This window comes from Microtus pennsylvanicus, chromosome 4 (assembly GCF_037038515.1).
Source record: "Microtus pennsylvanicus isolate mMicPen1 chromosome 4, mMicPen1.hap1, whole genome shotgun sequence".
Lineage (NCBI taxonomy): Eukaryota > Metazoa > Chordata > Mammalia > Rodentia > Cricetidae > Microtus > Microtus pennsylvanicus.
In genome coordinates this window covers 19,466,304-19,538,392 of record NC_134582.1, presented here as the reverse complement: position 1 = coordinate 19,538,392, position 72,089 = coordinate 19,466,304, and positions in this window count along the sequence as shown.

Below are 72,089 nucleotides of genomic sequence, written 5' to 3'. Positions count from 1 at the left end.
TTCAGTTCAGAGGCATGAGAAGCCTGGCCAAGGGGCACATATGCTTGTATAGTCTTAAAAACTGTTTTTTTTTGGATCTCAACTTCCATATTTATATTTTCATAAAATTTTCACCTCCAAGTCTCACTTTTAGGGCCCCCTTTGTTTATTCCCCCCCCCCAGCCCCTTTTCGTTAACCCTTCCTGAGGCTATGGTTCCAGGGTGTAACCACCTTGCATATTAAAGCAAACTAAAGGCAAGGCGGAAGGGCTGAGAGGGAATAGCTAAACTGTGCTGATGCGCTCTTTTGCAAATTAGAGAGTTTTCATTTGCAGAGGAAATGATCGTTAGCCTTTAATTTGGTAACTAACAAATGATTTGTTTAGTAATAGATGGATAGAGTAGCCGGATTGATTTGGGGGCGGAGGGATTGGTTTTTTGAGATAGGGTTTCTCTGGTAGTCCTGGAACGCACGCACGCTGTAGACCAGGTTGGGCTCGAACTCATAGAGATCTGTCTGCCTCTGCCTCCAGATGAGTGACTTGTATTTTAATGGTAAAGCATTCAAAATCACTTTATCTGGGAAACTGGGCAGAGGTCTGGTACATTTCTATACCTGAGTTCCTTTTGTTTCTATTTATGTGTCCAAAGTTTCCATGTTCTATAAAACAAGTGAAAATAAATACAAAGTTATATGGTCAAAGGTGATTTTTTAAAAAAAAATAGAGCCAAGAAAGATCAATGGGAGAATTTCAGACACAATGTATTACATTTGGGTCTAAGTTTCTGGGGTGACTAGAAAGGAACCTTGCGGGGGAGCTCCTGCCCCTCCTATCTATCTCCCCACAGATGCTAAGGTTTAGAGGCTGTGGGTTGTAGTGGCTGGTGCTCTCAAATTAGGAAAGTCTAGCTCTCCCCAAGAAGTAATTAAGCCTAGTTGTTAAACCCTAATTACTCAGGTGCCTTTAGTCTGTCTCCTTCACTTAGCACAAGGCCAAGGGCATTTACATCGTTTCCTTTTCAGTACAAGAGAATGTGAGGCCATACACAGCTAATGGGTTAGTGAAAGGCAGCCTTGTAACTATAGTCAGTGTGTTTTCTTATGCCTGGGGGTGGGGTCTTGTCTCTTGAGGTCGTTTGGGGGGTCATGAGGAGTTGCTTCACAGACTTATTCCAGCACATGGCTGCTGGTGTCAGTGATTCTCTCAGTGGTGACTTTGGTTTGCACAGGATGAGCATCCTCTTGCACTGAAGGGAAAGAGAGCATGTGGACACTTAGGCAGCTCTGGTCCAGCCCCAGAGGGATGCTGCTGCGGCTCCCACTCCATGAATAGAACTTATCTGTTGACTGTATCATACACAGAGAAGCTGAGACATGGGGCTTTCTCCTGCATCCCAGAAGCAGAGGGTGGTGGTTGATTGGGTACTCCACTAGCTTTGTCTGCTCTACTGGAGAAGATGCTCCAGAAAAACTGAGAAGATTGACAATGGCCACAGGAGCTTGAGGGGAACCGCTAACCTGGACAAAATCGGGCTGCAACATAGTATCCACGTCAAGCTGCCATTTATTGGGAAAGGGAGGGTCATCTAGGAACCTGAAAAGGTGAATAGTCTTCGGAGCATGTGGATAGGGAATTGGACAGGCCTGGCCACTGACTGAAAGTAAAGAAGAAATAATGGATACAGGAGAAAGAGAAGGCAGAGGTGAAAGATTGTCACCCAAGAGGGGTGCATTTGAAGTTAAAATTGTGGGCTTGGTGGTCAGGAAAGCAATGAGTGAGGCCAACAAAAGTGACCTTTCTTTGGACTTGTTTCCATAGGAACCACCCATCTAGGGACTGAGTCTTAGTACCTATTATCTTGCCATCAACTGTTAAATGACTTATTCGAGAAGTATTTAAAAAGAATTACTAAATGGATTTGGCTTGTAAAATTTTATAACTCATTTCCTAATGCTGGGAAAAAAATAATTCCAAATCTTGTAAAACAGAGAAAGACATTAAGCTATATAACCCTTTCCAGGTTATGTTTCCTGGTTATTACACACATGTGGTTTATATAAATAAAAGTGGGAGGGGCACCACAACACAGTAAATAAGGCTTCGTTCTAGCACAGCCTAAAATTAAAACTGGCTCTGGGAGGTAGGTGGAAATAAAATCTATCTTTCTTCAACCTCATAGGGTTACACTGTAAAGTCCAGCGTGGTGACACACAACTTTAATCCCATCACACGGGAGGCAGAGGCAGGCAAGATCTCTGAGTCTGAGGCCAGCCTGAGCTACAGCAAGAGTTCCAGGACAGCCAGGGCTACACAGAGAAACCCTGTCTCAAAAAACAAAACAAAACTTAACAAAAAGCAAACAAACAAAAGAGCAACCTTCATGCATGATTCTTCCCTGTAGCTAATGGAGATAACATTAACATCCGGTTGCTAAAACAAAGATTTTAGAGACGCTAAAGAAAAGCCAGCAACGACTTAAACACTAAAAATTAGCAAAGGGCTTGTGTTTTAGTGAAAACTCAAGTTTTTCCTTTCTCTCTCAATGCCTTATCAGGTGTCAGCTGATATAATTACATCACAAGAAAGCTGCTAAGAGATAAAGTTGGATTCTCTAGCTAGCAGGGTAGGTAAGAAACAGCCTCAGGAAAATCCGGTCAGTCTTGTTGGCAAAAATAAAGTTAGAAGTGGAACTCAGCAGATGCATTGACGTCACCATCACCATAGCATGGTGAGAGGCACAGAGGGAAGTGTCTCATTGCCCAACAAGGTCCGCCTCTCTCAGAGGTTGCCTACTGAAAACTTTTTCATGGTCGGGGAGATGCTCAGCAGTTAAAGATCACTTGATGCTTGTACAGAGGACCAGGGTTCAATTCCCAGCACCCACAACAGTGGTTCACAACTATCTGTAATTCCAGGTCCCGAGGGAGCTCTTGGTTTCTGTGGGCACCAGGCATGCACGCGGTGCATAGATATGCATGCAAAACATTCATACACATAAAGCAAAACAAATAGAAAAATAATTCCACCTCCACTTTCCTTTTTCATTTCAGAGTCTGCTGAGCCGTACCATGTCACAGTGGCGCAACATGGAAACAAGAACTTTTCAATGTTACCAAATATGAGACAGCCTGCTCTTAATTTTCCTTTTCTTTTTTTCTTTTTTTCTTTTTTGGCCTGTCCTGGAACTAGCTCTTGTAGACCAGGCTGGCTTCAAATTCACAGAGATCCACCTGTCCCTGCCTCCCCAGTGCTGGGATTAAAGGCGTGCGCTACCATTACCCATTGCCCAGCTGAGCCTGCTTTCCTTTATGATTTTATTTGTGAGACGGGTTTTGTATAGTGCAGGCTTGCTATATAACCTTGCTATGTAGACAGACTATCTTAGAATGTGAATTTCAGTTTCCTGGACGCTGGGATTATAGGCATCAGGTAATTTATTCACTATATATTTTCTATGCCGTCTAATTGCACGAACTTCATGAAGTTTGCTTGGTCACCGCAGTCCCATCTTAGAACTGAGTGGAATGGTGCTGACTGTCAAACAATACGGTAATATGGTCAGCCTGGAGAAGACAAACCAGCTGTTACAGTCTTCAAATTACAGTGGCAATTTGTATTTTAATAATAGTTTAAAAAATGTTGCTTATTGACCTGAAAATTTTCATAGTCAGTTATGTTGAGTGCTAATACATTTTGTATTTAGCTGTTTGTTTGTTTGTTTGTTGAGACAAGGTTTCTCCATGTCATCTTGGCTGTCCTGGAACTCACAAAGATCCTGGAACACACAAAGATCCACCTGCCTCTGTCTTTTTTTTAACTCTTTGCTCTTTGGGGGCCTGCCACCCAGGTCTCCAATAATTACATGGAGGCTTATTCTTTCTTTTGAATGCTCAGCCTTAGCTTGGCTTATTTCTAGCTAGCTTTTCTTTTTTTTTTAAGTTATAAACTGATTGACCCATTAGCTCGGGCTTCTTATTAACCCTTATAACTTACATTAGCCCATTATTCTAGTATATATTAGCCACATGGTTCAGTACCTTTTTCAGTGGGGTAGGTCACATCTTCCTTCTTCCGTGTCTGGGCAGGACTCCAGCTAGCTTTTCTTTTTTGTTTTTTAAATATTTATTTATTATATATACAATATTCTGTCTGTGTGTATGCCTGCAGGCCAAATGAGGGCACCAGATCTCATTACAGATGGTTGTGAGCCACCATGTGGTTGCTGGGAATTGAACTCAGGACCTTTGAAAGATCAGGCAATGCTCTTAACCTCTGAGCCATCTCTCCAGCCCTAGCTAGCTTTTCTTAAATTAGCCTGTATGTCCTTGTCTCTGGGTTTTTATCTTTCTCTCTTCTATATATATTTGTTTACTTCTTACTCCGTGGCTTGCCGTATAGCTGGGTGGCTGACCCCTAATGTCCTCCCTGCCTTCCTCTTCTCTTTTTCTTTTTCCATTTATTCTCTCTACCTAGCTATTGGCCATTCAGCTCTTTATTAGACCAATCAGGTGTAAAAAACAGCTTCACAGAGGTAAACAAATGCAACATTAAAGAATGCAACACACTTTTGCATCATTAAACAAATGTTCCACAGCACATCTTCAACTAATATTCCACAATATCCCCATCCCTTCCCCACTCCCCTTCGTTTCCTTTGAGACAGGTTCTCATGCAGCCAGGCTGGCCTCATACTCACGATGCAGTCAAGGCTAGCCTTGAACCCCTGATCCTGATTCTCCTGCCTCATCCTCTCAGGTACTGACATTACAAATGTAGGCCACCAGGCCTGGCTTTGCCTGGTTTTACTTACATGAGCTAAGGCCCAAGTCTCAACAGAGACACGGGGAGTGAGTGTTGCAAGTCTTCTCATAGGGGCTTCATTTGACCTGAAAACCAGTTTGATAGGATGGGAAGATGACAGGTCAGGAGTCAGGAGACTAAGGTGTAATCGCTTTCCATTCTGAGCCTCAATCTTCTCACCAAAATAAAGGCCCTGTGCCCCAGCATCAGATGGGATTGCTATGGTAACCTTGTTCAAGGGAAATGTCATTATTTTGTGAAGAGTACGTTAAGTGGAAACACTTTTCCTGATTAGGTGATTAAAACAGGCTCAGGAACTTCGGCAGTTTATCCAGCTGCTTTGAGGCATGCTATCTTGAGAGGAGTCTCAAACAAGAGAGCCCAGGCAACATGGGTCAGAAGCTTTAAGAGAGATTAGAGCATATGTTAACTATTACAAAACTGAGTTTCCAGTTCAAAACGGAAGTCATATTTCATAACGTATTTAAATATATCTCATTAGATTGAACTTAAATACTTCAGGAAGTCTGCCTTTTCTGTCTTTGTGTGTGTGAGAGAGATACAGTGGGGTTGGGAGTGTAACTCAGTTGGTAGAGAGCTTGCCTAGCACACATAAACCCCTGGATTTGACCCTCTGTGCTGCCACAACAGGGCATGACGCCACAGGCCTGTAATCCTAGCATTTAGGAGGGGAAGGCAGCAAGATCAGAAGTTCAAGGTTATCTTTCTCTACTTTGTGAGTCTCAGGCCACTCAGGGTTACATAGTGAGACACCGTCCGAAAAGAAAAAAGAAAAGAAAAGAAATCCATTGTTTAGGGTTGAAGAGATGGCTCAGCAGCTGAGATCCCTGGGTGCAGCTGAGATCCCTGGGTGCGGCTGAGATCGCTTGGTGCAGCTGAGATCCCTGGGTGCAGCTGAGATCCCTGGGTGCGCTTGCAGAGGCTCTTTGATTCAGTTCTCAGAGCCCACATGGTAGCTCACCAGTGCCTGTAGCTCCTGTCCCAGGAGATCCCACCCTCTCTCTGCTTCCATGGGCACAACACACATGTGGTATATACACGTAGACTTAGACACATAGACATGCACATAAAATAGATAAATATTTGAATACAAGTATTCAGCGTTACAGTGTTTCATGTTACAGGTTGAATTGTTGTGCAGTCAACCCTTGTAATTGTAGCTGAGATGTTTCTGGTCCTCAAGGCAATGGAAGGGAGGTCCCTTTGTCAAATGAGAATGCCTCTTCCTTCTTTCTGGTCACTGCCTATCCATAGATATTAATTTTACAAAGTAGTGTGATTTCATTCTCTCTCTCTCTCTCTCTCTCTCTCTCTCTCTCTCTCTCTCTCTCTCTCTCTCAATGTGCATTGGTATATTTTGTTATAGTGTCAGGCCCCCTAGAACTGGAGTTACAGACAATTGTGAACAGCTATGGAGGGTGCTGGGAATTGAACCTGGGTCCTCTGGTAGAGTAGTCAGAGCTCTTAATGCTGAGCTGTTTCTCCAGTCCCTCATGCCAACATCTTTATACATGTATATACTATGCTTTGATCATCCTCATCTCCCTCTGCTACCTTCTGTGGTCCAGTGTGTTCTTCATGACCCCCTTCCTCTCAGGTGGCTCTCTACACTTATAAAAGTGAAATAAAATAAATGTTAATGACTATGGCAAAGACCTTTCTGGAGGTAGTGGCTGTGAACACTCAGACTGTGAGTACACAGGATGGCTCCAGGCAGTAGCTTTATCATTATTCCTACAAACCCTGGGCAGGAGCTTGGTGGGGCCACATCTGTCCACCCCCCCTGTGTGGGCCAGCGGTGGAACATTTGGAGCTTCAAGAGTGACAGAGAATTACATTTAGAATGCATGACTGGCAATTCCTAGGTTGACTCACACAGACTTTTCAAGAACTTACTGGTGTTTAACCACATCGACTCTTCCTATTTGTATTACAAAACATCTTTCTAAATGAATTTGCTTTCTTATAAATGTAAACGGTTGAACTGTATGTGGCAGGAAGGCAGGTCACAGAATGTTTTAATTTTTTCAAGATGTGGATTTTCAATGTTCTTCTCAGATGCAGGTCTAGCTCAATAGATTTTCTTGGCCTTCATCAGAACGAAAGGCTTATGTGTCAGTAGATTTTAGTGTCTCCACACAGGCAAACCACACTCGGGACAGTTATTAGAAACAGCTGGCTTAAAAAGAAATCTCCAGCTCTCCAAGCTGGGACTCTTAGGCAAAGGCGGGAGAAGGGTCCACTTGAAGGCTCTGAAGTGGACTCAGGCAGGGTTACTTCTAACAAACAACTGGCAATGCACTTTGCTCTCTAGGCAAGACAGAAGGGAGGGGACTGTGGGATCACTTGAGTGCAATCTTGAGAAGTTTGTGAGATCATACACTTATTAAAATGGAACATTAGCTTATCTCTTCAGAGACAGAGGGTGCCAAGGAAGAGTGTGGCCTTCGAGTAATTCTCATATTTTTTAATTTTTTTCTTTTCTTCCTTCTTTCTTTCTCTCTTCTTCTTCTTCCTTCTTCTTTTTTTTTAATATTTATTTATTTATTATGTATACAATATTCTGTCTGTGTGTATATCTGCAGGTCAGAAGAGGGCACCAGACCTCATTACAGATGGTTGTGAGCCACCATGTGGTTGCTGGGAATTGAACTCAGGACCTTTGGAAGAGCAGGCAATGCTCTTAACCACTTGAGCCATCTCTCCAGCCCCCTTCTTTTTTTTTTTGTTTTGTTTTCTTGAGACAGGGTTTCTCTGTGTCCTTGGGTGTCCAGAAATTCATTCAGTAAACCAGGTTAGCCTTGAACTCACAGAGATGTGTCTGCCTCTGCCTGCTGAATACTGGGACTCAAGGCATGCATCACTACTGTCCTGCATGTTGTTTGATTTTTTTAAAAGAGGTTTATTTACTAAGCCAGGTCATGATGGTGCATTCTTTTAATCCCACCACACAGCAGGCAGAGGCAGGTGGATCTCTGTGAGTTTGAGGCCAGCCTGATCTACTGAGAAATTTCCAATACACCCAAGCTATACAGAGAAACCCTATTTTGAAAAAAACAACCAAAAGACAAGAAACTAAAACAACAACAACAACCCCCCCCCCAAAAAAAAACCAAAAAAGCCTCAGAACTTTTTTGGGGGAGGTGCTTATTTAATGTTTGAGTGTTTTTCTTGCACATATGTCTGTGCACCAGGCAGGTGCGGAAAATAAAGCCTGGGTCCTCTACAGGAACAGCAAGTTCTCTCAAGAGTGGATGAATAAAAATCAAATAGTTTTCTAAACCCAAATTGCTGCTGTCATTGGTTCTTTTGCTCACAATATGACCATGCTTGGCCCCTCTCAGCCTTTTCCTGGTGAGACAACTGTTTTGGGGTTTGCAGTCCTCTTCACGCCATCCCAAGTGTGCAGCAAGCTCTCCTGGGCTTGTTAATGATTCCTCAGAGTGGTGGCTCTAGAGCGGCAGCAGGGGCCATGTTCCTTTTCTCTGGTGGCAGAGAGAGAGCAGGTGACACTTTGTTGCACCGTGAGATACAGAATATGTTTCTCAGGTGGTTCAGATGGGCTCCTCACCTCCACCTCCATCAGACCTCCCTCTGCTGAGCAGGCTCTGGCTCCATCTTTCTCTAGATAGATGATACCCCTTCCCTTGTTGCTGTTGCTGCAGGGTTCAGACCTCTCTGGCTGGAATCTGCCACAGTGGAGGGAAGGTAATTAGTAGGAGAGTGGCCCTTGAGGAAGACCTAGCAGGAGGAGAAAGGTAAGAAAAACACAATTCACCAATGACCTTCAACAAAAGCAACAGCACAAATGGTTTGAAAAGAAGTATGGCAAAGGTCAAGTTTCCCAAATTAAACTGGTGTTAAAACTGCATTTCAAACAAAGGAGCCAGGCAGATTCTTTTTTTCTTTTCTTTCCTTTTCTTTTCTTTTCTTTTCTTTTCTTTTTTTCTTTTTTTTTTTTTTTTGGTTTTTCGAGACAGGGTTTCTCTGTGGCTTTGGAGCCTGTCCTGGAACTAGCTCTGTAGACCAGGCTGGTCTCGAACTCACAGAGATCCGCCTGCCTCTGCCTCCCGAGTGCTGGGATTAAAGGCGTGCGCCACCATCGCCCGGCCCTTCTTTTCTTTTCTTTTCTTTCTTTTTTTTTTTTTTTTTGAGATTGGTTCACCATGTAGCTCTGGGTGTTCTGGAATTCACTCCATAGATGAGGCTAGTCTCAAACTCAGAAATCCACCTGCCTCTGCCTCTAGAGTCCCGGTCTTAAAGGTGTGCTCCACTATACCCAGCTAGATTTTTGTTTTTTAAGTACCAGGGATTAAACCCAGAGCCTTAGGCATACTAGTTGAACACTCTACCACCCAGTTTTATTCCTCAGCCCTGAAAGATTTACTTCTTTTTCCTCCAGTGTTGGAGATTGTACCCAGGGTCTCAAGCGTGCCAGGCAAATGTTTGGCCCAGACCTACATCCCCAGGCCTCCAAATTCTCAATCTTGCATACCAACATTAATGCAAGCCTACATTTTCACCCAATGAGTGTTTGTTACTGTTAAATGTTATGCTCTAGGCCTGATTAATTTTTAGGGATATGAAAATGAATGTATATGATCTGTGTCAATCTGAGACACAATTAGTACAGGGGTTTTTAGTAGTAATTTGAGAAATCATTGCTTGGAAATATATTATTACAGAGAAAAACACAAACTCTGCTTACAACTGAGACCTAAGTTCTGAAACTTCAAAGATTACTGCAGGTAAAGGGTCTGTAGGAAAGTCTATTTCCCCTCTCAGGCCTTCGATGGGGTTAAAGATTAGATAACCATCCTCTCATTGATTTAGCCAAGCTTATTTCCGATGCAAGATTTAGACTCCTTAAAATAAAATGTTTATTAAAACACTTGTCATATGTTTCTTGCTTAATATTGCTTATGTTGTTTGTAATTTTATACTTGTTATCTATTCCTATTGTATATAGTTTTGTATTGGGTTTGGATCGCTCTTGTTTAAACAAAAGGGGGAGATGATAAGGAAACCTTGTTAGCCAACTATCTTTAAGAGGTGGCTCCAAGAATGAGGCGTGGCTTTCTGGGATCCAGAGAGAAAAGACGTGTGTATGGGCCAGGTGCCCTCCCTTTGTGTGGTTCCACTGCCACTGAGCAGAGCCTGGACTTTCTGTTCCTGTGGCATGTGTTTCTCCTTATAATAAATAAAAATATAATTGTTTATCCTTTAAGCTAGCCTGGTCATTTCACAAATCAAGTTAGCTTCTACAGTGGCAGTTGACAAACATAGCTAAACTTGAGGAGGTTTCTAATGATTCATTTGAGTTGGATGCATGAAAACAAACGCTTGATTATTAAGGCAGTTTGGAAAGAAAGTTGCTGAAAGTGGTCTTCCACAGAAACTTTTTTTTTTTTTACTTTCTCTGCTTTATGCTGCAGTGACTATAATGTGAAAATGTGCTTTGTCAATATTTACTTGTTCAAATAAAAGAGCAATAAAAATTACTCATTCTTGTTCTGAGAACAAGGAAGTTCATCAACATAAATCCTTTTGGTGATATCAACAATGACAGACGTCAATCTCCACCCCTGAAACCCCTCCGTGTGTGCGAGTGTGTGCATGTGTGTGTATGTATGTGTATATGTATGTGTGTGTGTTTGCACATAAAGGTGTATGTGGAGGTGAGAGGTCGATGATGGCCAGGGTCTTTTACTGAACCTGGAGGTTACTGTATCAACTAGACTGACTGTCTGGTAAGCTCCCCAGATCTGCCTACTTTGCCCCCACAGGGCCATGCTTACGTGTTCATGTGGGTGTTGGGCATGCACAGTACCTCTGCTTACAAAGCAAGCATTTTACCCACTGAGCTACCTGCCTCCCCCAGTCCTGACCTCAGCTTTGATGTCGATCCTGAGCATTCTTGTAGGGCTGAATGAATGCAGAGACACAGAGGCATTGACTATACTACCTAAGGAAATCCTAGGTGTATGCGTGGAGGTATTAGTACATATATGAAGATGTTAATATATACAATGAGGCATTAGTATATTCATGGAGGCATTAGTATACACATAGAGGTGGAAAAAATATCCTGTTCTGTAATTTAAATTTTATCTTTACCCTCAAAATGCACACACAGCTTCCACAATATCAAAGTACTATGATTTAAAGGGAAGAAGTATTTAAATTGTTTCTCCTGATACTATGCTTATTAGATTTGTGGGTATGGTAGAATAATCACCTGCTCAGCCTAAGAAGGCTCTTTTATGGTTTTTGTTTGTTTGGTTGGTTGGTTTTGAGACAGGATTTCTTTGTGTCGTCTATCCTAGAACTAACTCTGTAGACCAGGTTGGCCTTGAACTCACAGAGAACTGCCTGCCTCTGCCTCCGGAGTGCTCAGATTAAAACACCACCACTGCCTTGCCTACTTTTTGTTTGTTTGTTTTTGTTTTTTGAGACAGGGTTTCTCTGTAACTTTGGAGCCCGTCCTGAAACTCACTTTGTAGACCAGGCTGGCCTTGAACTCACAGAGATCTGCCTGTCTCTGCCTTCCAAGTGCTGGAATTAAAAGCGTGTGCCACCACTGCCCAGCAGCCCTTAATGGTAATTATAAAAGACTAGATCAAGTATAAATCCTAATCAAGCCACATATTAGATCAGAGATGTTTTAACATTTTGAAACATTTATTGGTTTATTGTTACTATTTTTGTGTATATATGCATGGTTATGCGCCACAGCAGGTGTGTAGAGATCAGAGGAGAACCTGTAGGAGGAGTCAGTTCTCTCCTTCTATCTTGTGCGTCCTGTGGATCAAACTCAGGCTATGAGGCTTTGCGGAAGGTGCTTTAGCTCACTAAGGCCTGTTGGCCATCTCTCCAGCAGAGGTTCTGGAAGAAAAAACTCCTATGCTGTGTAGCTGAGTAGATATCCCAGGACGTATGCACTTTTATCTTCATGATTAATGGTTAACCGTGACATTTCTAATATACGTTATGGAGGGCAATTCAATAGTCTCAAGGAAAGAATAGGAAAAGTCACTTGGGGAAAATACTTGTCCCTTGCTCGGATGGCAGTCAGTGCAAATGCTGGCAGTGCCATATTCAGTACTCTTAGAAGCTGGCCTTTACTTTGTTGTTTTAAGAAACAGCATATATATATATATTTAATTCAGAATAAAGACATTTAATATTACAATTATCCATACAGAATTTAATTTAAAATTTTCTGCTATCTAAACATGAAAATCTAGCCAGGCATGGTGGTGCATGCCTTTAATTCCAACGCTCGGGAGGCAGAGACAGGCAGATCTCTGTGAGTTCCAGGCCAGCCTGATCTACCTAGATCCTTCTAGGCCAGGCAGGGCTACACGGTGACACCTTGTCTCAAAAGGACAACAATCCAGTGACAACAATAAAAAGGAGTATCCAGTGTGACACCTGGGATCCCAGCACTAGGAGGCAAGAGGACCGAGAACTTGTGACTATGTAACGAGACTCTGTGGCAAGAATCAAAACAGATAGAAAATGCCCTTTACCATATGCTCTTCTGCTGGCTCTCATTTCGCCTGTTCTGAGATTGCATTCACATCTCTTGCAAGTGGGAATGTGTACCTGATAGACTGAGTCTGTGGTGTTCCTTGACTCAGCCTTACTTGCTTCAGGAATGGGAATTTTTTTTTAAAAATTATATATATATATATATATATATATATAGTGTTCTGGGTACCAGATCTCATTATAGATGGGTGTGTGTCATCATGTGGTTGCTGGGAATTGATCTCAGGACCTCTGGAACAGCAGTTGGTTCTCTTAACCTCTGAACCATCTCTCCAGCCTGGGATTTTTTTTTTTAAACTTTCTATCTAACCTTGGGTGTTTTGCCTGTTTGCCTGTCTGTGTACCATTTGCTTGCTGGTATCATTGGAGGCCAGAAGACATTGTATCCCCTGGAATTGAAGTTACAGATGGGTTGTGAGCTGCCACATGGATGCAGGAGAAACAAACCCAAATTCTCTGTAAAAACAGTTAGTGCTCTTAACCACGGATCCATCTCTCGAGCTCATTAAAATTTCATTTTTAAGTATATGTGTGTGTCTGTGTCTGAGTGGTGCCTGCAGAGTCAGAAGAGGTGTCAAATCACCTGGAGCTGGAGTTTGCGGTGGTTGTGAGTCACTCGGCATGGGTGCTGGAAATCAAACTATGCAAGAGTAGTAAGAAACCTTAGCCATCTCTCCACTTCGGCCTCTCTCTCTCTCTCTCTCTCTCCCCCCCTCCTTCCCTTCTTTTTTCTTTCTTTTTTTCTTTGGTTTTTTGAGACAAGTGTTTTTTTTTTTTTTTTTTTTTTTTTTTTGTGTGTGTGTGTGTGTGTGTGTGTATGTAACAGCTCTGGCTGTCCTGAAACTCACTCTATAGACCAGGCTGACCTTGAACTCACAGCAATCTGCCCACCTCTGCCTCCAAAGTGCTGTGATTAGTGGAGTTCACCACAATGCCCGGCAGAATTAGTTCAAGTGTCTCATGTGTTTAATTTCTTTTTATTTCCTCCCTCCTCCCTTTTTTCTCTCTTTCACTTACTCCCCCTACCCACTACTTTCCCCCTTTTTTCTTCCTTTCTTTTTGACAAGGTCTCATATATCCCAAACTAGCCCCAAATTTGCTCTGTGGTCGAGGCTTTGAACTTCTGATCCTCCTGCCTCCTCCTGAGTGCTGGGATCTCAGATTTATGCTACCACCACTCCTGGTTTTTGTATTGCTGGTCACTGAATCCTGGGGTTTCTGTATTCTAGGCAAGCACTTCATCATACAGTACCTCCAGGCCTCAAGTTATATTTCTCTGTTCAGATATTGTTACATTAATTATTAATATTATTAGTATATTAATTGGTAAGATACTGAAAGTTTTCAAATACATAGAGAAGAAGCATATGTATTCATTTAGCAGGCATCTACTGATTGTCTCCAGAATCTCTGTTTGGGATATGTCGGAGAACTATCCGGGCACAATCGCTGGCTTTATGGAAACACGTTCTACAGAAAAGACAGGCACCAAAGGGTTACCCAGAGATGGCCTTGAGCAGACAACAGGTGATGGGGGCCTTGCATGTAAATACTGATGGCTCTGCTCTCCTCTCCACAAGTGGGCGGCTCCATGTGGTACAGACACTGCTGGGCAGGTGGGTGGAGAGGGGGTGGGGGATTTTTTCAGTGTTCTTAGCTTCAGAAGCCAGGCCAAAAGTGTGAATGTCGAGGAGGGATTATTAAGGCTTGAGGAAGGAACTGAAGAAATTAATTTAGATTAAAAAATTATATAAAGCTTGCACAAACATCCAAAAAATTAAAAAGAACACATTTTGCCATATTTTGTTTAGATTTTCTTTTTCAAAAATAGTTGAAAAAGAAACTCTTATTGATCCATCCTTGTGAAGACAGAATACTGATTCCTTTTTTTTTTTTTTTTTTTGAGACATAATGTTGCCATGTAGGCTAGGCAGGTCTTGAAGTCATTATCCTTTTGCCTCTGCCATTTGAGTATTAAAAGTATGGGCTGGAGCTATCTGCCACAGCTGGCTGATGTGTGGCGAGCACACACAGAGCCAGTCGGATTTGAAACTGCTTTCCTTTATTTTTTTAATCGCGGTAAATTATGCCCAACATAATTATATCATTCTAGTCGTTCGTAAGCAGATGAGCATATCACGTATATTCTTGTTGTGGTCCAGCCACCACCCCTAGCTGTACTGAGAGCGCTTTCATTTGCTTCAGATAAACTCTGCCCCTCCCCCACCAGCCCTGGGAACCTCTGTTCTACCTCAGTCTTTGCCTCTTTTGTTCTTTTTCATTTAAATGAAGCGATTTGCTGCTCATCCTCCTGTTTCTGTTTATTTCCCCTACGACTGTTTTCAAAGCCCATCCATAATGTTATGTATATAAAATTTTCTTTTCTTTTGACTGAGTAAGATTAACGACAGACTTTCAGCAGCACAAAAACATATTGCGGTAGTCAGAGTGAGAGGGTGAGAGGGTGAAGGACCAACAGCGCAGGTCTCCGTGTCGTCTCTCTTCCTTTTTCAGGGTTTGCTATAATCCCTCGCATCAAGTTGTTCTTCCTACATTCTTTTTGAGGGACTTCATTAACATCTCGTACAAGCTGTACTGAGTGTCATCTGCTAGGGGTGTTCACTGTTAAAATATCAGGGCCCTGGAAGGCTGCCAGGTTCCCTCTGAGTCGGAGCTGGTTGCCAGTGGTCTCCGCTGGCCGGAGGTGGGCAGGTGCCAAAGACTAGGGCAACTGGATCTCCGGAGCAGCTGCAGCTTGCTGACCGGAAATGGGGCCAGCGGAGCAGGGGGTCGGGGCGAAACCTTTTGGTAACAGCTTCTGTAATTTCCCTCCCGGGGTGTAAACAGCTTTTAAAATGGCAGAACCACAGAGAGAAAAAATGCATCTTGGCGATTAGATGTTGCGTCTCCGGCTTCACCGGATGGCTTCTGAAGTCTGAAAGACCTGGATTCTGAAATAGCACAATTTAAAGCCAGGCATTGTGTTCCAGCGGAGACGCAGCTTCACCTTCCAGATTTCATCCTTCAGGAGACTTGACACTTAGACAATAATAATCTAAATAATGCTTGTAACGCACATTATTATTAGCCAGGGAAATTCTAATTACAATTAATTAAATTGTAGATACCCTTTGTTCTCCCCTCCCCCACCCCGGATTTTGATATTTGTTTTTCAAGGTAGAGGATCTTTTTGTAGCCTTGACTGTCCTGGAACTCACTATGTGAACCAGGCTGGCCTCGAACTTACAGAGATCCACCAACTGTTGCCTCCGGAGTGCTGGGATCAAAGGCGTGCGCCACCACCACCAGGCTTGTTCTTCAAATTTTATATTTAGATTTAAAGCAGTTATGTATGCTTCCTGAGCTCGAGCCTGAGCCATTCCTTTCGCAGGGATCACTAATGTCAACAACAGAGGGATATGCCCTTGTTTCGGGAAACCAGTGTGTGCCACTGCTCGTATAGATACCTCCGCGAGTATCTGCAACTACGAAGTAGAAGACTTCGTATTCCCGATGTTTAGCTCCTAAGTGAGGAAGCTAAAGCTGAACAGAGCCGTATAAACAGCAAAACTACAGCTCAGACCCAGCATTGTCAATGCCAGTGAGCAAATTCCTACTCTCTAGCATCTGGTTTTTAAAGGGGATGGAGACAGACGGGAGACTGGAAGCCACCTTGTTAAATACAGGCCCAGAGACGGAGGTCTAGACTGCCAGCGGCCAGGCTCCCATCTCCGGGGTCTGCTGAGCGCCACCACACCCCAACTTCTTCGTTGTTGACTGTGTCCATTAGCGTAGTCGCTGCTGTATTTTAGGTTTTGAGCCTGGGAAAGGATGGGACTCTGGGCATGCCCGTAGGTGTGACTGGAGATGCAGTTTATATTCTAGTGGTCAAGTGAATAAAAACTTCCTGATGTGTTCGAAAACTTGGTATTGTCAAGGAGCTGTGTAGAAGCCAAGCGTGGACTGCTGGGGTAATTCAGCAGCATTCTTTGACGCCTGCTCTTTTCAGTCTTAAGAGTGTGACAGCCCATCCAAGATCTTCCAACTGTGCTGGGGTGGCAGACCTTGTCAGGACTCAGTGAGAGGCGCAGTGATCTTTAGGCCCACACAGGTAGCTGCCGCAGTGATGGCTTCCAGCACAGAGCCAAAAAACTTTACACAGCTAACCCTCGGCTCTCGGGAAGCCATGGCATCTGCTTCCCTCAGTAGCCAGGACTGCTGTCCCTGATCTGACATCCACAGCAATCACCGCCCCACCCAAGGTTTCTCTGTATAGCATACTGACTGTCCTGGAACTCACTCTGTAGACCAGGCTGTCCTCAATCTCAGAGGTCTGCCTGCCTCTGCCTCCTGAGTGCTGGGATTAAAGGCGTGCGCCACCACCGCCCCGCCTGCACCAGTCATTCTTAAACTGTAGGGAACAAACGAATCTGCACCACTCCAGAAGGTAGACGATGTCACAGGGCACGTGAGCTGCTGCTGTTTATCCTTTCTTATCCTTTTCATGATAGCCAGCCTTGCATCTTAATCCCATTCTCTCCTCTGACTCTATAGCTGCTGCACGCTGTGCAAATTTATTTATTTAAAATTACATTTATCAACTTTATTTGCATATGTATTTGTGTAGAACAGTGCAAGTCTATGAGTCAGAAGACAGCCTGGGGAGACATTTCTCTCCCTCCCAGACCATGCATCAAGTTCAGGTTGTTAGACTTCATGGCAAATGCCTTTACCTAGTAGGCCATGTTGTGGGCTATCTTTGTGTTTTTATTAACTCCTTTGGGGAGGGGGACACTAGAAGATAATAGTTAAGAAATACACATTTCTGGGGCTAGAGAGATGGCTCACTTGTTGACACAGGTTCAGTTGCTAGTGTGCACATGGTGACTTAGAGGCACCTGTAACCCGTTCCAGGAGCTCTGACACCCTATCCTGGTCTCCCTGGGCACGAGGTATGCCGGGCACATACAAATGCACAAGCAAAAACACTCATACGCATCCAATAAAAAATAAATCTTAAAAAAGAGAAACATGCATGCTTGCTCAATACGCCTTCCTAAAATAGTGCCAGGAGTTTGCTTTGGTTTTTGCTTCACAGTGCCAGGGACATGCAGGACCTCCTGTGTGTCAGCAACTACTCCGCCACAGGTTTACACGCCCAGCATTTGTTTGTTTCTGATTGTGGATGGCCCCTATCTCCAAAGGCCACCGAAACTACAGATACCTTGTATAAAACTCCTCCTGTCCTGCTGTGTCTGAAGCCCTCCTCTTTATTTACAAGACCCTTCTTTGCCTATCCTTAGATACCCCGTCTAGATACCAGCGGAGATTAGAGGGCCCGGAGAATGACCCATTTTGATGTTATCGCCGCGTCTTCTAAATGCATCTTCTTGTAAACAGTCTTCCAAATATTTTGGTAGCTGCTCTGTTTATTCACTTTCTTTGGTGCTGTTTCTGTCCCACTAGCATAGATTCTTTCTATTTTTTCTTTTTTCATGAAAACAGTAAAGCTTTACCTCAACAGTTCAGCGTTCTTATATGTATGGTATCGAGCCATCATCACTTGTATTTCAGGACATTTCCATCATCGAGCAAGAAACCTACTCATTACCAGTCACCTCACCCCCTTCCTACCTACCCAGAGGACTCAGCTTCTGTTCCCAGCACCCACAGCTCGGGGACTGTCTACCTGAGCTACCCCCAGTGCTCCCTGGATCTCACTACCATGTTTGCATAGGAGAACAGGGTAATACCATGTCCAGGGACGGAGTGTAAAAGGCACTCAGTCCTGGAAGGCCTCTCTTTCCTTTGCCCCTATTCCCAGCTCAGCGCCAGCTTCAAAATCATTGGGCTCATTCCCAACTATAACCCCAGGTTCGGGGGATCTGACACCCTCTTCTGGCCTCTTCATGTACCCGAATTATACATGGATACACACACGGGCTTTTATGGTTTTATAGTATATGTATTTATCCTTAATTGTCACATTTTCACAGAAGGCGAGCCCTCGGGGGGAACATTTATGCTTCCTATTTTGTCTCTTAGCTGCCTTTTCTGTGACTTAGGTGTTTGATTAAATGCACCCTTCTGTCGAGCTTTTTAGCTAGAAACTTAGGTGGAGTCATTTAATGTTCTCAGCACCCACATTTTCTCTATATGGCGATTACCTTGTTCTCCTGTGGAAACAACATGGACCTGAGATTGAGGAATGGTTGGAGAGGCTCAGGTAGACAGTGTCTCCTGCCTTCTCTTGCCTCACCTGAGCAAGCCACTTTCCTCCAGAAGGGAGAGAGAGACCCAAATGGGTGAAGAGAATTGAGGGGGAAAGGGTACTGCATAAAACATGGCTTGTGTGATCTGCCTCCACAGCGGAGGGAATTTCCCCTCCCGCCTCTTTCTCTTTTCCCTGCAGAAACCTGAGGTGGTAGAAGATTCTGTGAAGGGAGAGCTTCAGCTTGTTTCTGGTTGGCCTCTCTTCAGGAAGCTCAGCCCCCACACCTGTGAATGAGGACCCAGACTGCAAGCAGCTTCCATATTCCAAGTTTAAACGCAGTGGCAGAAACAGAGCTGGAGCATTGCATGGACCAGTTGCTGGTATGCCTCAAAAGGATGCTACTCCAAAAAGTCTGTCACCTTTCAATACAAGATGGCAGAGCACTAAGACAAGAGGGATGGAAATGGAGGTAACCCTTGTACATGTCACAAGTCCAAGAGCTAGGCCTGGTCACAGTTCATATCCAGAACACGTCTGCCCTCACAGTCATGTAGAAAACCAAAGCACACCCACCATCATAACGGCATATAAATCTTACCCAAAATCGGCCCAAATCATTTCTTACCAATTTTCTTCTTTTTTTTCTATGACATAGCTCATAAAATAACTACTTTTTTTTTTTTTTTTTTAAATAACACACACCTTTCCAAATGCCTTGTAAGTACTCTCTTTTCTTGGAAGCTTTGTGAGGTAGGTACTGAAACTATAATGCCATTTTTGTAGATAAGGGCACTGAGCCATGGGAATTCAAATAATACACTGCTAGCCGGGCGGTGGTGGCGCACATCTTTAATCCCAGCACTCGGGAGGTAGAAGCAGGTGGATCTCTGTGAGTTCGAGACCAGCCTGGTCTACAGAGCTAGTTCCAGGACAGGCTCCAAAGCCACAGAGAAACCCTGTCTCGACCCCCCCCCCCCAAAAAAAAAAATACACTGCTTTGATTCGGTAGGGCTGAGCCAGCATACTTGAGCAGCTGGGCTTCTGAGCTCTCTGAAGCACGTGGAAGACCTGTTCACTGCGTTATCAGTTTTCTTTCAACTAAAAACAAAACAAAATCGAAGACAAACAAACAAAAATAACCAGAAAAGAAAAAAATTACTAGTTGAAATTACATCTGTCTCTGTGAGGGTGGGTCGGGTCTGCGCTGAGTGCTGGTGATCTCAGAGGTCAGGGGGCTCGGGGTCCCTAAAGCTGGAGTTATAGACAGTTGTGAGCTGCCCTTCCTGGGTGCCTGGGAACCCAGCTGGGCTGCCGCAAAAGCGGCAGGTGCCCTTGACTGCAGGGCCAGCTCTCCAGCCTCCCTTCGTTTGCTTTTGAAACAGGATCTCATGTGTTCTCAGGCAGGCCTTGAACTCACTGTGTAGCCGTGGTTAGGCTCCTGACTCCGACGACCGGCGCTAGGATTTAGGTGAGTGTTACCATATGCAGTCACATATTTTGAAAGGTGGCGTGTTTTGGAGAGTAGTACTCTCCTCCCCCGCCCCCAGCCTAAGGGATTTCTATCAATGCCCGCATCTGCAGTGAATTCCATGACCCTTCGGGTTCCTGTGGCTGAGGATCCAATCCAGGTTGTTGACCCCCCCCCCCCTCCGGCTCTCTTATTCATTTACAGCAATTGGGAAAAACACGTACGGGAAACCATCAAATGCATAAAAAATGCATCCCTAACCAAACACCGAAGAAAGTCGATTACTGTCACTATCCTTTCTGTCCTGATAAAGTGTCTTTTGAGAAGTCTGATAAGATCCAAAGCAAACACAGAGCTTTTCACAGAGCTGCGCAGAAAATATCCCCACCCTCTCAGCAGGCTTTGAAGTGAAGGGAAAATGAGATCTCGGGTGTAAACAGATTTTTACGAAGCATTTTATGGAGAAATAGAATACCGAATACAATACTGAAATACAAAGTTATGTGGCATCTGGGATAACTATTTTGAATCAGGGTTTCTCTGTTGTAGACCAAGCTGTCCTTGAATTCGGAGATTTGCCTGCCTCTGCCTCCTGACTGCTGGGATTAAAGGCCTGGAGCCTTACCTCCCTTCTGTACTTGGCTTAACTTTAAACATGAAGCTTCATATCTTCGTTCTTGAGCGAGCCTTTCACGAAGTGTTTCTCTCTTAAGCCCTTGATTTTTCTGAACGTACAGTTGGTTGACTTCTGCATGCTCTTGGCCAGCAGCTGCACATCACTGTCTCCACACTTTGTGTCTCTGGTGTAAGACTCAGGCTCTGTGCTTTGACACCAGCTTGGTAAATCCTTCACTTAGGAGCTCCTGACGGGCTATGGGGGCCCAGGAACCCTGCAGCTTCCCAGAGAGCACAGCTGGGGCCAAGGTATACAGTTGCAAACTTCCATACTGAGTGTGTCGTTTGTAGCGTTGTCAAACGGGACCAGATTGTTGAGCCCATCTGGACTTTTGCCTTGGGACCTCTTGCTTTTGGCCTCCACCCCAGACTCATTTACTGGGTCTTTGTCTTTCTTGGCCTACTTTCCCACATCTTTCTTCTTGTCCTTGGGTAGCATGGCCTTGTTAAAATGTCTGAGAGAGAAAATCCGTTGTTCGTCTCTTCCTTAGCTCTGTAGTCCTTTTTATCAGAATTAGGACTGGGGATTGTATTATCACTGCTGGTGAGTTGACTTCTTTTTTCTTCTAGCTTCTGTATTGATCCAAATCAAATGCTAGAAATATATTGAAGACAAGGAAAAAAAAACCCTATTTGGCCTGTGGAGGTGGCTCAGTGAGTAAAGACACCTGCTGCTTGGCCTGACGACAGGAGAGAACCAATTCACAACGTGTCCCCTGACTTCTGCATGCATATCCATACATGTATATCACGCATATAGATAAACAAAATAAAAAGGTTTTTTTATGTAGAAAATAAATATGGATATTAATATGTATCAAACCTTATGAAAACAAATACTTTTTTCTTAAAATTAGCCTTTCAAAAGTTTTAAACTAGTCAGTGGTGGTGCATAACTTTAATCCCAGCCCTTGGGAGGCAGAGGCAAATGGATCTCCGTGAGTTCGAGGACAGTGTGGTCTACAGAGAGATTTCCAGGACAGCCAGGGCTACACAGAGAAAGCCTGACTTGGGAAAACAAATAAACAAACAAAAAAATTAAATTAATTTAATTTTTAATTAAAGTAATGTAGGTCTAGGCCTTGGAGAGATGGTTGGGCAGCGGAGAGTGAGCACTGGTCTTGCAGAGGATTTGACATCAGTCTCCAGCTCCCACATCAAGCTGCACACAGCTCCAGGGGATCTGTCGCTACTGGCCTCCAAGTGCCCCTGCATTTATGTTCACACACCCTCCCTGCCATGCATACAATGACGATTTTTAAAAACCTTGTAGCTCCTTCAAAGTTGTTTATGTGAAAGTAAGTGCTGTAAGGGAACTTGGGCTATAGCTCAGCTGGTAGGTGTGCTTCCCCAGAGCCTTAGCCTGGCACAAACCCTGCATGGAAGTGCGCACATGCCATGCACGCACTCCAGAGACAGCAGCAGGAGGAGCAGAAGTTCGAGGTCATCCTTCGCAAAATGCGCAGTTAGGGTTAGAGACTGCTGCAAAGGACCCTGTCTCTAAACAAAACCAGAGTCCTTGGAGACAAATGTAAATAAAACACACATTCAAGCAAACAAGGAAAGGAAACAAAATATCAGTGTGTGCTGTTTCTACCTTCCAGAAACAAAGTATCAGCGTGTGCTGTTTCTGTCTTCCAGAAACAAAGTATCAATTTGTACTGTTTCTATCGGCCAGAAACAAAGTATCAGTGTGTACTGTTTCTATCTTCCAGAGGAGGTCCCGTAGGACCCTCTAGGTGACACAAACTGTTAAACTGTCCCAGTTGGCAAGTTGGAAACCGGGCAGCAATCAGCAGCCAGTCTTCATCACACAAGGGGATTTTGCAGCAGTGCTCTTTGGGCCTTGGTGAAATTAAGAGGTTCTGCTAGGAGAGGACCCTCTTTGCGGTAACTTCCTACCTAAGAACTGGGAACTTGAGAATATTTCTGATATATGTGCATTTTATTTTATTTATTATTATTATTTTGGATTTTTTCGAGACAGGGTTTCTCCGTAGCTTTTTGGTTCCTGTCCTGGAACTAGCTCTTGTAGACCAGGCTGGCCTCAAACTCACAGAGATCCGCCTGCCTCTGCCTCCCGAGTGCTGGGATTAAAGGCGTGCGCTACCACCGCCCGGCTTTGCATTTTATTTTTTATTTTTATTTTTTGGCAGACATATTTTTCTGTGGCTTGAAAAGTTTTTGGGTGGTTACCATAGTGATTGATGTCATTGACCTGTACACACACACACACACACACACACACACACCCCAGCCTGAACACCATGCAATTAATGTCAACTTTGAGTTCCTGTTCTTTCTCTCTCTCTCTCTTTCTCTCTCTCTTTCTTTCTTTCTTTCTTCCTTCCTTTCTTTCTATTTCTCTCTTTCTCTCTTTTTGTTTTTGTTTTTTGGAGACAAAGTTTCTCCGTGTAACACTTCTGGCTGTCTTGGAACTGGCTTTTGTAGACCAGGCTGACCTCCAACTCAACTCACAGAGATCTATCTTCCTTCTGAGCCTCCTAAACGCTGGGATTAAAGGTGTGTACAACTACTTCCTGGCTTTTACTTTTGCTTTTCTTTCATGTGCACCGGTATTTTTGCCTGGATATCTCTCTCTGTGTATTGTTGGATCCCCTGTGACTGGAGTTACAGAGAGTTTTGTGGGTGCTGGGACTTGAACCTGGGTCCTCTGGAAGAGCAGCCAGTGACTGCTCTTAACCACTGAGCCATTTCCCTCAGTTTCCTGTTCTTTCTTCAGTGCTGGGATTACAGGTGTGTGGCCCCATGTCTTGTGTTAATTCACTATGTTTTAAATTTCTGGATATAGGATACTATTGTATTAGTAGTCTGCCCAAATATAGGTGTTTGTGTGTTATTACAAAAGTTTAATAAATATTTGTTTGTTTGTTTGAGACAGGATTTCTCTATGTAACCTTGATTGTTCTGGAACTCTCTCTCTATAGACCAGACTGGCCTAGAGCTCACAGAGATCTACCTGCCTCTGCCTACCAAGAGTTAGGATTAAAGACATGCGTTACCACTGCCTGGTTCAAGAAACAAAAAATAAAATTTAAAACAAATTATTTTCTACGTGGAAAAATGTATCGATTGCCAAAAATATGCACAGGAATTAAAAGACTTCAATCCTCACCTTTATTTATTTACTTATCTGTTCTCGTGGCACTGGGGCGGAGGCCACTGAGCTGCATCCCCAGGTGATGCAGATGTTCTTAAAGATGGTTGTGAGTGGGGCTGGAGAGATGGCTCAGCGGTTAAGAGCATTGCTTGCTCTTCCAAAGGTCCTGAGTTCAATTCCTAGCAACCACATGGTGGCTGACAACCATCTGTAATGAGGTCTGCACACAGACAGAATATTGCATACATAATAAATAAATAAATATTAAAAAAAAAGATGGCTGTGAGTGCAATGAGAAACAGCTGTATGCCCGGATACTTTAGTTACAAGGCACCTTGTGTTTTGATTTTTTTGTTTGTTTTTGAGACAGGATCTCCTTTATCCTAGACTGGCTTCTGATCCTCCTGCTTCCTCATGTGTTTGGATCATAGGCATGCCCTGCCCTGCCCAGTTAAGTAAGGCACTGCTTGAGGAGGAACCACCTTCTCACATTTTAATTTTAACGAAAGCTAGTGTTAATAAGTTTGGTGGTCTAGTGCCACCTTGTGGTTAACATGCCCAACTACATTATGTTGGATTTCAGGAAAAAAGAAACAACTCCCCCCCAACCCAACTTAATGAAACATGTCTTTAAAATGTAATTGTTGGGCTGGAGAGTTGACTTTGAAGTTAAAAGCACCTGTTCTCTCGCAGAGTACAGGGATTCGATTCCCAGAACCCACATGGTGGCTCACAACTGTCTGGAACTTTAGTCCTAGGGGATCTAAGATGCTCTTCTGTCTCCAGTGGGCACTAAGAATGCACATGGTACATGCACACACATGCAGACAAAAGACAAAACACTCATACACACAAAATAATAAAATGAGCAGATCTAAAACCTTTTAATTATTGTTTCATTTGAGAGTCTTCTCATGGAGTATCAGCTTTCCTATACTTCCTGGGACAGAGACCGTCTAGAAGAGGAGACATTCTAGAATCAGGAGAGTCCTAGGCAAACAGGTACCTGTTGGTTATAGGGTGACCATCCAGGCACAACAGGACACACAATACGTGTGGCGAGACCACAGTTCTCTTGGAGCTTGAGCTGTTGTGGAGAGCCCTGATCAGCAGTCATGTAAGCCGTCGGGCAGATGTAGGCCAAGCAGGAATGACATCGGTTACTGTATTATGAAGCAAACGGTGGCTATTTCTTTCCGAAAGCTTCTCTTCATTTTTAATTGTGTGTATGTGTGTGGCTATGTACGTGTGAGCGCAGGCGCCCCAGGAGATGAGACGGGAGTCTGGGAATCCCTAAAGCTGGAGTTATATACAGATGACTGTCGGCTGCCTGACGTAGCTCCTGATGCAGGAACAGATCCTGTACAGGAGCAGTAAGTGCCATAACCCCTAAGCTATCGGTCCAGCCCCTTGGTGATTGTTTTAGATAGCATGCGTGATTATTTTAGCTTGGGGAGTGATAGCGCGTAAGAGCTGGTCATAAGATTCTAGGACAAAAATAAAAAGTGATCATTATATCACGTGGAAGAATGTGGCTCTAAGCTCATGTTAACGCCTAAGTGGATTTGTTTTTCTTTCCTGAGGAAATGAGTAGGCTCAGGTCAGGCCAGTAGACGGGTCACAGAAGCTCAGTAGCATTCAACCTCTATGTGTAAGGGGAGGGGAAAAGCAGGAGGGAGAAAGAAGAACTTCTCTTTATTTTAGTTTTCTGTTTAGGGGGTTAGAGAGCCTAGGCAGCCAAACAGGCCTAGTTCACAGGACCTGTACCTCAGCAGTGGCAGGGATGGGGCATGGCTCCACATTGTCACCCTCAGCAGCCTGAGGAGGTCTTGTAGTGTTTAAGAGTCACAACTCCGGGAAAATTGGATCTTTGGCTAAGACGCAGAAAGGACTGAAGGCGAGCCAGTGTAAACTGAGCTGTAGCCTTAGCTCTAGTTCACAGTATAATGAAAGTTGGTAATAAGGCTGGTGGTCTAGTGCCATCTTGTGGCTGAAATGCTCAACTACATTATGCTAGATTGCAGACAAAAACCTTTCTCTCCCTTTAGATAACCCTCACCAACACACGTTGTGCTATTGGGAGTGGGGTATTGTTGTGACAGACCTGACCACATTGTTTTTGGGGAGGATCGTGGACCTTGACAATTGTTTGTTTGGGGGACAGAGTCTTCCTATGTTGCCAACACTGACCTGTAGCTCACAACCCTCTTGACTCTATTTCTCAAGTGCTGAATCACGAACACATGATACCACAGCTGGGTAGCAGTTATTTATTTATTTATTTTTTACTTTTGAATTTTGTAGATCAGGCTGGCCTTGAACTCACAATGTTGCTTGCCACTATTTCTCTAGTGGCTGGGATTAAAGCCACAGTTGGCTCATTCTTTTAAAAAAAGGAATTATTTTTGAACGCATGTGTCTTTGTCTGATGAATGCATGCCACATGTGTGCAGGTGCCTGCAAAAACCAGATAATGACATCATACCCTCTGGAGCTGAATTTAGAGGTGCTTGTGAGCCAATCTATGGGGGTCCTGGGGCCCAACTTGGGCCCTCTGGGAGGACAGCAAACATTCTTAACTGGTGTCATCTTTCCAGCCCCTGACCATCATTTTTTCTTTTCTTTTTATTTTATTTTTTTACATTTTCATTGTTGAGAAGTCCTTGAGAATTTCTACAATATATTTTGATCATATTTAATCCCTCCCCAAACTCATTCCAGATAACCACCTACCCCTTTCTAATTTTATAAACTTTGTCAAAAAAAAAACCCCATCAAATATGATTTTTGCTGCCTCTCTACTCTTGGATTTATGGTCTTCCACTGAAGTGTGTTAATCTACCGAAAACCACACTCATAAAGAAAACTGACTTTCCCTCCCTCAGCACATGTGTGCTAGGCTTCTAACTTTATTATAGAAGACAGAACTGCTGTGGAATATTAGTTTAAGGTGCGTTACATTTGTTTATGCTGTGGAATATTGATTTAATGATGCAAAGATGTGTTGCATTTTTTTTTGTTGCATGTGTTTAACTCCGTAAAACTGTGTTACTCTGCCTGTCTAAAACACCTGGTTGGTCTAATAAAGAGCTGAAGAGCAAATAGTAAGACAGGAGAAAGAATAGGCAGGGCTGGCAGGCAGAGAGAATACATAGGAGAAGAAATCTAGAGAAGAGGGAGGAGCAAGGAAAGGAGAAAGAGAGGAGGATGCCGGAGGCCAGCTATCTTGCCACAGAGCCAGCCATGAAGTAAGAAAGAAAGAAAGACATTCAGAATAAAGAAAGGTAAAAATCCTAGAAGCATAATGTAGTTAAAGAGAGATGGGATAATTTAAGTTAGAAAAGTTGGCTAGAAACAAGCCAAGCTAAGGTCGGGCATCCATACGTAAGAAAAAGTCTCTGTGTATTTATATGGGACCTGGGTGGCAGACCTCCAAAGAGTTAAACAAAACAAAAACCAAAATCAAACAACCCAAAACAAGAGAAATGGGTCTTTAATTTTGACCTGTCAATGGTGTTCATTCTGCTATAGATGGGTTAATATTCCTGAGTCCTGTATCTGTGATAAGTGGCCGTAAGAGATTTAATCCCAGACCTAAACTGTATTTTCTATTTTTCTTCTCTTTGAAATTGTTAGTTTCTTCTGCACATGGTTACAATAAGCATATTGTCTTTAAACTTAAAGGATATTATAAAAATGAAAAAGTTATTTTATACTTGAGGGTGAAATTTCTAGTAATTTACACATAAATTCTACTCTAGCTGAAAAAAACACAGGACCAGTTACCATTACTGCTCAGCAGATGGCGCCAGACACCAACTGCCAATCACGCTTCCTCAACTAGAAACTGGAAAAACTTCAAATCAGAAAAACATTGCTGGTAAATTCTTAACTGCATGAATGCCTGGTGTTCACAGAGGTCAGGAGAAGCAGCAGATTCTCTGGAGCTGGATTAACAGGTGGTTGTGAGCCGACATGTGCTGGGAACCGAACCTGAATCCTCTTCAAGAGCAGCAAGTGTCTTACACACAGAGCTATCGGGCCCCTTCATTTTGATTTTGAGACTGGGTCTCACTATGCAACCTAGCCTGGCCTAGAACTCACTATGTAGCCCAGGTTGACTTTGAATGCAGTATTTCCTTGCTTCAGAGCTCCTCAGGGCTATCATCTGTGTATTGATTGAGGAGGAGTTTTATTAGCTTAAACTTAAAAAAATTTAATAGTGCTTAATTTTAGCTTTCTTTCCCCTTTTTCCCTTCCTCACTCCCCCCTCTGCCCCCCCTCCCCACTTGATCCTCCAGTTCCACCCCCAATCATCCATAACTATCTAGTCTAGCTCCCCTTTTTAGGGATATCTGTCCCCTCTAGTCTCCGACTCCACATCTAATCTCCATGGTTATAGATGGTAGCTTGGTACCATTGACCTAGCAGTTATCAATGACATAGAAGTACCGTATTTGTCTTTCTGGGTTTGGGATGCCTCACTGAGGATGGTTTTTTTCCCCTAGTTCCATTCTTTACTTGTGAATTCCATTTTTATGACAATTGACTAATGTTCCATTGTGTAAATGTATCACATTTTCTTTATCCATCCTAATCCATCTGTTGAGCGACATCTAGGTTGTTTCCAATTTCTAGTTATTATGAATAGCAGATGGTTGTGAGTCACCATGTGGGTGCTGGGAATTGAATTCAGGACCTTTGGAAGATCAGCCAGTGCTCTTAACTGCTGAGCCATCTTCCCAGCCTTCTCTGATTTCTTTCTCAGTCCATTTGTTATTTGTATATAGGAAGGCTGCTGATTTTTGTGAGTTAATTTTGAACCCAGCTACTTTGCTGAAGGTATTTATCAGCTCTACAAGTTTCTCAGTGTTAATTTAGAGTCCCTTGTGCATACTATCATATCATCAACAAATAAAGATACTTTGACTTTTCCTTTTATACATATTATCATATCATCAACAAATAAAGATACTTGGACCTCTTCCTTTCCTATTTGCATCTCCTTGATTTCACTCAGTTGTATTGTTGCTCTGGCTAAGACTTCAAGCACTATATTCAATAGATATGGAGAGAGTGGACAGCCTTGTCTTGTTCCTGATTTTAGTGGGATTGCTTTGAGTTTCTCTCCATTTAATTTGATGTTTGCTATAGCTTGCTGTCAACTGCTTTTATTATGTTTAGGTATGACCCTTGTATCCCTGATCTCTACAAGACATTTATCATGAAGGGGTGTTAGATATTGTCAAAGGTCTTTTTCTGCATCTAATTAAATAATTATGTGTTTTTTCAGTTTGTTTATATGATGTATTACATTTATTAATTTATGTATATTGAACTATCCCTGCGTTTATGAGATGAAGCCTACTTGATCATGGTAGATGATCTTTTAAATCTTTTAAATTGTGGATATGACTTGCAAGTATCTTATTGAGAATTTTAATCAGGGAAATAGGTCTGTAATTCTCTTTGTTGAGTCTTTATGCAGTATGGGTGTCAGAGTAACTATGGCATTGTAAAACTAATTTGGCAGTGTTCCTTCTGTTTCTATTTTGTGGAATAATTTGAGGAGTATTGGCATTAACTCTAGTTTGAAAGTATAGTAGGATTCATCACTAAACCAATCTGGCCTTGGGCTTTTATTATTGGTAGACTTTTAATGACTGCTGTTTCTGTTTCACTAGGGGTTGTAGGTCTGTCTATGTTGCTTATCTGATATTGGTTTAACTTTAGTACATAATATGCATTAAGAAAATTATCCATTGTTTAAAAATATTTTCCAGTTCAGTGGAGAACAGGTTTTTAAAGTGTGTCCTTATAATTCTCTGGATTTTTCAATGTCTATTGTTATGTTCCCCTTTTTGCTTCTAATATTGTTAATTTGGATCTTCTTTTTTTTTTTAAATATTTATTTATTTATTATGTATGCTTCTGCCTGCAGGCCAGAAGAGGGCACCAGACCTCATTACAGATGGTTGTGAGCCACCATGTGGTTGCTGGGAATTGAACTCAGGACCTTTGGAAGAGCAGGCAATGCTCTTAACCGCTGAGCCATCTCTCCAGCCCTAATTTGGATCTTCTATCTCTGATTTTTAGTTAATTTGTATAAGGGTTTGCTGATCTGATTGATTTTCTCAAATAACCAACTCTTTGTTTAATTGATTCTTTGTGTTGTTATCTTTGTTTTTATTTTACTGATTTTAGAGATGAACTTTATTATTTCTTGCTGTTTGTTCCTTTTGGGTATGACTTTTTCCTTTTGTTCTAGAGCTTTTAGGTGTGCAGTTAAGATACTAGCATGTAATCTCTCCATTTTTTTTGTTGGCACTTAGTGCTATGAACTTAGCTTTTAGAACCGCCTGTATTGTCACATGGATTTGGATATACTGTATTCATTTTCATTCAATTATATAAAGTCTTTAATTTCTTTCTTAATTTTTGTCTTGACCCATTTTTCATTTAGTAGAGAGCTGCTCAATTTCCATGAGTTTATAAGCTTGTGGTCAGATAGGATGCAGGGTGTTATTTCAGTTTTCTGGTATCTGTTGAGACTTGCTTTGTGCCCCAGTATGTGACCAATGTTGGAGACAGTCTCATGAGGTGCAGGGAAGAAGGTATATTCTTTTCTGTTTGGGTGAAATGTTCTGTAAATCTCTCTTAAGTCCATGTGGTTCAGAATGGTCCAGCTAGCTCAACATTCCTCTGTTTGGTTTGTCTGGATGACCAGTCATTTCATGAGAGTGGGGTGTTGAAGTCATCCATTATCACTGTGTGAAGATCAATATGTGATTTAAGCTGTCTTAGAGTTTCTTTTATGGACTCGAGTGCCTTTGAGTTGGGTGTCTTAATGTTTAGAATTGCAGTATCTTCTTGGCAGATTTTCCCTTTGATGAGTCTGTAGTGCCCTTTCCTATCTCTTCTGATTAGTTCTGGTTTGAAGTCTATTTTGTCAGATATTGCAATGGCCATGCCAGCTTGCTTTTTTTGGTCTATTTGCTTGGAATACCTTTTCCCATTCTTTTACCCTGAGGTGATATCTATTCTTGATGTTAAGGTATGTTTCTTGGATGCAGCAGAAAGATGGCTCCTGTTTTTTGCATCCATTCTGTTAGTCTGTGTCTTTTTACTGGGGAATTGATACTTTGAGAAATATTACTGAGCAGTTGGCTTGTATTATTTTGTTGTTGTTGTTGAGGTGGAGGTGGTGGTGGTGGTGGTGGTGTGTGCATCTGTGTATTGACTGGTTTTAAGTCAACTTGACACAAGCTAGAATCTTCGGAGAGGAAGGAACCTCAATTAAGAAAATGCCTCCATGAGATCCAGCTGTAAGGCATTGTCTTAATTAATGATTAATGGGGAAGGGTCCAGCCCATGGTAGGTGGTGCGATCCCTGAACTGGTGGTCTTGTGTTCTAGAAGAAAGCAGGCTGAGCAAGGCAAGGGAAGCAAGCCAGTAAGTAGCACCCCTCCATGACTCCTTCATCAGATCCTGTCTGTTCCAGCCTTGCTTGAGTTCCTACTCTGACGTCCTCCAATGATGGACTATGATCTAGAAGTGTAAGCCGAATAAACCCTTTCCTCCCTGACTTGCCTTTTGGTCATGGTGTTTTATTGCAGCAATAGAAACCCTCACTAATACTGTGTGTGTTTCCCATCTTTTGGTTTTCCTGGTCTAGGATTATTTATTCCTTGTGTTTTCTTGGGTGCAGTTAACCTCTTTAAATTGGGGTTTTCCTTATAGTGCCTTTTGTAGGGCTGGATGAAGATAGATGTTTCTTAATTGTTTTTTTTTATCATGGAATACTTTTATTTTTTTATATACTGTGATTTGGAAATTTTTCTGGGGCTGGGCAGTGGTGCCACATGCTTTTCATCCCAACACTTAAGTGGCAGAGGCAGGAAGATCGCTTTGAGTTTGAAGCCAACTTGGTCTATAGAGCTAGTTCCAGGACAGCTACAGCTACACACATAAACCCTGCTTTGAAAAGTAAAATGAAACAAAACAACAAAAAAAAAAAAAGAAAGAAAGAAAAAGAAAAGAATGTTTTGCTGGGTATAGTAGTCTGGGCTGGCATCTGTGACCTCTTAGAATTTATAGAATGTCTGTCCAGGTCCTTCTGACTTTTAGAGTCTCCACTGAGAAGGCAGGTGTTACTCTAATAGGTCCACCTTTATACGGTACTTGATCATTTTCCCTGGCAGTGTTTAGTATTCTTTCTTTGTTCTGTACATTTAGTACCCTGAGTATTATGTGTCACGAGGAATTTCTTTTCTGGTTTAGTCTTTTTGGTGTTCTGTATGCTTCTTGTACCTTGATAGGCATCTCCTTTTCTAGGTTAGGACAATTTTCTTAAATGATTTTGTTGAAAATATTTTCTAGGCCTTTGACTTGGATTTCCTCTTCCTCTATTCCTATTATTTGTAGATTTAGCCTTTTCATAGTGTTCCAGATTTCCTGGATGTTTTGTGTCAAGAGTTTTTTTTCTTTTTTTTTTAACATACTTTTTTGTTTAAAGATCATATCTGGGGCTAGAGAGTTGGCTGTTCTTCCAGAGGATGCAGGTTCAATTCCCAGTAACCACACAGCAACTCACAACTGTTGGTAACTCCAGTTCCAAGAAATCTGACACCCTCACACAGGTATACATGAAGCCAAAACATCAGTGCACATAAAATATAATTAATTAATCAATTAAAAATTTTAAGAGTCACATCTTTTTATAGTATGCTGGGGATTTGAACTCATGCCCTCATGTGTTCAGAAGCAAGTGTTCATACCTACCCACGTATCTCCCCAGCCTCAGTTCTGCCTTGATGCACAGCCATTTGGGTTCTCTTGAGCTCCTTTGTATAAACTGCCTTTATTGCACTGCTGATTGGTGCTCAGAACACAGCCAGGCTATGGTTCTGGGAGCTTACGCAAGAGCATCTGAACGCTACTGTAACAATTGCTTTCGCTCTGCTGTGATCAAATATCAGACAAGAAACCACTTCTTGGAGGATGGCTTTATTTTGACTACGATTTAAAAAGGGCTCGTGGTGAGGAAGGCATGTTGGCAGGAGCCTCAGGCAGTTGGTGTCATTGTGCCCACAGTCAGGAAGCAGGCGATGGGCGCTCATGTTTATCCCCATCTCTCTGTATTCTGTCTGCAGGGTGGTACTGCCCACACTGGTGGATGGCCTTTTCATCTCACTTAAGCTAATCTCGGAAGTCCTTCAAGGTGTGCTCAGAGGCTTGCTGTAAGGTGACTCCATGCTCTGTCAAGTTGACACCATCAACCATCACAGTGGCTCTTAACACTGGTCATATGAGAGGCCACACAGTGCATCTGGGAAAGATCAGCTTCAGTGTGAAGAAAGTTAAGGATTTAAATCAGACTAACATGGTCACTCCTACCATGAGCTCTGGAAATAAGCTATGAATTCCAATTCTAGATTCTCCACTTACTACCCCGGTGAGCCCGATGCCTTCCCTGTGAGGTGGGGATAGTAAAAGGCCTGCAATAGATATCGTTTTAGGGAGACTCAGTGGACGCAAGATTCTTAGCTGAGACACCACAATGAAAGCTGCTACCATAATTCCTTTCTTACCTTGGGAAGGGTTGCTTAAGTGTTCCTCATTGTCTGGGGCAGTGACATAAAAACTTTACACTCTCCAATTCTCTTCCCATTTCAGTGATTGTCTTGCCTCTTTCCTTTTAGATTTCACAGATGAGATGTAGATCACCGACATCATCTCTAATGTACATTCCACCATCGCGTGCTGTTTGAGCTCACTGAGAAGCCAGCTCTGGCGGGGGGCTGTTCTCCCCCACCCCATTTTCCATCCCTATGTGTTTGTCTCAAAGTGTCCTCCAAGACCATCGTGCCCGTAATTCTGTGACACAGAGGGAAGAGAGAAGCAAATGGTCCACATGTAAAAACACCGTGTCCTTGAGACCAGCCGTAATGGGACCCATTTTCAACAGACGCCACTATCATCTCTGCCACGATAGAAAGGTATCTGCCATGTGAAAGACAAGTGGGAAGTTCAGCCATGGAGCTCAGCCATGAGGAAAGGTCAATCATGAACTCCCGCTGAAGTGAGGACTTCTGCAGTCTCTTTCAGCTGGATGGTGGGAGTTCTTGATTTGATGTTGTCTCTGTTTGTCACTTACTTGTTCTTTTACTTGGGAGCCTCACTCGAGGGGCAGCTGCTCTGCACAGAGAGGACTCTGTGTCGGGAGCTCCAGCTGACTGACTCAGTGGCGCTTCTCCAGTGATTTCTGACAGATGTTTGGAGGACCCAGTTTGGTGATGCCCTCCCTCGCCAGTCTATCATCTTGGTCTTTATTATTCTTTTACTGTGCTTGCTATATGCTCAATAAACTTACTTATTCAAAATTGAAAATAGGGCTACCATCAATCATTTTCAAGACTGTACGGAACACCATTCCACATTGATAGACCTGTCAGTCATTTCCTTTGAACTAAAGCATGCTTCTCCAAGTGTGGTCCTTAGAGCAACCGCCATCACCATCGCCAAGAATGCAAATCTGTGGCCTTGCCACAGACCTATGCTGTCGGTTCCTTTCTGTAGGGACACATGCTCAATGATTTCAAGTCTTTAGGGAAAGGACTTAAGTTTAAGGATCACCAGTTCCCCCAAGTTGTGCATTTTTTTCCTTTGCAAATATCGTGATGGTGAAATGAAATCATTTCTCTAGGATGATTGGAGAGACAATGTAGAGAATGATTAACTTAGCCAGATTCCTCTCTTGCTGGAGAATTAGGATGCTCGTGGAAACAGCCTGGCCAGAGTTCACTGGAGAAGACTTCCTGGTGAGTGAGTGGGATTCATTTTTGCATGTCTTGTCAATATTTGTTTCAGTTAGTGTTCACAAGACTTTTAGATGATGCATTCCTTTTTTCTTTGCACCCATTAACTCATCCAATCTGATTACCACTGTGAGCATATATTCCCCACTATTTAAAGGGAAGGGCTTCATAGTCTATCCATCACTGGCATGAGCTTAGTTTGTAAATTATTTCCTTTCTGTGTTGATTGTAGAGTTTAATAGCCAACACACAGTCTTTTTTCCCCACACCTTAAGTGTTAATAACAATAAGAGATTAGCTGGCGCAGATAGAAAAAGACAGATTTTATAACAGACTTTACTTTAATAATTTGAAATACATTTGAATAATGTTTTCCAGCTTGGGAAAATAAGGATATCTTCCAGATGTGCACAGAGGTGATTATTTCCATGCCATCCTAAGACTTTGGGCTCCACGAGCAGGAAAAGTAATGACTAAGAAGAAATAGATTCAACAAGTAAGGAAGTGAGGGTGGGAGTTTAGGAAACCAGGGAGCAAGTTATCCAGTTTTCTTTCTGGGACAGTTTCTTCTCTGTGCCTACTTGGTTGTCTTAGAGACAGCAACCACACACAGGGATTTCCAGTTTCAAAGAAGACACGTGCTGATACAGTGTTTGGGACTGTGATAGATCTTCTCAGTGGGGTTAGTTCTGCCACTTTTGATGGTTCAACTGTTAGGAGCAACTCCACACGCATGATGTGGTACTTACCTGTGCTCATCAAATGGTTGAGGTAGCCACCTGCTATTTTGACAAGCAAAAATATATCCTCCCATGTCCCTAGGGGTTGACAGATGACTGGTGGAGAATTATTGGCTCAGAGTATCTGATACCCAGCCTACTAGTGGTTAAATAGCTCAAGCTGGCAAACTAATTATCTGAATAAAACTCCTTGTTTGAAGCCTTAAAATTTCTGTGCTGTAACTAATGCAAAGATAGTAATTTTATCTCATACATGACTCAGTCACTGGCTTGCCAAATTGCTAAAGACCCAATGACTGGGGCTTAAGGAGTGACAGAGCTAACTCTCTAACTTGTTCCTAGAAGTGCAAAGTCGGAAGGAATTAATATTCGCTCTGTTTTAGGAAGAAAGTTTACAGTCAAAGGCATGTATTTTGCTGTGACAGGATAGTCTTCGAATAAACAGTGTCCCCATAAATTGTTCAAGAGATACACTATTTTTTAGCTGTTGGTGATGGGTAGAGAAAGCAACTCAGGACATAGGTAAGCTAGACATAGGTAAGCTATGTCTGATGTCATAGCATGGGCAACACCCACCTGTTATTTAAGTCACACGACAAGCTGACATCTATTAGCTGCTTCTTACAACCTTAAGTTTCTGAGGGCAAGGCTGAACATTCTGTTCTGTGGGCTCATTCCCTGGCATCTACTTGTGTACAGAACCTAGCCAAAGCCTTGTCAGGGGGCTATGTTTAGCAACTTCTGTTCCCCTAAGATGCCAGATCTCCTTCTCCCTTCTGCCCCCCCCCCCCAAAAAAAAAAAACCCAAGTAATTCTGAAATGATTTAAAGTGTAGGTCATTTGCCAGGGGTGTAATTGCATCATTTTATAGAAAGGGCATAAGCATTCATGGAGTTTGTTGTTTTCAAGAGAATTTGGAATCATTCTAAGACTGAGTGATTTTTTTTTTCTATGTTGTTTTAGATAAGGTAGCAGAGGCATTGGTTGTAGGCTTAAGACAAGCCAATCCTTGCTTTAGCTTCTTTATGTGTGAGAGGCTGCCTTCAGCCACCAGGGGGAACACTTTACCTTCCTGAACCGTGTTGTATGGGCTCCCTGACTAGGCAGGGCTGCTCCTGTAATTCCAGCTACCTAGGAGGCTGATGGCACACCTCCTGAATCCAGGGTCTGAGTCGCATCCCCAAACTAACCATAATCCCCACCCAGACCCTTTAGATCCAAGTGAAAAGTCTCACATCTTAGAACAGCCACTCCGTCATGTACAGTAAGATTTAGGGTTTATACTATTTGGTTTATCCCAATCTTCAGCTTTCACACAAAGCCTTCTTCTGTCCAGAAAGAAGGTAGAGGGGCTGGGAGTGACACCTGCCTCACAGGCAGCTAGCCATGGGTTCCATCCACCAGGAGTGAGATTCAGGGAGAGAGGCAGAGCGCAGCATTGCTTTTTAAGGTGTCTTGGCTGATGATTAAAGAAACCCGTCCAGCAAATGATTATCTTAACAGACACACAAACACCCATGCATTATTCTTGGGTCAGGTATGGAAGTACATAATTTTAGGTCATAGCTATCTATCTATTAGTTTAGGTTGTTAAATCTGATTATGTGGGGAATCCAAGGCAAGTAGGATTGGTTGTCACACTGATCTCTTAAAGGCAGGTTAAACAAATAGGCTGGGCCAGCAGTCTTAGTCTTAGGTGACCTCAAGGTGTATTGTTAACTCTGGCTGTGAGGCCCAGCAAAATCCCACTCTCTTAGAATATAGGAGATAATTTCATAATGCACCGCCATGACAAAAATAGGGAGATCTAATGGAGATGCTGGCCTCTGAGCAGAAAATGCCTTCTTAAGTAGGTGCCTTCCTTATTCTGGAAGTACATGCTCGTAGTAAGATGGAGAAACCCCCATTTCAAGAAATTTAGGACCATATAGCAAAAATCAGTCTAATTTTGTAACAAATAATAGACACAAGTATTTGCCTTTTCAATACTATATATTAATTGTACGGAACAATGCATCTCACTGTAAATTTTCTTTTTATTAATTCTTTTCTCGTATAATACATCCTGACTACAGCCTCCCCTCTTTCATATCTCCCAGCTCTCCCCAACCTCCTCTCTCCCCCAGATCCATGGCTCCTTCATTTCCTTTCAGAAAAGAGCAGGCCTCCCAGTGATATCAACTGAACAAGGAATAATAAGATGCAATAGGACTAGGTATAAACCTTCCGTGGGAGTGGAAACATCTCTGATTCTTTTGTACATTTTCATATAGTATTGTTTGGCCACACCCTCCCTGGGGTCTGACCTTTTCCCTTGGCTCCATTTCCTCCTATAAGCAGTTGTTACATTCCTGTCATCTATTTACCACCCCACCCCCGATTCTGCACAAGAGTGGAAATGTTACACTGTTTTTCTGGTTTTTTTTTTGAGACAAGGTTTCTCTGTAGTTTTGGTGCCTGTCCTGGAACTAGCTCTTGTAGACCAAGCTGGCCTTGAACTCACAGAGATCCACCTGCCTCTGCCTCCCGAGTGCGGGGATTAAAGGCGTGCGTCACTACCGCCCGGCTCACTGTTTGTTTGTTTTTTGTTTTGTTTTGCTTTGTTTTTGTTTTTTGGTTGGCTTCTTCACTTAACACATGATTCCCAGTATTGCCCACTTTCCTGAGCATGTTATGATCTGGCTCTTCTTCAAGGAGAGACGATGCTCCATTGTCCTCCTACACCACACTTTCGTTATCTGTTTATGGGCCATGGGCCATGATGAACACTAGCATGAAGCTGCCTTCACTGCTTGCTGGCATTGATTTTTTTGGGGGGGGGCATTCACCCAGGAGTGTTGTACCTGGGTCATGTGTTGGTTCTACAATTCTTCAGTGGTTTTCCACATCAACTTCCACAGTGGCCGAGCCGCTTCCATCTTCACTAACGGTACAGGCAGTCTGCTTCGTCCTTGCACCGTTCCTAGCTTATTGTTTCATGTACTCTTGATGGCAGCTGCTCCAACTGGGATAAGCTTGATGGGAGCTGTGGTTCACTCTGTGATGGAGAAAGATCTTGAACGTGCTTTTTTTTTTCCGCATGTAATTTCTAGTATTGATGCTTCTTTTCACAACTGTCTGTTCATTTTATTTATCCATTTGTTGATTGGATAAATAAAAAAAGATTATTTCATCTTTTGAGGGTTAAAAATTCTGGTTACTAAAACTATGGTAGATGAAAAGCTGGCAAGGATTTTCTCCCGTTCTATCAGCTGTCTCTGCTCTCTTGTTTCCTTTGGGGGGTCAGAAGTATTTTCGTTTGATACAGTTCCATTTGACAATGCTTGCTATTCATCTTCAGTTTTTAAAATAAATATCAGCAACGAAAGAGGGAAGGTTACAACTGATACCATAGAAACATCAATACAAAAAGCTGAATCATAAGAAATTACTAGAAAAATATGTCAATCAATTGGATAAACTAGGTAGAAAGGCCAAATTCTTAGACATATAAACCTAACATGACTGAATCAGGAAGAAATAGAATTTCTGAACAGGTCAACAATAATGATCAAAGAGATTGAATCCATAATAAAAAGTCTTTGATCTGATAAGAGCTCAGGTTCGATAGGCTTTCAAGGTTCAACCCTACTAAACTAAACAGACTTCTTGTCATTTGTTATTTTCTTTGCCCACATCCTGCACACATTTCTGCGCTCCCTCACCACCAGCACTTACAACGCTCTCCACAGCACTTCTCTGCTTTGTCTTAAAAACTCATGGATTTGTTCTGACAAGGGAAACTGTAGCCGACTTCGTGGACTGCCAGCCCTCAAGTCATGACACAGAGACTTATTATTAATTATGAATGCTTGACCTTAGCTTAGGCTTGTTTCTTGATAACTTTTTAAAAAAACTTAAATCAACCCATTTCTATTAATCTATGTGCTGCCCCGAGGCTTGTTTACCTCATCTACTTATTGTCCACCCTGCTTTTCTGTTTCCTCCCTGTCTTGCTGGCTCCCCTTTTCTCTCTGTGTGCCAACCCCACCTATTCCTCTTCTGCCTAGCTATTGGCCATTCAGCTTTTTATTAGATCAATCAGGTGCTGTAGGCAGGCAAGGTAAAGTAGCAACACATCTTTACGTAGTTAAACAAATGGTCTATTCCATAACAAGAAGTTTTGAAAACAGCAAGGTCTGGGGAAGGTTTTATTTAATAGATCATGTGGTAGTTGGAATGTAATTGGCCCCCATAAGTTCACAAGGAATAGCACGACACCAGGAGGTATGGCTTTGTTTGGAGTATAGCCTTGTTGGAGGAAGTGTGTCACTGTGGAGGTAGGCTTTGAGGTCTTATATATGCTCAAGCCACACCCAGTTATCTTGGTCTACTTCCTGTTGCCTATGGCTCAACATATAGCAGCCCCTTCTCTGCACCACGTCTGTCTGCACACTACCATGCTCCTCACCACGATAATCATGGACTAAACCTCTGAAACTGCAAGCTGGAACCTCAGTTAAATGTTTTCCTTCCTAAGAGCTGCTGTGGCCATGGTGTCTCTTCTCAGTGATAGAAACTCTGCGTGATCAGGAGTCATTCTGTTCTGATCACTGCTACATGCTCCTGCCTTTGGGTCATTCTTTTGGATTTTATATATTCCTGTTTAGCCTTCACCCCTCACCTGACTGTCACTTCCTCAGGAATACCTTCATTAAACCTTTGACCAGAGCCAAGTGATCTCCTGGCTTCTTTTTGTTTTGTTCTTTTCACAGCCTTTATCATATCTTTGATTTTGGATTTCTAACCTTCAGCACCAGTGATGTTTGAGGTAGAACATGCATTTATTTGGAGGACTTCTGGGTTCCTTATGCCATCTCCCTATGTGGTTTTCCAAGCACTTCTTCCCCAAGGATGACAACCAGGAATATCTCGACATGTCCGCTCAAGCAAACAAACCCTGCACTCCAAAGGAGTCACCCTTCCACCCACTATTTCATGCGTGGGTTCCTGTTGAACTTCTCATGGTCAGATGTTCTCAAGGACACACCTCAGAATGTAGCATCTCCCAGACGCCAGACAAACATTGGCTGGATAGATGAATGAATGAGAGGATTAAACAGGTATTTAAGAGCTCAGATGAGGTCTGAGAGTAAGGGTTGACAAGGAAGAGAAGAGGAGCCACACTTGAAATACACGTCCACAGTAGCACACAGCCTGCTCTTATGCCACAAAGGCACAGTTAAGCAGCTTGTGCAGGGGCCACCAAGTTGGAAATATTTACTATTTGATACTCTACCGAAACATTTGCTACTCCTTTTTCCTTTTTGGATGTGTTCAGAATGAAAACCCTAGGTAAATTATTCAGAAAGCATCCATAATGGCTTTGATTGTTTATAAGACAAATTTCCCTTTTGCGTGTCTCACCTTCGTCCCAACACACTCGGGTGAGAAATTTCCTTGTACTAAATAAAACTCCCACACTGCCAACAGCGTCTTTCCAGGACACTTTGTCCTGTTATTGCATTGCCTCAGGGGTGATCTAAGTGTACCCCACTCCCTTCTTAAAGGTCAGAGCCTCTTTTCAAAACATTTCAATCATTTGTTCTCATGCATTTTGTTGAAGGGAAAAATAAGACAAGTGAGACGGAGCCAGTTCCCTGTATCTGAGCTCTTGTTCTAGTGCCTGTCTCCGTGAGAGCTGTGGATCTGTTTGTCTTGTAGCCGCTGGCAGAACACACAGTCTTGCTTCCAGAGTGAGGGGTAGTTTTCAGAATTAATGGCAGCTGTCAAGCCCTGTATCCACACGCTGCAAAGGTTCACAGGGTGCGTGTTCTGCTGGCAACCAGCATTATCTAGGATTGTGGTACAGCCACCAGTCTTGATAACAGGGGAAGATCAGCCCAGGCTGTGTGCTAAACAGAAGTCAACATGCTTTCTACTTTATATACAAGCTAGATGCCATGACCCCAAATCATCCATTAAAAAAACCTCTATCCCTAATTCTGAAACTCAAGGGCAGCACCAACTATAAAAATCCATGCTTAGTTTAGTCATTTCCCACAGAGTCCTTGCCAATAAACATCAAGGAGAAGAATCCTGCTTAATTTGATAATTTTCTGCAATCGTGATTGTTGCTTCCACTAGTTCAGGTGACTTCTATTGGGGTTAGACTCTGGGTTCTACCTGGGGAGCCCAGGTGCTCCAAAGAATTGGGCATGCTGGCATATGGCTGCAATCTTGGTACTTGAAGGTAGAGGCAGGAATACCTAGAGATCAAGGGCGTTCTTGCTAGTTAACAAGTTCGAGGCCAACCTTGACTCCAAGAGCCCTTATCCCCAAGACAAACAACAATAAAAAAGAATTCAGTAAGTCTGAGGGAAATCAAGGAGAGTAGGCAGCACAGGCTCTCCAGAGAGGTTAAACTGTTCCTTTGCTGCTGCTTCTGCCCAGGGCACGGGTCTGGCACCTCCTCCCGCCCGGGCTTGTTTTCATGAGTAGATAGAGGAGGCCTATAGCTTAGGCCTTCAGGACTGCACCATTCAGAACCTCCTGTAGAATAGGCTGACCCCAGACCACCCATCAGAGTGGCTGAGGGCTAGGCCCAGGCAGCTGTGTTGTTTGAACGTCAGGTAATTCTTACGTGTGGTCGTTTTGAAATGGATGTGCCAAGTCCGTGGCTGTAACATCAGCTTGTTTGGAAAAATACCCAGAGGATCTTTTAAACCCAGTTGTTGGGTTCCAGTCCCAGTGTTCCTAATTCTGTGGTCTGGGGCAATCGGACAATCTCATTTCTCCTGAGCTCCCAGGTGACGTTAGTGTTGTGCCGATCAGAAGACATTACTTTGGAAAGCGGTGTTTCAAATTAATGTTTGGAGGAGGAGAATGATGTTTCTTATTCCCTCAGCAAGCCATCTACGATGCAGTTTTGAACATGAGTAGGTGTCTCCCTACTCATGTAGAGAAGTCACCACAAGGGTCTTCTTGTGTGGTCAAGCCTTTCAAAACGACACACAACCCACACTTTAAGTGCCCTTATATTGTCTGGGACAAAATGCTACCTTTTGACATTTTTTCTCACCCTTCTTCCCTCCATCCTACTGCCCCACCCCATGTGTTATGTAGGCTAGAGGTCAGCACTAGGCGACTTTCTCCATCATTCTCCACTTTGATTTTCAAGACTGAGTCTCTCACAGAACCTGGAGCTTAGCGAACACGTCTTAGGACGGCACTGGGATTACAGAGGTGCGCTGCTGTCCTGGGCTTTTTCCCAGGGGCTAGGAATCCCAATTTGGACCCTCTTACTTGTTAAGTAAAAATAATAAGAAAAAGCGCAGCTCCACTGGCACAAGAAATCCAATTAGGTCAATTTAAACCAAATGAAAATGCCCATCGTTTTATTAATTATTCTGGCGGGGGACAGAACAGCAGGGAGCCCATGCAGACCCGAAAACCACGTGTTTCTCCTCTGGGAGCCCTCCTAAATACCCTGTAGGAGTGGTCCTGACCCTCCCCAGGGAGGGGTCAGGGGTCAGGACCTGGCATGCTGGGATTTGGAGTCCAGACCAAAACAATTCCAAAGCCAGGTTGGCTGGGATGGATGCCAGGTGTGTGGCGAACACTATACTGACTATAGCCTTCATTCATTCTTTCTTTTTCAAAGAGATTGTGGTCATTTGAATGAAAGTGGATGGTCCCAATAGGATCACAGGCAGTGGTGCTATTAGGTGGCGTGGCCTTGTTGGACTAAATGTCCTTTGCTGGAGGAAGTGTGTCTTTAGGCTTTGAGGTCTCAGAAGCTCAAGCCAGCTCTAGTGGCCATTTCTCTTCCTGCCACCCATGGATCCAACTGTAGAACTCTCAGCTACCTCTCCAGCACCATGTCTGTCTGCATGCCACCTTGCTTCCTGCCATGACGATAATGGACTAAATCCCTGAACTGTAAGTTAGCCCCAGAGATGAAGACGGTTAAAATACTAAAGGCAACCAAGAGAATCAGGTGCACTCAAATGCTCTTAGTTCTGAAGAGAGGGTTTTTTTTTTTTTTGATAGACTAGCCTGTAGTGATACAGGAAAGCCTTATAGCTAATAGTCCAAAATACTATTCCATGAGAAATAATAGTATAATAGTGAGTGAAAAACTAATATTAACCCCTGCAAGTCAGACTACACTGAGTTTAATCACACTGGTTGTTTATGAACAAGCTATGCTATCTCTCTGTTTTCTCCATCAGTCATACCTGCTTTAAAGTAGATACTCAGACATTTCTCTCTTTCTTTAAGCTGTGTGTGCAGCCAAGGGAATAATCTTCACTGGCCATGCGGGCTTATCATGTTGTATTTAAACACACTGCTTACTGAGGAAGAATTTCCCTAATGACTGTAGATTCCCAAGAGGCAAATCTCAACCCAGTACACATTCACCATTTTCTTTTAGATCACAGCAAAACCGAGAGGAAGCTGCAGAGACTCCGTCTGTAGCCACGTGCACAGTCTTAGTTGTTAGCATCCTCACCTCAGTACAATAGCCCTTACAATCACGGTTCTACGCTAGTGCCCCATTGTCACCCAAAGTCCATAGTCACACTGGGGTTCTTTCTTGGCACGGTCCATTCTGTAGGTCTGAACAAATGTATAAACACACACACATATGTATATACACATATATATCTTCATTATTTTATGTTTACATATTTTATTTGTAAAAATTTAAGATTACTGTCAAGTTCTTTACTGTAAGGGGTTATGGTTTTGTGACTAAGTTTATAAAATTTATAACATAAAGACACTATTTTAATAGTAAAAGAGTGAAATCTATGTGAGCCTCCACAGCATCAGAATGGCTTGCATACCTGTGTTGAAGTTCATTTGAATGTCTAGATTTTGTGTCTGGTTAATTTTGCTGCATAATGAAGGTTTGTTTGTTTGATTTGTTTTCTGAGACAGGGTTTCTCTGTGTAGACCAGGCTGACCTGGAACTCACTCTGTAGACCAGGCTGACCTGGAACTCAAAGAAATCTGCCAATCTCTGTCTCCAGAGTCCTGGGATTAAAGGCGTGGGCCATCTCTGCCTGGCTGCAGTAAAGTTTTAATTATAAAGAAGAAAATACACTTTTTAATTTTTTTAGTATTTCATATATGCACATAGCGTATTTTGATAAGGCTTATAGAAGGAAGCCTTTCTCAGGAAGGAAGAAGCAAAGGTGGGGTATGGGATCTGACCCCTCCCCCATGGAGGAGTTGGCGCTCAGCAGATGGGAGAAAGGAAGCCTTCAGACATTCCTGAAAGTGGGCTTCCCAGGTCTCCTGCACTGCTTCGTTCACTTCCATCCCATGAAGGACTTACTTCCTGTGGTAAATATTGATCCAGAATCTTCTCTGTGACATGCTGTAGGAATTCAGAGATGTGCAAGACACTTTCTTCTCTGCAAGAATGTCGTGGTGGGAGGGAGGGTGTATGTGGGAGCAGTATCTACGTGTGTGTGTGTGTGTGTGTGTGTGTGTGCATGTGTGTGTGTGTGTGCATGTGTGTGTGTGCTAGCGCGTGTGTGCATATGTGTGTGTATGTGTGTGTGTGTGATCCCAGGCAGAAAACCCAAACAACCAGGAGCCTCCTAGTGTGCTTTTTCTCAGGCATCACAACTCTGTGCGTCTGCCTAGCCAGTGACACAAGACAGTTATTTTCTTGTGTTTTTGTCTATTAAAATTTTGTTTGCAGTGTGGAGTAACTCTGTACTGTTGGGGAGCCCAGAAGAATAATTCAAGATAAATTATTAAAAATATTTGATCTATTTGTATTTTTCTCTCTGGTGTTTTCTTCAAAGCATATAAATCTACAGAACTGCAGAAATCGGTCTGAGACTTGAGACTCACGTGGGCCTTGGCAGTTGCTGAGACCCAGAGTGGTTTATTCCCAGCAAGCACTGTTTCTCAGGACAACAGGGTAGCAGGCTCCCTCCTCTATGCAGGGCCTGACAGTCTGGGTCTTACTTCCCCAGCAACATCTCTGGGTGCCACATTTCCCTCTTTAATTATTTGATTTCATATTCTCTTAACATATTCCAGTCCATGAAGTCAATACTCCATGCTGTGCTTTTATCTATCTATCTATCTATCTATCTATCTATCTATCTATCTATCTATCTATCTACCTACCTACCTATCTATCTATCTATCATCTATCTATCTACCTATCTATCTATCTATCTATCTATCATCTATCTATCTATCTATCTATCTATCTATCATCTATCTATCTATCTATCTACCTACCTATCTATCTATCTATCTATCTATCATCTATCTATCTATCTATCATCTATCTATCTTTCTATCTATGAAACAGGCTCTTGTTTTATAGTCTAGGCTAGCCATGAACTGCCTAGGGTTCTCCCGCCTCAGTTTCCCCAATGCTGGGGTTGCTGGTGTGTGCCATCACTCCTGACTGTGTTGTGCTTCGAATGGTGGCTAATGTCTTTACTTATCTTTCTTAGCCGCTGTTCTGTTGCCGTGAAGAGACACCGTGACCAAGGCAACTCTTATAAAAAAGAAAATTTAGTTGAGGGCTTACTTACAGTTTCAGAGGTTAGTCTATTGTCGTTATGGCGGGGAGCAGGGCGGCATGCAGGAGTGGTGTGGAGAAATAGCTGAGAGGTACCTCCTTATCCATAGGGAGAGAGAGAGAGAGAGAGAGAGAGAGAGAGAGAGAGAGAGAGAATGACTGGACTTGACATGGACTTTTGAAACCTCAAAGCACAGCCCCTAGTGACACACTTCTTCCAACAAGGCCACAGCCCCTAATCCTCAAATATTGCCCCTTCTTGGTTACTAAGCATTCATATAAGAGCCTATGGAGGGCCATTTTTATTCAAACTATCACATTATTTAACATGTATTGGTCACTGAAACTTGAAAATTAGTTTTTTAGTTTTCAGGGACTCTAACATCCTTTTATTGTTTTGTTTTTGTTTTTCAAGACAGAGTTTCTTTGTATTACAGTCCTAGATGTCTTGGAACTTGCTTTGTAGACCAGGCTGGCCTCGAACTCAGAGATCTGTCTGCCTCTGCCTCCTGAGTGCTGGGATTAATGGCAGTCCAACATTGAAAAAAGTCAAGGCAGGAACTTGTAGGCAGGAACTGCTGCAGAGGCTCTGAAGGACTCCATTTCTAGGCCTGTTCAGTCTGCTACAACCCAAGGTCACCTGCCCAGGGGCAGCACTTCCCCAAGTTGCTTTTGGTCAGAATGTTTTATCAAAGCCACAGAAAGCAGACAAGGACAGTTGCCAGTCTTCCAATTAATTAGACATACCTGGAAGTCTGACTTTATGATAAAAAGATGAAGATTAAACATTGGTAATAGGCATTGATGCTGAGAGGTATGGAGCTAGACGTTGTGTGCATGCCGTTCATCTCTTTATTAGGACCATCAGGTGTTTAAAACAGGCACAGGAACACAGCTTCACAGAGTTAAACAAACGCAGCATAAACAAAAGTCACACACCTGAAAATAATAATCTCCAACACGTACGTGGTTGTATTCTCTCTTAACTGCCAATATAACATTGACAACACACACACACACACACACACACACACACACACACACACACACACACAATCAAATACAGCAGAAAATCCCAATAAGCCTGAAACTGGACTTTTAAAGCAGACATGATCATCTTACCTCATGAAACAAGTGAATCTGAGAAAGACACTGGTAGGGAGGAAAGGAGGCTGATGAGGCGAAAGGGAAATGAGAAAGGGTGGTTGGGACTGGAGAGATGGCTCAGCAGTTAAGAGGCTGATCTTCTGGAGGACCCCGGTTTAATTCCTAGCACCCACATGGTAGCTTACAGCTATCTGTAACTCCAATTCCAGGGATCAACACTCTCCTCTGACCTCCTCAGATACCAAACACACATGGTACATCAATATCCATACAGCGAAAACATCCACAAACATAAAATAATAAAAAAATATTAGTTGCTTTCAATTGATATCTTTATGATTATTTCCATAGTACAAGTTTTTTATGTAATACATTATGTAAAATTTGACTTTCTAAAAACATTTTTATTGTCAGGAACAAAGCACAGGAAGAATATTGGGGAGAAACTAATTAGAAATAACAAAACCCAAAATGCAGAGAAACTTTTCTGATAGTGTATATGAAGTTTAGCATTCCGGATATGCAAGTAATCATGGACATGCTGAAATGAGTTTCTTGGATATTTATTGTAGCTGTGTTTATGGTTATTGAAAAAGCAAACCCTGGGGCCAGCAAGATGGCTCAGTGGGAAGAGGCGCTTGCCACCAAGCTGGATGTTCTGAATTTGGTCCCCAGGACCCACACTGTAGAAGGAGAGAACTGACTCCTGCAAGTTTACCTCTGCCCTCTGCATGCATTTGTACACACACACACACACACACCCCATACACACACACAAACGCACATACACTAAAAGTGTAACATAAAAGAAAAAAAGCAAATATTTTTGGTGTTTAACAGTAGGGTGTTTTGCAGCCTTTACCCAGACAATACTGGATACTATCCGACAATACTTAATGAGATTGCAGGAATGGCCCTTCCCCTCTCATTAGGTGTTTGCACAATCATTAGAGGTAGGCCTAAAGCCCCACATATTAACTGGGTTTTTGTTTGTTTCTTTCTTTGAGAAAGAGTTTCACTGTGTAGCACTGGCTGTCTTATTACTTGCTCTGTAGACCATGCTGGCCTCAAACTAATTAAGATCCTCCACCACCTGGCTCTTTCTTTCCTTCTTTCTTCCTTCCTTCCTTCCTTCCTTCCTTCCTTCCTTCCTTCCTTCCTTTCTTTCTTTCTTTCTTTCTTTCTTTCTTTTTTGATAAACATTTTAATCATAGGAGTGGAGTTTACTAAATGGGAGGGAGCAGGAAAATGTGCCTTTTAAACTGAGTTAGGGCATCACTGCTCAAATCACAAATGCATATGGTTCCTCCGTGTGAGCCAAAGCCATTCTGACGTGGGTTGACTTCAGGCGTGTGACACATTGCGGCTGCCCTTCAGCTGATCTATTTGACTGCTGGGTTTCATAAAAACATGGAGAAAAATCCATTAAATATTAAGCTTGAGTCCTTTCCTTGCTACTTCTTGGTGATTAAGCATTGTATTGGTCAACTATAAGTATGAAAAACTGCAGCCATAAATACTGGGGAGAGCGTGCAACCACAGCAGCATGTATCCTTAAAAGGTCATTCGTAGCTTCCCCAGCAAACAAGAAAGAATGCTCCAGGACAGACTATCTTGTTGGGCTTCCCTCGGCTGAACCCAGTTAAAATGGCTATTTAAATTCAGCACTGAAACATTTCAGAAACACCAAGCTGAGAGAGAGCGGTGTAACATTTCTGAAAGGCAAGCTGTTCTATTCCGTGTGTGTTGAGTGCTTGAGCATCCCCTCCAAGGAGGCCACAGCTGACCTTTGCTTTGTCTGCCTCCTCCCTTTCACCTGTAGTTCCTTACACACCTCGGGGTCCTGCCCCAGACCGTGTTTGTACCCTCGGTGTCACACACTTTCATCTTTGTTTTCTCTGAGCTTGAAAACGGCCGGTGTTGATTGACAGCCTCTTAGCTCAGCATGTGTGAGGCCCAGCATCTCCTGACGCTCCAAAGAGAAGCACTGGAGTAGAGAATCAAGATATACGTAGGACTGAGATTAGAAGTGGTTTTACCCCCTAGTCTTTAAACTTTACTTAACCTTGCCTGGGCATGGGGTAGTGCATACCTTTGACCTCAGTACTTGGGAAGTAGAGATAGGTGGAACTCCATGAGTTCAAGGCTAGCCAAAGCTATTAGTAAGACCTTGTCTCAATCCCCCCGCCACCTCCAAAATCTTTTATTCATGTTTAACATTAAGTTCACAGTATCTGCTAAAGAAACAGATATAAATATTTATATTTCAGAATCAAAGGTATCTAATGCTGGCAATTTACATCAAATCTTAACTTTTTAATTACTATTTGTGTGTGTGTGTGTGTGTGTGTGTGTGTGTGTGTGTGTGTGTGTAGACAGAGCCCAGCCAGCAGGAATTTGTTCTCTCCTTCCACCATGTGGGCCCTGGGTCATCAGTTTATCAGGCTTGGCAGCAAGACCTACTGAACCATTTCACTGGCCAGTCTTACAGTTTCTGATAATCTTTCTGTCTGTAATTTCACTCTAAGAAGCTGACTTTAATGGCAGTGTGAAGCACAGAGAAGGAACACATTACTAAGTTCATTTCATTCTTAAATATGAAGTTATACACATGTTTACTCTTGGTTGTGAGCCTAGGCTTTAACAGCTGAACCATCTCTTTAACCCTTATGGACATTTAAAAAAAACTGTTTTTATGTGTGATGATATTTGGAGGAAATATAAGTACACATTTTTTTTTATTCCACACTGCTTTTTTGACTCTCTTCTTTGAGGCAGGGTCTCATGAACTAAAGTGTTGAGGCTAACTTTGAACCCTTGATCCTTCTTACTTCTATTGCCCAATTCCTGGTACTATAGGAGTGCACAACACCTAGATTGTTTCTTTCTTTTTTTAAAATTACAATAACACATATCTATTGAGGAAAATTACAAAATAATCATACACATAGAAATTTGTTAGTGCAAGTGAAGCAAGAACTGCTACGTGACTGGCCAGCATGGCCATACCTTTAATTCTAGCACTGGGAGGGGAGGCAGAGGCCCGTAGATCTCTGTGAGCTTTAGGGCAGCCTGGGCAACACAGGGAGACCCTACACCCCCTTGATTATTGTAGGAATGGTCAGGTATACTCCAAGAATTATTTTTCAAAGAACAAGTTAACAAATGAGAGAAATTAGATTCTGGAGGACCTATTTATTTATTTATTTATTTATTTATTTATTTATTTATTTTGCTGTGCTGGGAATTGAAGGTAGGGCCTAGCACAGGCTAGGCAAGTATTCTGCCAGTGAGTTACATTCCCAACCCTTTAAAAATGTTTATCATTAGTATGTATTAAATACACTTAATAATGAATCTCATTTATGACATATTATACATGTGCAGAATGTATTTCCATCACCCTTCATTACCCTCTTCTGTCCTCCTCCTATTCCCATCAATCACCTTCTTCCCAATTAGCTGCTCTTCTGCTTTCATGCCTTTTTTCCTGGCGACCCAATGAGTCAGGGAATGGTGACACTTCATGAGCCTCTCATGGCTCCAAGACAATATTGACTGGCCCAGTCTTGTACAGATCTTGTGCAGACACTCCCAATGTCTGTAAGTTAGTGTGCAGTGGCATGTCATTCTCAGAAGCCAATGTTCTACATGCCCACCCTCCCTTACCTCCAACTTTTGCATTCTTTTCGCTCCTTATTCCTCGATGTTCCCTGAATTGTGGAGGGCAGGTTATCGATGTTCCACTCATGACTCAGCATCATCTGTCACTTATTCTCATCACTTTTACCAGTAAAGAGTCTTGGCTGGTGTCATGGCCACTACCAAAAGAAGTTTCTCTGACCAGCACTAATTGATGTCACAGCCTTCTCTTTGATGTCTTTGAGACAGTGTCTTATTTTGTAGATAAGGCCTGTGTTAAACTACCTATGCTGCTCAAGCTGACTTTACCTTGTTGACAACCGTACTGTATCAACTTCTGGATAGCTGTGCATCGCCATGATCTTCAGGAGTTGTCTTAGGGTTTCTATTGCTGCAACAAAACACAACAACCAAAAGGAAATTGGGGAGGGAAGGGTTTGCTTGGTTTACACTTCCATACCACTGTTCAAGGAAATCAGAACAGGAACTCAAACAGGGCAGGAACCTGGAGGCAGGAGCTGATGCAGAGGCCTTGGAGGGGTGCTGCTTTCTGACTTGCTCATCATGGCTTGCTCAGCCTGCTTTATTATAGGATCCAGGATCAACAGTCCAGGGATGGCCCCACCCACTATGACCTGAGCCCTCCTCCATTGATCACTAATTTAAAGCTGGATCTCATGGGGGCTTTTTCTTCATTAAGGTTCCCTCCTCTCAGTTAACTACAGTTGTGTATCAAGTTGAGGTAGGACTAGCAAGCACAGGAGTCGAGGTAGGACTAGCCAGTACAGGAGTCATGGTTTTAATAAGCTCTGCAGGGACTGGATTTCTGATAGTTTGGCACAAATGAACACTTGGCATTTCTTCTAAGAGCTAATGCCCTTTCGAGCACGTCCATGAAAACACTGATGATAAATAAGCCTCTCCACAGAGCGGAAGAGTCTCTCATGAGTGAGGAAATGAAGTTTTCACATCCCACAGAACTTTATGTGCAACCATTTTATGCTGGAGGGAAGTTAAACTGGATGGCTTGAAAACATGTATCATTTTGTTTTTATCCCTCCATTTTAAAAAACTTCCATCCAGTTCCTGAACTGCTTATAAAGCATCTCAAGACATTTGTCACTTAGCATGCTGAAGATATTAAACTTGGTGAGCCCAGTCTACAGATTCAATGCAATGCCCAGCAAAATCCCAGGAAAAATTCTTCACAGACCTTGAAAGAACAGTATTCAACTTCATATGGAAAAGCAAAAAAACCTAGGATAGCCAAAACAATACTGTACAATAAAAGAATTTCTGGAGGCATCACAATCCCTGACTTCAAACTCTACTACAGAGCTACAGTACTGAAAACAGCCTGGTATTGGCATAAAAATAGACAGGAGGACCAATGGAACCAAATCAAAGATCTGGATATTAATCCACACACTTTCGAATACCTGATTTTTGACAAAGAAGCAAAAAATATCAAATGGAAAAAAAGAAAGCATATTTAACAATTGGTGCTGGCATAACTGAATATCAACATGTGGAAGAATGAAAATAGACTATCACCATGCACAAAACTCAAGTCCAAATGGATCAAAAACCTCAACAAAAAAGCCAACCACACTGAACCTCATAGAAGAGAAAATGGGAAGTACACTTGAACGCATTGGCATAGGAGACCACTTTCTAAACATAACCTCAGTAGCACAGACACTGAGAGAAACAATTAATAAATGGGACCTCCTAAAACTGAAAAGCTTCTGTAAAGCAAAGAATATGGTCAACAAAACAAAACAACAGTCTACAGAATGGGAAGACATCTTCACCAACTCCACATCAGACAGAGGTTTGATCTCTAAAATATACAAAGAACTCAAGAAATTGGTCATTGAAAGAACAATAATCCAATAAAAATTGGAGTACAGACCTAAATAGAGAAGTCTCAACAGAGGAATCTAAAATGGCTGAAAGACACTTAAGGAAATATCCAACATCTTTAGTAATCAGAGAAATGCAAATCAAAACAACCTTGAGATTCCATCTTACACCTGTAAGAATGGCCAAGATCAAAAACACTGATGACAACCCATGTTGGAGAGGTTGTGGGGTAAAGGGAACACTCTTGCATTGCTGTTGGGAGTACAAGCTGGTACAACCCCTTTGGATATCAGTGTGGCAATTTCTCAGAAAATTAGGAAACAAATTCCTCAAGACCTAGTAATACCACTTTTGGGTATATATCCAAAGCATGCTCAACCGTGCCACAAGGACATGTGCTCAACTATGTTCATAGCAGCATTGTTTGTCATAGTCAGAACCTGGAAACAACCTAAATGCCTTTTGACCGAAGAATGGATAAGAAAAATATGCTACATTTACACAATGGAGGACTACACAGCAGAAAAAAAAATAATGACATCTTGAAATTTGCAGGTAAATGGATGGAGCTAGAAAACATTTTGAGTGAGGTAACCAGACCCAGAAAGACAATTGTCATATGTACTCACTCATAAGTGGTTTTTAAATATAAAGCCAAGAAAACCAGCCTACAAATCACAATCCCAGAGAACCTAGACAACAATGAGAGCCCTAAGAGAAATATACATGGATCTAATCTACATGGGAAGTAGAAAATGACAAGATCTCCTGAGTAAATTGAGAGACTTTGGTAGAGGGTTGAAGGGGAGAGGTGAGGCAGGGAGGAGAGCAGAGAAAAATGTAGAGCTCAATAGAAATTAATAAAAAAAAAACTTGGCATGGCCAAGTGTCACTGCTGGCTTTGGCCAGGAGGTAGGAGGTGCTTTCCAGCTGCCAGTGGGAAGGCAATGGAAACCTGGGTAATCAGACATTGGCAATATCTACAAGGCAGAGAACTCACTCCTGGGGACAAGTTCAAATAAGAACATGGGTGGGGGCAGGGTCTTGCCACTCCTGCATTGTGTCTCAGGAGAAATTTATTGGTGCACATAGGAAGGCAGGCAGGAGAAAGCAGGTGTTGATCAAAATGAATTCTTTTTGGGGTAAAGTCAGACATGAGACCAGAGAGAAGACGAACACAAATATTTCTTTAGTGGAAGATTCTAGATGGAATGTACTGGTAACAGAAAGAGCTGATTGGCTAATGGTTGAACTTGCCGGTTTTCAGTCTGTGGAACCATTAGAAGAGAGTCTGGGGTGGACTTTTGATACCAGATGGTCAGGATGAGCAACTCCAACACAGATGGCAACTCCAGGGATGAAGGACTGGGAATCTTTCAAAAGCAGGAAAATGCAGGCGTGAGTAGATTCAGAGTAGATTCTAAAGGATAGCCAATATATGTAGATAGTTCACTTCCGGAAGTGAAGCAGAGCTCTTTTCTCCTTTTCTTCCTTCCTTTTTTGTCCCTCTCCTCCTGATCTTCCTTTGTCTCCTCATTTTCTTTCTTTTGCTTTATGAAATCATGTCTGACCTAGCCCAGCTGGCCTTGAACTTGCTATTAACTAAGGTTGGCACATTTCACGTGCTGAGATTACAGGTGTGTGCCAGCATGCCCCACTTAGAATCTCTCTCTCTCTCTCTCTCTCTCTCTCTCTCTCTCTCTCTCTCTCTCTCTCTCTCTCTCTTGTGTGTGTGTGTGTGTGTATCTCTGGAAGGGGACGATTGAATTGATTTTGGACAAGCTTTGATTTTTCTCTATAGCCTGGAGACTAATCTATGAGAATAAATGAATTTATGAAGTATATAGCAAATCAAAGGAAAAGGAAAAATAACACACATTCAATAAATACAGAGAAAGCATAACATCATTAAATTGGGTTTTCAAAACATTCAACAGAAATTGACTGGCCTTGGTGAGGCAAGCGGCTGGGGTTCCTGACAGAGAGAGGCCTTGGTGAGGCAGGCGGCTGGGGTTCCTGACAGGGAGAGGCCTTGGTGAGGCAGGCGGCTGGGGTTCCTGATAGAGAGAGGCCTTGGTGAGGCAGGCGGCTGGGGTTCCTGACAGGGAGAGGCCTTGGTGAGGCAGGCGGCTGGGGTTCCTGACCGGGAGTTGTGGGCACAGCAGAGTTGTTCCCTTAAATGAGGCTTCCAAGTGAAAGAATAAATAACAGATACAGAAAATGTCATCAATTGTCATCGGGCACCCAGGAAACCCAGCAAGGACCAAACTGGGACATAGAAGCAGTCAGCTGGAGTTCCCAATTGAGAGGGTCTGCTCCACCCTTTCCGTGGACGAGTGCTCTATGGTGCTATTCCCAGTTTTTCTTCCTACTACAGGCATCTTATACTACATGACAAACAGTAGCAATTCTAATGAGAAAGACTTGATCGTTTAGCTGATCTCGAGGAAACATCTTTCCTCCTGGATAATTTTTATGTTCTTTTTCTTCTCTGTCATACAGTTAGCGAGTCCAGCCCATTTTCAGACAGGGGGCCTTGGGGGACACTTTGAGACAAACATAGCTGAGTCTGAAACGGTAGTGGTGGGGTTACAATGCTGTAGCGTTAGCTTCTCAGTGAGCTCAAACATCACAGGCCAGTTTGCCAGCAGGAGACATGTTACCAGAGGTATGTCATCGTAGTGGGAAGGTATATACATATACCTATGTTATAGGAGGTATGGTGTCACAGCAGGGAAGGCACAGCTGTGGTTATATGTTACTGGAGACAAATCATCATGGCAGGGAAGGCATAGTTGTGGGTGTGGAGGTGAAGTGCTAGGGTGCCGTTCACAGATGGCTAGAACAGAAAGCCTCCCGACTTGTTGTGTCTCTACTTGGCAACTTAAGAAGGGACCAGGACAGAAAGAGGGAAAAGCTGAGTAACTTTACTGTAAAAAACCTGACAAACACTCTTTAGCCAGGTGCCCAAGATCAACAGCATCTAAAGTTGTGTTAAGCCAACAGCTATGTTCCACAGCTATGAGGTAAAAACAGAACTTATCCCCCCAAACACACAGCCAGAGCCTAATCATGAGAAAAGCAATAGACAAATCCCAGTTACAGGACGGTTCACAAATAAGTCAGAGACTGTTATGGCCAAGAAGACATGGTAACGAAGACAGAATGTGTAATCTGTACAGCCTTCTTGGCGGGACAAAGATCATTATGGAAAAAAAGGATTCTGAATCAAGTGTAAACTTGGTTAATAATAATGCATCAATAGTGGTTAATTAATTAAACAAACCTTTTCACACCATGTAAGATTAAATTAGCGATAGTGTTTACTAGGTGCAGGGTCATTGAAGCTCTGTGCCATCTATGCAAATTTTTAGTTATTAAAATCAATTTTGTTAAAAATACATGCTGAAATCCCTGGGATGAGACAACGGTGCGACATCCTACATCCCAACAAGGCACAGATATTTACTTGGAAAGCTCACATCTATGCTAAAGGCCGAGCATAGGAATCATGAACTGAGGAAGGCAGTGAAGTTGGGTGTTAAACTGGTTTAGCACATTGGCTTTCCCATTCTGTTGTTTATAATGATCCTCGGAAAAGTGTCCCTCTTCACTTCGTGAGGAACCATTGTCGCCTAAGCTGCCTGTGTTGTGGTTTATGGGTACATGTATTGACTGTATGAATCTAGGGACAGATGGTGTCCGTCTCTTTGTCACCCGGCTAGACAGCCTGCCAGTCTTCCACTACTAGGCAGGGTCTTCTCAAATGCATGATGAACACTGGAGTCAATCCTCTTTAATGGCAATCAATGTGTTCCCTTCTTCTAGCATTCTCTTGAAACCTATGGAAGCCACATTTAGTCTGTATGTAAATAAAGACAGGGTCACACAGCAGCACAGACCCAGTCTGTCCTCACAATCTTTCTGCCTCAGCCTCAGGAGTGCTGGGATTCTAAGAATGTGCCAACATGCCCAACAAGGAAGAAGCGAGTTGATAAGGTAGAGGACTGAGTTCGAGGCCAGCCTGGGTTAAAAGAAAAAACTGAAAAGACATTTGATCCCCTTGTCTCAGCTGCCAACACGGAGGCACACTTTACCTGGCAACCTGCTGGCCAGTGGGGGAGGGGGGTTGGATGGGGGGTGCTAGGAACCAGGTAGGTGATGCTCAGTGTCCTTGTACTCCAATTCCTGTCTCCCCGTTTCCTTCCCAGCCTTGTAGCTGTCAACCTGCGGAGAGCTGTTTTCCCTCTCAGCCCCCATCCCTTGGGGACCCCACAGATCTCTGAGGTGGACCCAGCTTTCCTTCCACTTGTAAATCCTCTTAGTCCTCCCCTCTCACTTCTAGTTCACCCCCATTCCTTCTAAAGAGTTAAAAATTTCTTTCTTAATATCTATTTTGACCTATTTTTTATTCAGAGAAAGTTGTTATGTTTCCATGAGTTTGTAAACTTTCTGCTACTGATATTCAGCTTTAATACACTGTGGTCAGACAGGATGCAGGGTGTTAGTTCGGTTTCCTAGTATTTGTTGAGACTCGATTTATATCCCAGTATGTGGTCAGTTTTGGAGAAGGTTCCACGAAATGCTCAGAAGATATATTCTTCTGTGGCTGGGCGAAATGTTCTGTAAATTTCTGCGAGGAATTTGGTTTATGACATCATTTAGCTCCAGCATTTCTCTGTTTAGTTTTTGTCTGGATGACCTGTCAATTGTCAACAGTGGCGTTTGGAAGTCACTCACTATCAGTGTGTGGTGGTCAATACTTGATTTAAGCTGTAGCTGTGTTCATGAACTTGGGTTCCCTGTGTTTAGTGCCCAAATGTTAAGAATTACAATGCCCCCTTGCTGGATTTTTCCTATGATGAGTATGTAGTGTTCTTCCCCATCTCTTCTGATTACTTCTGGTTGGAAGTCTACTTTGTCAGATATTTAAAATGGCTATACAAGCTTGCTTCTTGGGACCAATATCTATCCTTTTGCTCGGAATATCTATCCTTTTATCTAAAGGTGCTGTCTGTCTTTGATGTTAAGCCATGTTTCTTGGATGGAGCAGGATGGATCCTGTTTTTGCATCTGTACTAGTCTGTGTCTTTTTATTGGAATGTTGAAACCATTGATGTTGAGGGTTATCAATGAGCAGTGCTTATTGATGTGGTGTGTGTTTTATCTGTGATGATTTATTCCTGTGTTTTCTTGGGTGTGATTAACCTCTTCAGGTGGAAGTTTTCCTTCTAGCACCTTCTGTAGTGCTGCATTTGTAGATAGATACTGCTTAAGTTTGATTTTATCATGAAATGTCTTTCTTTTTTTCTCCAAGTATTGTGATTTAAATCTTAAAGAATTTCATACATGAATACTGTATTTATAGTGCTTCCAAACCCTTCCTCTGTCCTTCAACTTCTCCTGAGTCTGGACTGCCTCTCAACTTTATGGCCTCTTTTTAATTGTTGTTCAATATGTAATATGTTGTTATCCACATGTTATCATCATAACAAACACACACACACAGCCCATTGATTCCTTGTAGTTCCTAAATGCCACAGAAATGGACATTTGAAACAGGAATGGATTGGGATGAAACTAAAGATTAGTAGCTAGCACCAGCAGGGAGCCTGCTAGTGACTAGATAAACACTGGAAAAGTTCAAGTTTAGGGAGAAAGAAGTCAGCTTTTGTAGACTGCCTAGTAGGTCAAAGAAGTTAGACTTGATGTTTTATGTGGTGGGAAACCTTTGGTCTCTCCCATCCTGCATTTTCCACGACCTCACGTTGCTCATCTCCCAGAATTGAAATGTGGAATATTGATGCACACATTATGGTTTTTTAACATGGAATCAACATACACACACACACACACACATATATATATATATATATATATTAACTTAAGGCTGAATTTTGATTTTTTTCTCACTGTCATACTGCAACGGAGGCTAACCCAAGTTCACCACTGCTCTGCTGTTGAAGGCTACTGATGAGTTTCCAGATCTGTGGGATCTGCTTGTCAGAGGTGAATTAGAGTTGGCATAACTTTGTTCAACAATGTATAAAGGCTCTGCATTGCCTTCAAGGGGCATTTGGGCCTTTTCAAGTCCTTGATGTCATTCCCCATCACCAGCAACTCATCCCAATTCCCCGTAGAACTCCCCATTCAGTAGCTGTGCACGTTCATTGTCTCCAGCTCATTCTCAAGTATCCTAGCATAGGTTAACTTATTCAGATACATTCCCAGCCCATAGGGCCATTATTTTCTTCCAGTTAGTTCCATTTACCTTATCTTTTATTAATTTCTCCAACAGCTGTTCCATCAGTCAAAAGAAAACAAATGACTTTTGAATACCTTCATCCCCTTCCCCCAAGCCCCGATCTAATTAATAACCAAGCACAAGAAGCGAAAGCCCTACAGCTCATTTCCATGCCTTTGCACCAATCATATACGTAAATGAATACTGACTGGGGGAAGAGAATTGGGTTCATTGCAGGTAGTTAATACATGATGATTTATGGCTGGGCAGAGGCAGAAAACAAATGAGTCAGCTCTGAGGAGTAGAGGGAAGTGAGACTTGCAACCACCCTAACACCGTGGCACAGCTCGGAGGTTCCTGTTTCAATACTGATTATATTCTACTGTGTGCGGCGGTGATAGCTGTCTTCCCCTAATTAAACAGGCATTTCATCTCATCTCTCCCCTTCCCCCTGGATGTCTTACCCCTAGCATCATTGATGTGAACAGTTCCTTTTTGTTGTTGTTGTTGTTGTTGTTTTAAACTTTGGAACTGATATCATTCATGTATTTTTCCTTTTTCAAGTCTACTGAGACATGTTAATAAACAGCTGCACATTTGATATGTACATCTTGATCAGGCTTTGCACCTGGCATTCCCCTTCACCATAGGGTAGAACTTAAACTCGCTACTGCTCAGACTTCCCTTGGGCTCCCTTTTCTTCTTCCTTCCTCCCTCCATTCCTTCCAGAGGATTCAACTTAGGGCATGCATCCAAAATACAATCTTCTACTGACCTCTATCCTCACCCCCAATTTTTCCAACTTAATTTTCTTTTACCTGATATGAAACATCTGTTTAACCTGGTAAGTAAATATTGTAAAGGGAATAAAAAAGTTAGGCAATTCCCCCCCCATTGGTATTTTAATTAGTTTTCATAGCTTGGAAAAACAAACCCAGTAATAACACAAAGTGCTTCCCTGTGATCTGCAGCTTTGGTGGCTAACTCCAGGGCCTTAAGGAGCTATGTTGAAATAACCTCAAGATCAGCTCTTATCCCTTCCTTGACGCCCCTATCTGTCAGTTCTCATAGCTTTCCAGGACAAGGTTTGCTTAGCAAGCACACCGTGGAACCAGATCATCTTAGGCACAGCCCAGCCTCACAGCTTCTCTTCCAAATATTAAACCACTGAAGCTGGACTTGACCCTCTGAGTCTCTGAGCAGCTTCTTGAGGCTTGAGCTCTTAACTACAAACGTGGTTTCAAAGTTCACCTGTTTGCGCTTAGATCTGACTAGTGGTGAGCCCTCCTCCCTCCCCCAGTGGATGCTTGTAGAAGTATAGGACCACTGGCCTGCTCATCTCTGGCAAATCCATGGAGAGTGATAAAGACCGTGAGCATCTGAGACTCTCTGCCTTGTGCCTCGTGGCCTCTAAGAGGCAACATCTGTTTCTCTTTATTCTGCTTCTCAATCTGCTTTAAGCAACGGGGTGTTTGGAAGTCTGGCTAGAAGACAGACATATAGAGGGGAAAATGTATAAAAGAACTCCTACATCTAAAGTAGGTATGTTTATCTTGATCTTTAAAAAAATTATACAAATTATCTTCTTGGTCTTTCAGAAGATTTTGTTGATCAGTCAAATGAATGAATAGCCCCACCCCCAAACAACCCAAATCAACCCAAAGTGAAGTAATAGTGGTTTTAGCTAAAAGTACAATGTAGCCACATCGTGAAATATCTTGTGACCATTGTTCGAGAGTATTGAATGAAGTTTGAAAATGTTTTGAGCCAAAAAATTATCACTTCAATTATGTAGACATATGTTAAGCATACCATTTGTTTATATGTATTCAGAGAGGAAGTTATAGAGAAAGGCTGTTAGTTACATTGAACTGGCATGGTGTGATTGATTATAGGGGATTCTACACATTTTTACACATTTATTGCTCACCATTTCCAGTTAAGCATACAGGCTGAGCTCACTGAATTGTTTGAATGCAGCAATTTTAACTATGCCACAAGGAGCTACTCTGAGACAGGGATGCATTCGCCTCCGATTACAACAGCACACTCTTGTGAGACAGAACTGGCAGCTTCGATTCAGAGCAGCCAAATTCACAGGAAGCCTTCAAGCCTGAGCTGTGCTCAGAACTGGAGACTCGGCTCAGTCTCTGCACTCATCCTCTCTGAGATTTGTTTCTTAAACTCTTCAGAGTGGCTTTCTTTAAAAATAATCTTCTTTTCAAAGACTTTCTTTTTATTATTTTATGTGCATGAGTGTTTTTGCCTGCAGGTACGTATGTGCACAACTGGTCCCTCCCAATACCAGAAGGGTGCATCCAGATATGCATGAGTTACAGACAGCTGTGAGCAGCTGGGAGGGTGATGGGACTTGAACCAGGGTGCTATGCAAGAGCAACAAGTACTCTTAACCACTGAGTTAACACTTCCCCTTTAAAAAAATATTCTTAATGCTTCTCCTTTTTATTTCTCTTATTGGCAGCTTCTCCAGATGGGATTTTTGGAAACAGAACATACAAAACATAGATGTAATCAAGTGTTTATTGCTTTGTTTCTTGTGAGGAGAATATGATCTTAAAAATGCTTCCAGGGCTGGAGAGATGGCTCAGTGGTTAAGAACTCTGACTGCTCTTCTGGAGGTCCTGGGTTCAATTCCCGGCACCCACATGGCAGCTCATAACCGTGCAACTGTGGTTCCAGGTGTTATGGTTAAGGGTGGTGTGACTGCAGCAGGTTTCTTGGTGGGTGGGTGGGAGACAGCGGCAGGTGGGAGACAGGCAGCTATGCCATGTAGAGAGAGCTTGGGTATAGAGTTTATTTAGTGGGTACTGGGAAGGGTATAAGGGCAAGGAGCTATGCGGGGCAGAGAAAGAGAGAAGGAGGCAAAGGAAGAGAGGAAAGAGAAAGGGGGTAAGAGAGAGGCAGAGACTGCCTCTTCAGAAGAAGGCCGGACACAGAGAGAAAGAAATAGAGAGGAGGCACACAAGATCAGCTTGACTCTGGGAAGTGGGGAGGGGGGGAGGCTGGGGGTGGGTAGAGCTTGTCTCTTAAAGGGACAGGATACCCTGGGCAGCCTAGCGGATTTATAATTACAACACCAGGGGACTAGGATATTCTGGGGAAGTAGGACACATAATAACCTCTTCTGGCCTCTGTGAGCACCAGGGACATATGTGGTGCACAGACATATACAGGGACAAAATACTCATACATATAAAAATAATTAGCAAAAATGATTCCATAAGTTAAAGCAGGTAGATATGAAACACTAAGTATCTTTTAGTATTTTTCCAACTTGGCTTTGACTATTCCATTTTTGCATAAAAGAGCAATCAGGACTTTTATGTCTTTTGATGTTTAATTCACTGTTGTTTTATGATCTCAGGGAAGCATAAATTAGTTTCTCAGTTGCCAAGGTCATTTAAAACATTAGTTTACATTTTTATTGCTTGAATAAAAAGTAAAATTAGAAGGAAGTTCTGCTCACGAGTTTTCAAGAAATTAGACAGGCTGTAAGAAATAAGGTTCCTTTTGGGAGAGGGTTGAAGGGGAGGGGAGAGGCAGGGAGGGGAGCAGAGAAAAATGTAGAGCCCAATAAAAATCAATAAAAAGTGAAGTAAGGTTCCTTAATGTAGAGCTTAAAGATGGGGAGACAACATTACAAGGAAAATTGACAATGTCATACTCTCCATATGCATGTGCAAGACCACTGTTTGGTTTTTATGGAATCTATCTACAGAAGGTTGTGACCTCTCTAAACTATAGTCAAAGAAATTTCAATTTAGACATGCAAGTAACAGTACATACAAACAGGCAATTCTAGCTTTTGTTTTATTTTGGCAATTATATTTCTATATCGCCTACCTCAGTAAAATAAGCATTGGGCACACAGGAATTAAATAGATGATGGTAAGGAAATAACTAAATGTGTTGTAGTTGCTGTAATTAAAGGCCACGAACGGTGCTTTATACATAACAAACACTTTCCTCCCTGCCGTTCTGAAGACTGAAAAGTCCAAGATCAAGGCACAGTCAGATGGTGGAAGGATGATAGCTCTCTCTCCTCCCCCTTTTATAAGGACACTATTCCCACTCTTGTCGTGACTTAACCATCTCCCAAAGGCCTTACCTTGTACTCTGTGCTATCCCCAAGAAACCTTGGAGTTAGGATTCAACCTGTGACTTTTCCAGTGGTTGTACAAATAGTTAGAGCACAACAGAAGGGATGCTGTTGAGCTGATGAGTGCAGACACAGCCTTCCGACTTTTAGAAATGTCCTCTCAGAAAGAAGTCGGTTGTTTCTTTGCTTTCTTTAAAAAAACATTTATTTATTTATTTATTTATTTATTTATTTATTTATTTATTTATTATGTATACAATATTCTGTCTGTGTGTATGTCTGCAGGCCAGAAGAGGGCACCAGACCTCGTTACAGATGGTTGTGAGCCACCATGCCACCATGTGGTTGCCGGGAATTGAACTCAGGACCTTTGGAAGAGCAGGTAATGCTCTTAACCACTGAGCCATCTCTCCAGCCCCCGTTGGTTGTTTCTAAGGTGTAAATGGTCACAGGGAGTTTTTAAGATCAAGAAATAAAAAAAAAAAGAAATAAAAAAAATCCTTGAGACCAGCTGATTTAGCCATGAAACAACTTATGAACCACATCTTGATCCTTCTGGATGAGATAAGAAATGGGCTTAAATTTATATCATACAAATATAGAAATTCCCTTTGTATATTTTAATTAATTTAAAAAATTGTAAGCAAAAATCCTAGTATATGTAGGATTTCAAGTGCGTCTACTCTATAGTAGACATGTAGGGTCTCAAGTGTGTCTATTCTATATTAGACATGTAGAATTTCAAATGTGTCTACTCTACAGTAGACATGTAGGATTTCAAGTGTGTCTACTCCACTGTGGGCAGATTCATATATACATGAATATATTTCTAGTATCTTGCTTAACTGACTTTGATTTTCTGTTGAACAGATATGTTCAATTTCCTACTTTATTGATATTTGAGGTGTTTCTCATTTTCATTAATATTTGCAATATATAAAAACCATACTCAAGAGGTAGTCACAGGGAGGTGAATATGTATAATATTAATGTTTTAACATTTCTGTAGTGGAACCCATTATTTTGAATGCCAAGTCAAAAAAAATTAAGCTCACCAAACCAAACAAATAAAAATCCTACATTTGAGTGAATCACTGCATGAATACATAATCGTTTACTTTACCTCACTCCTCCTCAAAGCAGCTTCTTTTTGCAGCAAACAGAACTGTAAAGATATCCACAGTTGGTCCAAAGAATAAGTAACGGAGGGATGCCCAGCCCCTATTGATACCTCTGTAATGTGAGCCCTACATGAAGGTCAGGGAACATCACGAAAGAGAGCACAGGAAGATTAAAAGTCAGGGGACCAGGGTGCATTCAGTGAGACAGTGTCTTCCAGATGTGCTAGAGAAGCTGTACCCACGAAGTCCCACCAATGTGGTTGCCTAAACAAAAACTGCATAATGATCACATCAGCGAACATGTCCTTGTGGATGGGGAAGATCATCACAAAGGCCCCCTTTAGATGGAGAGACACAGGCCATTAACAACTGCTGAAGGCAGGAGAATCAGTTTTCTCCAGGGACAGGTGTCCTGATGGGGCATCCCTAAGCCCATGTAGTTACTAGCAGTACAAAATGGACTTAGTAGGTTGTACATCTATATGCATGTAACAGTCATATGGAAGAGACCATGAATCTGAGAGAGAGTTAGGGGAAGGGAAGAACTGGGTGGGGAGAAGAGTGGGGGAAATGAAAATGGTGTAAAAGACAGTACTCATGTGTGAAATTCTCAAAAAATTTGAGAAAGAAATAAAACTGTTAGGGACTACGATTATAAAATTCAGGGTATTGATTTTTGAAAAGGTTTCTTACACAATTTTCTTTTTACATTCCTTTTATTTTCTGGGTCACCAAGTTCTAATTTCTGTGTCCATTTGTTCCAGTAAAATCTTCTCTTACCAAGAAATACAATGATGGTTTTCTGTCATTTCATTACTTGACCTCCTTGTGGCACTGGGAATGGATGACTACCTCTTGAAGCTATTTCTTTTGCCTCATTTCCTCGTTTCTCCCTTTTCTGAACACATCCCTCCTATCCCTCCCCACTGGCCCTGTACTACCATCCATTTTCTTCAACATATCAAGGCCAGATTCTCACGCTCAGCCTTCTGCACTTTGGATTGTCTTGATTAGGTAACTTGAATGCACATGTTTGGGATGTATATGGCAGCTCAGTCTTCAAGACTTCTTGCTTGGGAGAAATATCTGCTTATATACATGCTGGTGAAATGCAGGGATAGAGAGGACAGGCCTACTGAAGACTGGGGGTGCCGAGGGGTTGTTATTTAACAGGAATGGTAAATGTAGGGTTTGCTGAGGAGCTAACACAGTTGAAGAAGGAAGGAGTTAGTCATCAGATGCTGGAGGGAGAAGCAGAACATTCCAGGCATTGAGGATGAGCCGTATAGAACTTAAGGTGTACCAAATGTATTAGTTTTCCATTTCTATGTTGAAGTCCCCAAGGTAGGTGTTTATAAAGGGAAGAGGTTTATTTAGCTCATTCCTTTGGGGGCTCAGAGGTGTGACTCAAACATCATCAGCTCTGATGAGGATCCCATCATGGGTGGGAGTGTGTGGGAGAACAGCCAAATTCAGGAGTGTGTTTGGGACTTCTTGTGAGGCAGGAAGTCAGAGGGATGCTGAGGGGCAACCTCAGTTTTTCTTTTTTGAAATACCTTGTTCATTTATATGATTTCTTTTTGCTGAAATGACCAGAATTCTCAGTAAATAGCTCTTTTAGCACTATATCCCAGGCCCAGGGCTTTCTAACAGTTCATTCTCATGAGTGCTACCAAGGGGTCCCTTCTGGTGGCAGTGCCTCTGATGACCTACCATTACTAAAAGGTCCTTACCATTTCACCTCCTTACTGAGTGCCAAGTCTTCCCAGGATTCCTTGAGGGAAATTAGCGGTCTGAACCCCAGAACTTGTCATGTGCAAAGATTTGTCATGGCATTCCTGTGACTGGTGAGAGTGAAGTGAGCAGGTTAGGCATGGGCATCAGGGGTTTGAGTGAGCACGGGAACAACTGGAAAGTTCTGAGCAGAAGCGACAGGAGTAACTCAGATTTTTTAAAATTTAATTAATTAATTAATTTTACACCCCAACCGCATTTCCCCTCCATCCTCTCCTCCCATTCACTCCCCCAACACCTGTCCCCCCAACCTACTTCTCCTCTGTTTCTTTTCTGAAAGGGACAGGTCTCCCATGGGTATCAAGTTGCGATAAGACTAAGCACCTCTCCTTTATTAAGGCTGGGCAAGGCAATACAGTATGAGGACTAGGTTCCTAAGAGCCAGCCAGAGCATTAGGGGGCCATTGTTAGTGGACCAAGCTTCACAACTGTCACATACATGCAGAGTGCCTAGGTTGGTTGCATGCAGGCTCCTTGGTTCTTGGTTCAGACTCATTGGGCTCCTATGAGCCCAGATTAATTGATTCTGTGAACTTCCTTGTAACCCCTCTAGCTCCTTGAATCCTTCCTTCGTCTCTTCAGCTCCATTTCCTGAACCTGGGCTAATAGTTGGCTGTGGGTCTCTGCATCTGTTTCCATCAGTTACTGGATGAAGGTTCTCTGATGGCAATTGGGATAGTCACTAATCTGATCACAGCAAAGGTCCAGTTCAGGCTACATATCCACTCTTGTTAGGAGTCTTAGCTGGGGTCATCCTTGTAGATTTGTGGGGGTTTCCTTTGTGACTCCAAAATGTTCCCCATTCCCAGTCATCTCTTTCAGTACTCTCTCCTTCATCTACCCTCCTAACCCAATCCCTCAAGTTCCCACCCTACCTGATCCCAGTCCCCCCAGGAGATCTTTTTTCTTTCTTATTTCTTGGGACATCCCCTTGGGTCCTCCTTGTTACTTAGCCTATCTGGGTCTGTGGATTGTAGCATTGTTATCCTTTACTTTACAACTAGTATTTACTTATGAATAGTACATACCCTGTTTGTCTTTCTGGGTCTTGGTTACCTCATTCAGGATGATTTTTTTCTAGTCCCATCCATTTGCCTTCAAATTTCATGATGTCATTGTTTTTAACAGTTGAGTAATACTCCATTGTGTAAATGTACCACATTTTCTTTATCCATTCTTCAGTTGAGAGGCATCTAGGTTGTTTCCAGGTTCTGGCTATTATGAATAATACTGTTATGAACATAGTTGAGCAAGTGTCCTTGTGGTATGATTGAACATCCTTTGGGTATAAGCCCAAGAGTGTTATTGGCTTGAGGTAAATTGATTCTAATTTATTTTGAGAAACCACCATACTGATTTCCAAAGTGGCTGTACAAGTTTACAGTCTCACCAGCAGTGGAGGAGTGTTCCATTTGCTCTGCATCCTCTCTAGCATAAGCTGTCATTTGTGTTTTTGATCTTAGCCATTCTGACAGGTGTAAGATGGAGTCACTTTGATTTGCATTTCCCTGATAGCTAAGGATGTTGAACACTTCTGTGTTTCTCTGCCATTTCAGATTCTTCTGTTGAGAATTCTCCGTTTAGGTCTGTACCCCATTTTTAAATTAGATTATTTGGTATTTTGATGTTTATTTTCTTGAGTTCTTTATATACTTCGGAGATCAGTCCTCTGCCAGATGTGAGGTTGGTGAGGATCTTTCCCCACTCTGTTGTTTAGTCTTATTGACAGTGTCCTTTGCCTTATAGAGGCCTGTCGGTGCCATGAGGACCCGTTTATTAATTGCCAATCTCGGGGTCTGTGCTGCTGGTGTTCTATTCAGAAAGTTGTCTCCTATGACAATGTGTTCAAGGTGATTTCCCATGTTTTCTTCTATCTTCAGTGTAATTGGATTCATGCTGAGGTCTTTGATCCACTTGGACTTGAGTTTTGTGCAGGATTTGGATGGATCTATTTGCATTCTTCTACATGCTGACTTCCAGTTATGCCAGGATCATTTGTTGAAGATGCTTTTCCCCATTGTATAATTCTGGCGTCTTTCTAGAAAATCAGGTGTCCATATGTGTGTGGATTTACGTCTGGGTATTCGATTCGATTCCATAGATCCACCTGTCTGTTTTTACGCCATTAGGAGGCTCTTTTTATTACCATAGCTCTGTGGTAGAGCTTGAGATCAGGGATGGCGATACCTCCAGCAGTTCCTTTATTATACAGGATTGTTTTTAGCGATCCTGGGTTTCTTTGGTTTTCTGTAACTCGGAACTTCTTTTTAACTTTTTTTGAAAAATTTATTCTTTGTGTCTTTCACATCATGTCTCCTAATCTCATCCATCTTCCTGCCCTCCAATTAAACAAAATAAAATTTAAGAGACGAAAGGGGACAAAAGAAGAAAGGGAGAATCTCGTCATGGGAGCTCAGTGGGACACAGGAGTCACGCAGTAAATCCCTTTATCCACACAGTTTTACATGTGGGCATGGTCACTCAGAATTTTAAGAGCACATTTTCAGTTATATATCAAATTTACATTTGGAAATGGTTTGATTCCTCCTTTCCCCTTAACTCCTACTTTCAACCAACCATCAAGCCACCCAGTCCCATTGTGCTGTTTGTGTTCCCCATCTCCCACACCTCCATCCACATTACCTTAATTTACATCCCGCCCCTCTCTAGTCTATCACAAGCGGCAGACAATGTGGCATCTTCTTTATGCTTCTACAGTCAGGCTTTTCGCTTGAATGTACTTTATAACGTTTTAATTTCAATGTAAATTGCTAACTTCTACTTTTTTAATTATCTAGAACTTTCCAAAAAATATGAAATGAGGAATGATATGGCTAGCTGCCATCTCGCTGTCTTAAGTGCCATCCAGAGACGAGACGATGCCTGGATGCCTCTTCTTGGACTCCATGGTTACTCCTCATGCATTTTATAAGAGGAAGGGAGATAAAGCGATTTACTTTCCCCACTCTTTCTGTTATGTTTATTTATTTTGAAGAAAAGCTTTGTCTTGCTATTGTACTCCTAATACAATTTTGTGTTTTTAATATTGTATTTATAATGCAATATTATTGTTCTGTTGTATAAAGATCACATTATGTCACTCGCTTACTTTCCTTATTTCATTAGAAGTCATGGTTTATATTTCTTCCCTACTTACTGAAACTTGTTATACTTTTTGGAACTGAGCTAGCCTGTCTTCATGATTCTAAAAAAATTTCTCAGCATTGCTATAGCAAACCTCAAGGACAACCTCTTGTTTTTATACCCTTTAATCTTATTTAAAGTATTGACTGGAACAAGAATTTTTTGAAGTAGATGATCCATCAATCAAGACACAATCTTTCAAGGATTTTATCACTCAGACTTTTGGAGACCTGTATTCACATGATCCTTCTCTTTCTTTTTAAAAATAATCACATAATTCTGCATGCATGTGTGTTGTATCTGAGTGCAATGCCCACAGCAGCTAGAGGAGGGCATCAGATTCCCTGTAGTAGGCGTTAAAAGTGATTTTAAGTGTAGTATGAACTCTTGACCGCTAAGCCATCTCTCAAGGCCCTCTTCCCCTCCCCTCCCCTCCCCTTACCTGGTTTTCCCCCTCTCCCCTCTTCTCTGCTTCTCTTAGCATCCTTTCTCTAGTCTATCTCCTACTGAATCCATTTTCTATCGTAATCCTGCATGATATTTTTGTTTGGGTCATTTTCTCAGAATACCCTCTTTCTCAAGACTCAAGTCTTTTTTTCCTGCTTAGGAACAAGTCTGAAACAGTTATTTCCATGAAGATTTCCTAGAGTCTGAGGAGAGATGCTTACCCCTTGCTCCCCTCCCCCCCCATATGGCTGAAGTACCAATACTTTGTTGTACCATATGGGAGCTGGCTCAGTCAGAAAATCTGATTCTTTCTTCTCTGAAATCTCACTAGGCTTATTAGAGTGTTTAAATAAAAAATAGCCAAGAAATGATATCCATAGTTGGTTATTCAGATTTGAATATAGCAAGAATCTATGAAAATTGTGATTTCCAAGACTGCTTTCAAAATGTCATCTAACTTATTTCAGATATCTTTTTTCTTTTCTTTTATCTTTTTTTTACCAGCTAACCATTTCTGTATTATTATAGGATGCAAAGTAACTTTCAACAGTTGCTTAGTAGAAACAGTGTACACTAAGGGCACAATTACAGGAAAAAGTAATAGTTAAATTGCAGAGCTATCTGTTCTCTGTAGTTCCTCTCACATCTGTAGTCTGATCTTATTTTCCACAAATGGCAGATCTGGGACTCCCAATTTAATATCCCAGATGGGGAACACGATGGTTTGGGGCATAGATATTTAGTCAGTACAGCTGTGATTTGCTACTTCCTTTAATTAAGGGACGTTTAGTTTAAGGTTATTCAGAGGCTCTTGATCTTTATCACTGAGTCAATTACATCTCCAGCTCCCTTGTATTTATTTATCTTGAATTCCATAAGACCAGTTTCAAATCAATTTTAGAATATATTAATCTTTAATTTCTCACGCAGAAAACAGTACTGCCAGTCTTGATCCTGATTTGTGCTCCGGTTACTTCAAAGAAATTCTCACTGCAGCAAGCCCTTGACAGCCCAAGAAGAAAGGCATGGATAGGGCTTTGCAGGTGGAGCTGCAGAAGGAAGTGTTATAGGCAAGAGAGATGAGGAAGGAAGGGTTATAGACAAGGGAGCTGAGGAAGGAAGGGTTATAGACAAGGTCATGCCCTGTATACCTGTGGTTTCAGATTTTGTTGTTATAACTCAAATTAGAAGAACTAATTTGTGACTTTCTACCACAGTGAACATTTATTTCCATAGAACACTAATTTTCAGTTTTGGGAACGATCCTAAGCAGCGTTTGGAGACCAATTTCACCCATTCTTCAGCCGTCAAGATCAAAGCGTAGATAAAATGGCCTCCAGGGAATACAAATCAAACCATTTGATTGTATAGCAACATAGGGTGTTTCTTAGATATTTGATAGCTATCATGACTTGTATGGGTTTTCTTCATCAATAATACTGAAAGACAAGGCCAACTTCCAGGCCCAATTTTACTTACTACAAACAACAACTATATTTTAAGCTTATTGCCTTGAAAATCCCGAACATTTGACTCTGTATCTGGCTAGGCTAAGCTGGGTAGCTCTTTTCTACTCCATGTTAATTGGACCTGGGGTTAACTAAAGGCTGTCCTGGTTGGACTCTCAGTTGGACTGCTTGCAGGCTGTGTTGGTGCCACTGTTGGGTGGAGACCCTTGTTTCTCCTCCATGTGGCTTCTTGGCTCAGTCTCATCATCGCATAGTGACTTGATGTGGAAGGTCCTTCAGGTGAAGGTGAGACACTCAGACGACCTCTTTCACTGGCTTCTCTTGGTCAAGGTAGCGCAAATGCAGGGGCACTCTACCTGTAAATGAGGACTGGGTGTATACAAAGGAAGCTTCTGGAAGGGTCTTCTGCAGACTCCTGCCAACTAGCTCTGTCATAGTCTTAACAGAGATCTCCGTTGATTCTGTTTTGGCAGTGTTGTGTATCAAACCTACGGCTTGACACATGCCGGGCAGCAATCCCATTGAGCGGCATCCCCCGTTTGAACTGTTTAAAACAGAAGAATTGTCTTTATCAAGATGTCAATGCTAGAAGCTCTAAAGGACCTGGAACACATTGGAAAACAGGGTAGTTTTGCTTTAATAACTTGCACAGAGAACATTGTTAAAGGAGTTCACATCAGGGTCCAGGCATTGGTCTAATGTCTTATATTTGATTCCACGATCTTCCTTTGTAATCACATGTGCTCCTAAGCAGCAGAGTATGTGCTGTTGTTTGATTTCCTTACCACTGCTCAGCTGCTACCCTCTGGAATAATTCCACACAGCAAGCCACTCGAACGGGTCAAACTGGCTTCCACCGTATGATGCTGATTCTTGCTATCGGCTCGACTGGAGCTGGAATCCACTAAAATGCAGGCTGCTGAGCACGGCTCTAAGGGAGTTTCTTGGTCAGATTGTTTAAAGTGGGAAGACCCTAAATATAGGTGGCACCTTCTGGGGGCAGTCCAGATAAAAGAAGAAAACTTGGCTTCTTGCCTGGTTGCTTTAACTTTTTGCAGCAGGTTCATCCATCCTGTTGCTGCTACAGCTGCATTCTTTCACTGATATTAGAATCTGCTTCTTCAGGCCTTCCAAGGCAGGCCAAAGACCAGATGCTCTTTAGGGATCTTCCAGGCTTTTAGTACCAGACTGAGCAACTCCTGGA